Raw genomic sequence first — 71720 nt, 5'->3', positions numbered from 1 at the left:
TCGGACGAGCTTGAAGATATTTGACTATTGTTAGATTAACAATTAGAAGCCGAGGTTAATTTTTGAATTTTTCAATTATATAATATTTGCGTAAGGATTTGAAATTTAATATTAGGCATGTAATAAAATTTATAATTTCGTATTGTATTTTGAATGGACGTCATACTCTGATCTAAGAATTTAATAATGCATCCCGATCAAATTTTTGGCGAATCACAATATCTGGCACGCCAAAGTGCCATTGATAGTTTTTGCAATGATCGAGATGCACGAATTTGATCAAGTGATACACCAGTTCGAGTTTATGCAAAGTATTTCGCCATCACCCCAGGGGGTAGATGAACTTCACAAGATCGACTTGCGGGTGAGAACCGATGAAGATTATCCTAAATTTCATGTGGAATATATCTACATTTGGGAACATAGGTACGAACCAATTCTTCGATTGAATTTGGCGACCTAGATTACATGACATGGTTTAGACTTTATGGTAAGTCATATCTACAATCGGAGGAGGAAAGGAGTAGACAATGTTGTTATAGAAGGCTAAGACGACCCCACATGAAGCCGTGATCGGGAGTACATGCATCGGTGGAATCATCATCAACTTCAACCTTACATGAAACACCAATGAGTGCACCATCTCTCGGTCAGTATGGTTCATATATTTTTGGTGCTTTCACTAACCCTATTTTCATACGCAAGCACCACATTATGCACCATCATACCATTCATCAAAACATTCTTCAGGTATTTTTTTGCACCACCTTTATCCCTAGGACCGTATTACACATCACTACTGACAACAACACCGATGTATCCACCTTCGCCTACAATTCTAACATTCTACCCACAACCGAGTTTTGACACCATACATTTATCTGCCGATAGTGTCGTAAACACCCCCAGCATCATTGTTCTTTAGAGGTGTGTCATCTTCGCAACCACCTATTAATACCACAAACGATATATGATGGGAACTTAGGACTCAAATGCACTCTAGCACGAAGGAACAAGATGAAGATCAATATTAAGATGGATGTGGAGGTCAAGATGAAGAAGAAGAAGATGAGGAGCCAGAACCCCAACTACATCGAAATCCTCTTCGTAACCAACAGCTACCAGGTTGTGGCTCATATTTGGGTCGATGATGCCGATGAATTTTTTATTTTAAATTTTTTCATGTAAATCATCTTTAGTTTGTTAACTTCTAATTTGTATTGTATTAAAATTTTTCCATTCATAATGTACTTGTTCTAATTTTATCAAAAATATTTTCTATTGTATTTTACATCAACAATATACTTATTTACAATTTATGAAAAATTTTTAAAAAAATTGTTTGTTTTGTATTCTATTGTATTTTATATTAATAATATATACTTATTTACAATCTAAGAAAAAAATAAAAAATTATTTGTATTGTATTTTATCGCATGTCTTCTCAATAATATACTTATTTACAATAAAAAAACATGAAAAATTGTTTATATTGTATTTTATTGTACTTTACATCAATGATATATACTTATTTACAATTTACCAAAAAATGAGAAGCAATGAAAAAAAATTTAACAAATTGTTTGTTTGTTTGTTTTTTGTATGTTTATTAAAAAAATGAATAAATATTTTAATTAGGTCTTCCCCTAAATGTTGCCCCTAAGTGTGGACGTGTTGGCTTACTATGCCATGGGTTCTTACAATAATTGCATAACCTCGGTTGGTCTATCCTCTCCCGAATGTCCATATTGTCGAATATTTGAATAGAATTCGGTCAACCTTTTGACTTGCGACACAACGTAATATTCGACACTAACTTGAATGGAGTGCTCGAGATAGGCGGCCACATACTTTCATTTGGGACCGGTGGAAATTCAAATTTCCATACTTTATATATGCGTTTTAGTTTGTAAACATCGTAAACATAGCTCATGCAATCCAGACGTGTCGAGACACATGCAACAATTGCATGTGCACATGGAAAACGAAGTGCTTGAAATTTCCCATGGTCGCAAGTCCTTCGTTCCAGGTATACACGATATGATCCCTCGATAATACCTTTGTCAGGCCTATGGAACTTTGTAACTCGAAATATTTGATTTATACGCGAGTGACACACTGCAGACATAAAGTTCACTCTTTCCGCATTTTCTATAATATTTTTCATCACCTCCTCGCACCAAATGTGATCGCCCTTTATTTGTCCAACATATTTTTTCCGCTTGCTTTGAAAATAAGGCTGCTAAACGGAAATATTTTTCTTTGACCACTGACATTATTGGCAAATGACAAATCCCCTTCAATATAAAATTTATGCATTCCGCTAGGTTCGCTGTCATGTGCCCGTATTGTAGTCCACTACTCCTTAGGTATCCCATCAAGGTATTCTGCACCAACTTTGTTTATAGCCCACAAGTTCTTCAACATTTCATGGAATCAATGTTAGACGAACTCGCACCCTATCAAAGAAAATAAAGAATATATCCATAAATGCAAATAATGTATATGTTAAAAGGATTATATAGAACATAATGGCTATTACGTACCCATGTTAATAACATGTTGCTGCTCAGCATCCTTATGCTATTGACCCATGTAATTTGACCCTATATGACGTATACAATACCTATGGTGTGCATGATCCCAGAGGCTTCCACGTCGATCAATTACAACCTGTATTTTGGGTCCCTTATAAAAAATGAAGCATATATCGGGTTGCGGTACAACATGTTTTCTCAAGTTAGTCAAGAAGAAATCCCAATCATTTGTGGTTTTTCCTTCAACAATTGCAAAAGCTATTGGCAAGATTTTTCGATTATCATCCTATGCAACAACCAACAACAAGCAATGCTCATATCTCCCGTACATGAATGTGTCGTCAATTTGGACTAATGGCTTACAATACCAGAATGTTGCGATGCATGGCTTGAATATCCAAAAAATATGATGGAAAAATCTTTTCCCTTGGACCATTCACTCACCATAATATGCAGGTTTCGTTTGCAGATCGATGGTGCACTCCTCACACGGGAAATGAAATGTGTGGGTCTTCGAGCGCCACCGCATTACTATGAACTCAAACATACCTTAAAACTATCATAGTTTATCCCTAAAACACAAAGACAAATAAATCTCTCCCCAAATTTCCAACACCCAACCCAAATTTTTTTTTTGGAAGGACGAAAACGCGTCCAACAAGACACTTTTTCTGTTTCTCTCTCTAAAATCAATCTATTTCCCTAAATTTGAAAAAAAACAACCTAATTTACTAATTAAGTTTTAAAATCAACATTTTCTGCTAATTTTCTCGAATATATACCTTTATAATAATTTAAATACATCCTTAACTACTTAACTAATGGCCCAAAGAAGCTTTCTTTTATATATATATATATATAAATGTTAAATGGTTGGAAAGTGCAACTAAATGGGGTTTTCTATATATATATATATATATTTGTATATAATAAACACGAAGCAATGCTCTAAATATGCTGAATATAATTATATTTACGCAAACCATAAAAATACAAAATTTGATACCTTCATCAAACAATTATGTTTATAAAAAACAAATCATTTGGAATAGAAATTTTTAAAATTTAAAAGGTAAGGCTTTTGTCTTATTTTCAATTAATGGAGGGAATCATTTAAGGTGGCAACAACATATATGGCTCTACTTCAAATTCAAACCACAGAAAATGTCAAAAACTAATTACGTTTTCATCTCTGCAATTCTGGACTTTGGTGATAATTATAATAAGAAAATTGCACCCAAATTTTGTTTGTCTTATGCTCAACTTGCCCATGACCAAATATAAAATTAATACAAATTAAATTTTATATATGTTTATGTAATTAATTTCTTTTAAGTGATGTTTACTTCAAGTGGTCTTTATTATTATTATTATTATTATCACATTTGAGCCTTTTTTCCACAAATCACAACTCAAGCATTCTTAATGTCTTTTACTTCTCAAACTACATAAGATTCTTATCCAACAATAACTCATTTATTTAGGTAATAATATATCATAAATAAATTTGTAGGAAATAAAACAAAATTGCTCCTACTTGCTAGCGTTTGGGATAGTTTAACCACCGCAACAAATCCCCACGCAAGGATACAACTATGTCTTCATTTCAATTTTGATTTGATTTTCTTAATAAATGTTTTAGTTGAAACCTATCTTGTGTTTTAATCTCTAAAATATGATATTTAATTATCGATTGAGTTTTAACTCAATTAGTATGAGTGTTATTGTTGATGTAAGAAGATATGGGTTCGAGTACGCTGAAGTACATTATCTTCTTATTTATGAGTTGAGAGAGATTATGAGTAGTTTTAGACATTATGTAAAAAAAAAATTTGACTCTATCCTTTTATTTTAGCTAAAATTGACTTTCTATTTTTTAAAAAGGTTGAATTTAATCATCTATCTTTAAAAAAAATTGAATTATTATTTTAATATAGAATATTACCTAAAATGTTAAAATTTTAAATATTGCGGCAATTCAAATGTACTTTATATTTTTTAAAAAAATTCTAATTAAGTTTTTATATATTTTTATTTTTTTAGAAATTTTAAATAATTTTTTGCATAGTATATAAGATACATAATGTCACAGATTATCAGCAATTTATTATGTCAAAATTATTAAAAATTAATGTTTTAATAAATATTTTTATTATGGAATGGGTTGACTTTTCTTAAAAAAATTAATTTCTAAATTTATAGTTAAATTAATTAAAGAGTTAAATAGTAAGAGTTAGTGCTTTAATAATTAATCATCACATCATGGAGAAAAAAAAAAGCAACCATTAAGCCAAGGAAAAAGGACAACGGAAAAAGCAAAGGATTGTAGTGAGGAGAGAGAATTAGGGGTATTTGATGTGATAAGGCGCGTAAAACATGGCACTACTTCAATCATATATCATCACTCTTCTCTATCTATTTCTCTTACGGAGGAGCCGTTTTGTTTGGATGTGAAAATTAATCATAACATAAGCTTTCAAAATTTGAAATATTAAGAGGGACCACATTGGATTTGTAAATATCTAAATATTCTATTAAAATAAACCTAATTATTTTCATATATAATAAAGATAATTGTTTGTTTTTTTTTATTCAAAACAAAAATTGCTTTCCGTCTAATACACGGATCCGTTGATAGAGATGTGTACTCATGGCTGGGGCATAGCTTTCATTTTTCTCCACGTGGCTAACGGTGACGATAACAGTGTGTTAAATGTTAACAACTCAGGTCCTCTTAGATTTTAACGAATATCAAAATGCCGCCTATCATTCCATTTTTGGACTACTTCCTCATTAATTATCTTGCCATAATCTGTTTCCTCTATTTACGGTGGATGGTATGTCAGAGATGCAACGACTTTTTCTAGGACTTGGGTCCCATTATGTGGCTTACATTGTTGAATTTTTTAATTAAACTCAAGTCTATGTATATATAGAAAGTCAAAGGTTATGCCCACCCTTAAATTCATTTTTCAAATTTTCTTCTGATTTTTTTCATTTATGATGATCAATTAACCATGGTTTAAATTTTATAATAAGCAATTAATTAATTAAGCTTATGTGGACATAGGCTTAGCTCGTCAACAATCATGCATCATGCTTGAAAACGCTGGTTCACGCATGAGATTTTATCCTTTTTTTTTATTTTGGTTTTTTCATGTGAAAAGAATAATAATAAATACCGCAGGGATATGATTGCAATTTTGTTTCCTTCAAAAAATGTGCATCTAACTCTCCCACCTCCAAAAAACGTGTATCTAACTCCCTTACGCACAAAATCCAAATCTACCATTTATAACTTTTAAAAGCTCAATTTGCATCAAACTCCTCAAATTATTTTAATATTTTTTTTGGACTTCCTCAAATTTTTTTATCCCAACATTTAAAACATCATTATCATATCAATTGAGTTTTCTATCAACCTAATGTTGGGTTAAATATCAACTACTAGCTCGAATTGAATGTATAATATACTTAAAACACATAAATAAAATTTAAACACATGTATTTAAATATGTCATGCTAAACTATTTTTTTAATGCTTCATATCAAACACAATTGGTCTAAATGTGTTTAAAGTTTGATACTTCACCAAACCCAAATTGACATTTAATGCCAGCTTGATGGCTAGAGTCACAAAAATGATTACTTTCAGGATTTAATTAAAATATCTTAAAATTTGAGAAGTAATTTATAATCTAGAACATAATATGAGGATGTATCATGGAATGAATCCCAGAAAAGAAAACATTTGGACAGTGAATTAGGAAACACAGGGTGGAGCCCACTCATAAGTACCTTTCTTCAAATTCATTTCCCCTCTTTTAATTCTCATTCTTTCTCAATCCTTCTCTTTTTCGAGGACTCATTTTTATCGTATTCTTTGCTTTTTATTTTTTGTTTTCTGAAGAAAAAAATCCTTGCTTTCTGGGTAGAGAAAAGAAAAGAAAAGAAACCCATTAAACAAGTTTACATTATGATTGGGATTGGATTAGTGGTCATAATACCCAAATCTTTGTTCTTTGGATTGCTTTAACAGTAAGTACTAATATTTCTGATTCTTCGTTTCCATATTTGTTGCCTTAATTTTGGGTTCATTGAATTGTTTTTTTTAGTTTGACTTAATTAGTTTTCCTTTTTATATTGTTTAATTTGGAGCTTGAATATATGGCAACTTTTGATTGATTTTTGTTTTGGATAAATTTAAAACTGTTGTCATTTTGGAAATTCAGAAGGTTGATGCCTTTGGTGATTTTATCCATTTTGCACAGATCATCTGACTTTGAAAATCAAATTCGTTTTTTTTTTTTGCTAAAAATTGCAAATCAGCCTTGGATGTTGGTTTCATCGTTTTCCCTTTGCTCTGGTATATGCTTATTATTATTGACTTTTTTTTATCCTTCTTGAAATTGCAGTATGTTGTCACTGTTTCCAATGAACTATGATTGATCTGATACTATGTTCTCTGTTTAGTCAATTTTGTTTCAATGTATTTGATTGTTTTAGAAACAACTATAATTTTCAGGCTTTGGACTCTGGTTTTCTTTTTGACATAACAAAATGTTTTTTTTTGTCTGATTGTAAACATGGATTTAGTTCATGGTCATTACAATTCTTTGATATTTTATTAAGTTGTATTTTCTCTGGAATTTCTGGGAATTTATCCCAGTTTTTTATGTTCCTTTACTTTTGAAACGCATGTAGAATTGCAGGTTTATTTGTGAACACAGATAGAAGAATTACTGCAGTTTTTAGTTTATTTCCAGGAAGCACGGATATGCATAATACGATACAGATACAACACCGCATGAGCTTTTGCAAAATTAGGACACCCAAACTTGGACATTCCCATAAGTTTATGTACTGCTACTTAACTTGAAATTTTAGTTTATGTTTTGCTAGTTCTAAGGCGTGTTGCATGATCAATAACGGATTTGGTATATAAAAATTGCAAATATTTGGTATCCACGTTTATCTGCTGATGAATTTTGTGATACTGTATCCTGCTGCTTTTCAAGAACTATTTCGTACATGTATATGAAACTGGATTGATATGAGCTTTCTTTGAATACTAGGGTAGGAAAAAAAATCATATGTAAAACACGGAAGAAATTGGTTAGTTTAGTTCATATAGAACTTGGTACTTTTCCTTTTCTTTTATGCTATGGTTCTGAATAGAAAGAACTTCATTAAAAAATTTCTCTTAGATAATTTTGAACCTTTGCATGTACCTCAAATCTTATGAGTGCCTTACAGAAGTGTTTGGTTTGCACAATATGATGTTCTTGATGTCTGAATGGAGTTTACTGGAGTGATTTAGAAAAAAAAATATTATTTTGCACAAGGGTCTTATCTCCCATTTTTATCCGATAGGTGATTGAGTTGGTTGGAGTTCTTATTTCACCAGATGTATAGCATGTGTCATTACTGTGGTGCTGAAATTACAAAGACCAGTGAAGACAAAAGGAAACTGGAGAATGGTAATGCTTTAATCTCTTGTAGTGGAGACCCAATTCGGTCGTGTAAATTATGTTGGGAAAGGCAAGGAAGAGAATTTGTAAAACGAGATGGTATTACTCCATATTCAACGCCAATGATCAGTCCAACTTCTTCATTGTCTAGCAGTGATCGTTCATATTCCAGCTGCAGTAAGTATCTATCTAGTTTTTATTTGTTAATTTATTTCCATCTCATTTTGAGCTAACTATTTTATATTTTGTATTCTGTTCCATCAGGTGATTTTTCTGTTGATGTAATAAACTCATACGATCGGTAGGTGCCCTTCTTTTCATTGTGGTGCTGTTATACTACTAGTTGTTATTAACTGGAATCTTGTAATTCTATATATGTTTGACCGTGATTATGAACATTACTTATATTTGATACTTCTCAGGGTTGAGGGTGACCAAGAGTTTGGTTCAAAAAATAGTCATGGGGATCTCAATTGTCTGCCAAATGGACGAAACCCGTGCTCAGAAGGCCTTGGGAAGAGACTTGATAGCTCAAATCTGATGTCTGAAAGCGACTTGAGAGATAAGAAAGATAGCAATGATATGGACATAGTTAGAGATGGTGAGATAACACAAACTAGTAATGAACAACAAGCAAAAGAAAATGTTATCGAAAATTCTGCTAGACCCTTTGTCAAAGAGAGTGGAGTTTCTCAAGTTATTAATGGTGAAATAGATAATCAAATTTGGGAACCTCCAGAACCTGAAGATCAAGAGGACGACTTGGAGAATTCTCTGGCTTATGATGACGATGATGACGAAGATGATGAATGTGGAGATGGCACAAAATGGGGAAAACCAAGTTCCTTGAGTCATACAGATGTGGGCAATGGACGCTACAGGTTTAAAGAGGAAAAAGAAAGGGCAATTAAAGAGGTGATAGATGGGAAGTTCAAAGCCATTGTCAGTCAACTTCTTAAATCTGTGGGTGTTGCCTGTTCTGTGAGTGACAATGATAGTTGGGTGGATATAGTTACTTCTTTATCTTTGGAAGCTGCACTTTTCTTGAAGCCTGATGCTATTGATGGCAATGCAATGGGTCCAGATGGATATGTGAAAGTGAAATGCATTGCAACCGGTTCTCGCAGTCAAAGGTGATATGATTTCAATATACTGTTTGAAGTTATATTACTCTTAGTTGTGGATATTTATTTTATAATTGATTTAGATTTCTCATTGAAGAGACAGATGGGTGTTTTTTTTAAAAGATTGATGGGTGATGGTAATGTGCTTTTCTGAAGTATCTTCTTCAGATAGTTCTTATAAACATCTATTATCTCTGTAAAATTTATTTCATTAAGAGAGTATTGGTTACTTCTCCTTCAACTGGTAGCATGCGAAAAGCCATACTCTTTTTTTAAAATTTTAATTTCTTTTTTTTTTGTTGAATCATGTATGAGCATGCGTGGAAATCAACATCTTTCATGCTTTATTTGAAACACCTCTTTATAATAGAAAATTAATGCTATTGGTGTTATAGGATTTTTGTCCCTTGAACCATTATAAATTAGCCTATTTTTTTGCAGCCAATTAATCAAGGGCTTGGTATTCAAAAAGCGTGCTGCTCATAAGCACATGCAAACTAAGTTCAGGAATCCAAGGCTGTTATTAATTCAGGGAGCCCTTGGTCAATCTTCTAGTGGGTTGTCTTCATTAGATTCACTAGATGAGGTACCATGGCAAAAGTAAACTCTTTTTCTTTGTAATGCAGTAAATTTTCTACTCTATATTCTGATCATTGACCCTTGAAAACAGGAAAAAGGTCATATGAAATCTCTAAGCGAGATGATAGATATGTGTCATCCGAATGTGATATTGGTGGAGAAAACTGTTTCACGTGATGTTCAAGAGAGTGTTCTTGCCAAAGGAATCACACTGGTGTTTGACATGAAGCAACATCGTCTCAAGAGAGTTGCGTGCTGCACTGGCTCATCAATCATACCGTCCGATCATTTGATTGGTCAAAAGCTAAAGCAGAATGACTCCTATAAGCAGTGCGACTCCTTCCATATAGAAAAGTTTGTTGAAGAACATGCTTGCTCTGGTGAAGGGGGAAAACGACCAAGTAAAACATTGATGTTTCTTGAGGGCTGTCCCAGACATCTTTGTTGCACTGTAAGTTGACTTCTTCTTTTTCTTTCTTTTTTAATTGTTTTCCCCAGAATGCTCCAGCATGTTTTTGCATACATGCTAACACACAATCACTTGCATGTGGGAAACAAGACAGAGTTAGATGTTGGATGTGAGCACTGGTAGTATGGTCTGAGAAGTTGATATATGGAAAACAAGATATATACGAACGCAGTTCTAATAAAAAGAATCATTCCTTTGATAGCTTATTTTGTATTTCTTTTCGTTGCAAAACTTCTCAATGGGAAGGCTTTAAACGTTCTTTTACATTATTTTTACCAGTTTTTCCGATATTAATGAGTAGGACTAGGCCTACTCCAAACCTCATTATCCAAAGCTATTAAGATATTCAACTATAATACATATTAAGTACTTACATCGTTATCTCCTAGGCTATTACATATTGCTAATTAATTTTTTGTTGTAAGTTTGAAATGCAATAATATCTTAAAGCTTGGGCCTCCTATGTTGAACTGTTAAGAAAATGCAGCTTGTTGTATCTTTGCTCCTTTCCCTACAAAGATTACTCAATTTTAGTCTCCTAAGAATTTTTTCTTTGAAATATTTCAACCTATTGTAAATTATCTTAAGATTTTTTATATGCAAATATTCTGCAAATTGAATTTTAAAAAGTTACTAAAAGTATTGGTCTTTTTGATATTGAGATTTTCTTTCTAATCTTCCATAAAATTTAAGAAAGTTCTCAGCTAAACTCTTTTAAAAGATTTTCTCTATTGTAGTAGTCTCCTAAGAATTTCTTTATTGGAAAAAATTTCAACTTATGTTTTAATTAGTTATGTCGAAACCCAATTTTATCCGAGTATGTTGATTTTGTTAAAATGTATATATTAGTTAAATTGGTTTTCTCCTAAGCATTTAAAAGTCAAATGCATTTTCTCTATTTTAGTAGTCCCCTAAAAATGTACAGTTCAATTTGTAGTTTTTTACTTTTGAAGCTTAAGGGTCTTCCACTTGGTTTCTTTGCATCATCGATTTTTATCATCTTGTTTCTCAAAAAGTACTTGTGGTTGATGTCTGGTCTGAAGATGTTTGAACTGATGCTATCTACTGGATAACAGGCTTTCCTCTTCCTTTGTTTTTTTTTTCCTGGTAAGATATCAACGGCATCTTCCTGTCTGTGTACTTGTTAACTTGATATCATAATTTTGCAGATTTTGCTGAAAGGAAGCCATTCTGAAGAACTGAAAAAGATTAAGTGTGTTGTGCAATATGCTGTTGTCATGGCATATCATTTAATCCTTGAAACTTCTTTCCTTATTGATCAAAAGGCAATGTTCTCTACGATTCCTCTAACTGGAATAGCAGATGTGTTGCCAGCTGATCATGAATCCCATGCCTTAGAAATTTGCAACATGAATGCTACTTGTCTTGATGAGTCTACTGCTGAAACTGGTTCACATGAAATTGACATTCCCATTTCCAGTGGATTGCATGAAGAAGGTTACCATGTAAATGGTGATCAAATTCTGAAGTCACGATTAGGCGATAGTTCTGCTTTACCAGGCATTTTGTCTGGGTTGTCATCCATTTCTGTCTCTCTGAAGAAAGTAATCGAAAGCAATTTTCCTCTTGCATCCACTGCTCCTCATTGGTCATCGTCTACATATTTCGGGTTAAATGGGGTGGAATCTGAGCTCACAGAAGCAGTTCCTGCAATGAAAAGTTTTGAGGGCTCAGAGCAACTTGATGTGGAATCTAAATCTGGTCCTGATCAAGAGAAATCCCTTGATGATGGACAACCTCAATCTTTTCCCGCTTCCTCTGAAGCACTACTTAACTTGAATGCTGGTGGTGATAATAATGAAGAGAAAATGCAAAATAAGGAGAGCATCAACACAATGTTGGATGCACAGAGTATTTTGGTTCTTATGTCTTGCCGAAATGCCTTAAAGGGGACTATATGTGAGCAAAGCCATTTTAGCCATATAGTGTTCTACAGGAATTTTGATGTTCCTCTTGGGAAGTTCCTTCGAGATAATTTACTCAATCAGGTCTCTGGGTTCTCCTTTTAAGAATTAAAAAAGAAGGCATCTTTTCTGCAGTTTTATCAGTATGTGATTCTTATGAGTCAAGTTTGATTTTATTGAAAGTGAGTCAAGTTTTATTAGGTTGCCCACTGCTCTAAAGTGTTGAAGATATGTTTCGACTACTTATTTGGTTATTTAGTTTCTCGTTAATCTTTTAACAAACTTAGCTAACGCTTAACTCTATAATGCTGTAGACTGCTTTTGAAAACACAACTTTTCTCAATCCTTGGTACTGTTGAGTTTTCCAGTTTCCGCTAATAGAAACTTTTGCTTTTTGCAGAGAAGCCAATGTTCTATATGCGGTGAACTCCCAGAAGCTCACTTCTACTATTATGCACATCATAATAAGCAGCTAACAATACAAGTTAAACGGCTTCCTAAGCATTTACCTGGGGAAGCTGAGGGAAAACTCTGGATGTGGAGTCGCTGTGGCAAGTGTCAAACTGAGAATGGAATGTCAAAATCTACGAAAAGAGTGCTAATTTCAACTGCTGCACGTTTTCTCTCATTTGGAAAGTTCTTGGAGCTCAGCTTTTCTGAACACAATACATCCTGTGGATTATCCAGCTGTGGCCATTCTCCACACAAGGATTTTCTATATTTCTTTGGGTATGGATAACTCTTTCCGTTTTCATTTAACAATGAACTACCTTCAAATGTATTATTGAGCAGGAAATTTTGTCCTCTCTGTTTGAGACTTGGGCACTTTATGTTTTGTAGTAATAGCTTGTGACTATATTTATTGGCTAGGGGTTGGGGAGGTTTATATTTTCTTATGCTAAGAGGCTTGTTTCCCTTATTTCTTGTAATTTAATGTAACTGCAGGTTAGGCCCTATGGTTGCAATGTTTAGTTTTTCTTCAGTTACCACTTATACTGTGTCCATGCCTCCACAACAGCTGGAGTTTAGCAGGTCAATCAGACCAGATTGGCTGAAGGAAGAATCCGAGAATGTATGTGGATATTCTGTTCTCACTGTGCTTTGATTTATGACCTAATGTTTATTATGTGGTAAACTATAAACACAAGCATGTTAATATGTTTGAATTGGTGTTGTTTTCTTCAGGTTTACACAAAAGGAATGGTAATGTTCAGAGAGGTTGCAACCTTTTTGGTTCAGATAAGGTCTCAGTTTGCGGGTTCAACCTTAAACCTTAAAGATTCCTTAAAAGTATTCTCTGATGTTGAAGAGATGCTGGAACTGGAAGCTTCTGAATTTGAGGTTGGTTTCTCATCGTCTTTCTGATAAGTTGTTGGGTGCTGTTGCTTTTACTTTTTATTCATATGTTCCATTGGGAAAAAATTGCAGCTAAACATCCAGAATGCTGTTGCTAATAATGGGAATGCAAACTTGGGTTCTCACAAACTCCTCAGCTTGAACAGACTAAGGTGGGACCTTCTTCTGGAAGCATGCATTTGGGATCGACGCCTGCATTCTCTGCTGTTGCCTGATCCGACAGTAGTAGTTGCTGGTGCCAACAACAAAGCAGTGGTGGAGCAACTGAAGTTGCATACTGATAGTGCTGATGGAGAGGACAATGGTAGAGAAAGTAAACCTATAGATGGTGATAAAGGTTCTGAAAATACTGGAAATATGAAAGCTTATTCAGGTTCTTTGGTTGGAGGTAATGAATTTCCTGGTGATGAATTATCTTCAAATGTTCCTGTTAAAAAATCTGAAGGATGTGACAGCATACAAGGGAGTTCTACTGAGGTTGAAAACATTGAAAAGCCAAAAGTAGATGCTGTTACGAAATCATCCAAACCAGAGTCCGTTGTGGCACATGATATTTCTGTTTGTTCCCATTTTGGTGATGAGAACTATCAAGCAGAGGATGCACCTATATCAGGTCCTTTACAAGTGGATAGAACAATCCCAATTTCCACTGATCTTGATGACAATGATTCTATGATTGATTCAAATGAATCAAAGATTGATGGATCTCTGCATTCCTTACTATCCAGTTTAGAAAATGTAAATGGATGGTTCTGGATGCCTTTTTCTGAAATCAGACAGATATACATGAAGGACCTTCAAAGAGGAAATGTCCCCAAGTTTGAATCCATTAGTAGTTATACTCCATCACAAATACCCACAGGCTGTCAATTAATCAGGGAGGAAGCATCAAGGCTACGCATACCTCTAGGAACTAATGATTATATTGTATCAGATTATAAAGGTGAACTCTCGAGTATAATTGCTTGTGCATTGGCATTGCTGAAAGATCTGCCTGCTGGAACTGAAGTGTCCAATGAGGATGGGAGGAGAGATAGACTAGTTGAAAGTTTACGAAGCCTAAGTCGTGTTCCTACTTTAACATCCCTGCATTGGTCGTCCAGTGGTTCCTCTGATTCAGAGTCTGTCTCTAGTCTGAGTATTTCTTCAGAAGAGTCGCGCTTCTCCAGTTTTGATGGGTTAAGCTTGTTGGATTCTCTAGTTCCCCCTGATGTGCATAACATAGAGGTTTCTCTAGGGGTTTCAAAATCACTTGGGAAGGGTAAATACTCGGTATTTTGTTTATATGCTAACCAGTTCCGTGATCTTCGAGAGCGGTGCTGCCCTTCAGAGCTTGATTATATTGCTTCGCTTAGCCGATGCAGAAATTGGGATGCCAAAGGAGGGAAGAGCAAGTCCTTTTTTGCTAAAACACTTGATGATAGGTTTATTATAAAAGAAATCAAGAAGACAGAATATGAATCATTTGAGAAGTTTGCTTTACATTATTTCAAGTACATGAACCAATCATTTGAGTCTGGAAGCCAAACTTGCCTTGCTAAAGTTCTTGGGATTTATCAGGTTTGCTTTCATTTTCATTTTAAAAAATATGTGATTGCTTTATTCTTTGCTCTATTTTTTTGAACATTTAAACATTTTGCAGGTAATAGTAAGACAGCCTAAAACAGGGAAAGAGACAAGACATGATCTTATGGTGATGGAGAATCTTACCTTTGGTAGAAATATTACTCGCCAGTATGATCTTAAAGGGGCCTTGCATGCTCGATTCAATTCAGCTGCTGAGGGTTCTGGAGATGTTCTTTTGGATCAGAACTTTGTCAATGACATGAATTCCTCTCCATTATATGTTAGTAATCAAGCCAAGCGTCTCTTGCAACGGGCTGTATGGAATGACACAACTTTCCTCAATGTGAGCTTTAATTTCTTTCTACTGGACTTTTCCTTGCTTGGACTAGATGCATTCTTTCTTTTCTTGAATAAATTTTGCCCCTGTGGTATTCAGTACTCCCCATCAACCCCAACATCCCAAATCCTCCCTCAACCCCATATATCATCTATATATTTCCTTTGTATGTTATATTCCTCAAATTTGGAATGAGGTGTTGACTGAGTTGTGCTCTTTTGCAGTCAATCAATGTAATGGATTATTCTTTACTTGTTGGGGTGGATACGGAGCGGCGGGAGCTTGTATGTGGGATCATTGATTATCTCAGGCAGTATACTTGGGACAAACAACTGGAGACATGGGTTAAGTCTTCATTGGTTGTTCCTAAGAATTTGTTGCCAACTGTGATTTCTCCCAAGGAATATAAGAAAAGATTCAGAAAGTTCATGTCAACTTACTTTTTGAGTGTCCCTGATCACTGGTGTTCACAGGGATCCTCTGACCCTTGCCAACTGTGTGGCACTCCAAACGATGCCTCGTCTCAACCCAAGTCCCTAAATGGTATTTCTGCCTAGTTCTCGTATTCCTTGTTTCACATTTTTTATTTGAATTAGCCCTCATTTTTTATAGCCAGTTGAAAAATGCTGTGTATATATATATACCCAACCCCATTATAATGCAATTTTTAGCAAATTTCTGGGGATAGTTTCAACTAGCATTCATCTTATGTTCATAATTTTGTATGGTCGAGTGAGAATGTAAAGACCCGAGGTTATTGGAAGATTGATAATGTAAAATCAATTTAAAGTTTCAGCTACCAATTTGTATTCTTGGTGCCTTTTCCTCCTGTTGTATTTATGTGTTTTTTTCCTTCTGAATTTCTGTTATCAGCCTCTGGAATTACTGCTGCTGCATACAGTTGCTATACTTTTATTTTAATTTTTGTGTAATTTATAAAGGAAGAGTAATTTATAATGATCCAGGTTTATTTATGTAAGTAATTGAATTAATGGATAAAATTTAATTTCTATTATATGACTTAATTAAAAAGGGGCAAATTTAGTTTGACTGGGTCTGATTTGGGGGTTTAGGGCTGGTTGGGTTTTGGGTCTGTTATAAGGAAGAGTAATTTATAATGATTTTTAATTAAATTTATTATCGTAATTAATAGTTTTTTTTACCCAAAAGAAACCAACCCAAATCGTAACTTATACCATTTGTTTCCATTCGGTAATCAAAACCAAACTTTTCATTTTCTTTCTAGGACCGTAATCTTCCATTATCGTTTGGGTTTAGGTTTTCATGTTCATAGTTTGATTTGTTTGTTTTGAGATCTTCCTCTAGAGCCATTCCCCCTCTGTGGTTCTCTCTGTCTTTGTGCACTGTTAAATATGGTTTTTAGTATTTTTATGTTCATACCATTTGTTCGAGCCCACACTCAAAGCAGTTCGTGGTACTAGAATAACGGAGAAGATCGTTTAGTTGAAAGCTGAGAATAAAAAGGATCCGCCCATCCAAAAACATAGGTATGGATTTTTGAGTTTATTGTTATAAATATCACAAACTTGGTCTTTTTTTTCAAAATTTGTATTTTTCGCTGTGCAAGAAAATTATTTTCGAACAGTATTTTTTCCAACACTAATATCACGATTGTTATACCCCTCATCCGTGACAATACATGTGACAAGCTTAGAAGATGCTTATACATGTAAGCCTACCACCAACAAGTCAAGCAGTCATCTATGAGCTCACCCTCCTTGGAGGACTATCTGAACAACGAATGATTTTATCTTCATTGGGAACATGAAGTTGTTTGGTTACCAAATAGCACGTGGGCTCAATTACTTTATCCCGTTAACTTTAGAATGAATGACAAGATCTTTCTTGTCATAGACATCCTTGTCCCATTGAATACATCCCTCCCACGAGCTCCCTAATGATGGCTAGATGGAAAGTCTAACAGGTTAACACCACCCTGCGCGGAACCTCTGCTTATAAATACCTCTAGGGACCATGAAGAGGAAGGGTGACCCTTCAATAGTACTAAGCTTGTGGGGTGACCACAGGTTGCTCTGTGGATATTCTGATGACCAAGGCTTTTCATCAAATGAGGCTCAAGGATGCCCAACTCAAACTTGCAAGCCCGATGTACAGTTTTGCCAACCAGCCCATTGCGGTTAAGGGGTCCATTTTTCCTCCCATTGGTAATGGGAAATGGTGAGCACACCACCATAGAAATGGTGGATTTTCTAGCGGTTGACCTCCCGATGACTTACAGGGCCATTTTCAGGAGGCCAATCATGAGGATAATGAAGATGGTGGTGGGCACCTTTTGCATGAAGGCAAAATTTCGTACTCCCACGAGTGAGAGATACATGAAAGCCGACTAGAAAACAACCTAGGAGTGCCACATTGTCTTCCTACATCTTGTTGGGAAAGTTAAGAACCCTTTGCCTCCCTCTCCAGCTTGCTGCACATCGCACTCTCATCTTGTTGTCAGGGTCAATGTAATCGAAACTCCTCTTGTATCATTCTATTTTCAACATTAGTGAATTTTCTTTTCCTCTACCCGTGGTTTTTTTCTGTAAAATCTATGTGTTTTAATTTTCTTTCTTATTACTTTACGATCATTCTATATTGCAATTATCAACGTTCAGTTTAACATAGGTCATATCAGTAAAGTTAAAAAATATTAACTTTTCCATCAAATTTGAGGTGATTTGACAAAATTACAAGTTCAAAGGCTAAATGAAACGAAAAAATAAATGAATGACTAAGATGATTTTAATAAAATTTTTTATTAATTTGGAAGGTAAAAAAAAATAAGTATACCTTTACAAAATAATATTAACTTTGTATGAATCTTTTTATTAATACAAAGATTAAACTTCTTTTTAACATAATACAAACATAAAACTAATCCATTTATAAATTTATAAATATAGAAACTAAATCAAACCCAATTCTTATTATACAGTCGAGTCACTGCCTGATTAGATGCCCCATTGTCCACAATCCTAATTCCGATGCTTCTATTTTTTTCCCCGAATGCTTCAGTCTCTCTCTTTCTCATGTTTGGAAACTTGAAATAAGCATTTTATTATGCTGATGATAAAAGGTTTTAATATAATTTATTATTATCACGTTACTAAAAATGAAATCATTTAAACTTTTTCAATATTATTTGTTGTTGGTATGAAATTTATGCAATATTCAACTTCTAACCCTATTTATCGTTACTTAATTTTAGCCTTACATAAATACGATGTTATAAGAAGTACTGATTAAATTGAAAACTATTCAATCGGAATATAATTAAAAAAATATATCTATTTCAAATAAATCAAAATGTAGAATTTTTTTATATTATTTTTAACAATAATTGATTTTTTTTCAATTTTATGTTTGGTTTTTTAAAGAAAAATATTGTTCCTTAATTTTTAATAATTTTAAATTATTCTTTTACAATTTTAAGTATTTTTAATTTACTTTTTGAAGTGATTGAATTGGAACCAAAGATCTAATTGGTTGGATCTCTGATCGGGTCTTACAATAATGAATAAATATTGTACATTTTAGTTAAACAACATCTTCCCATTACAGCATTCAAAACACATCGTTCAAACAACGAACAATATCACAACAAATTATAAAGGAACATACACACATTATATTTAATCTCTTATTTCAACATTAACCTTATTATTATTTCTTAGCAACGGAAACTATTTACCTATATTATAAACTAGTGGTAGTGGTGGTATATCGCAGAATTCCATTGGTAATATGTGTGCCGGAGGAAGATCGAGCAGTGATGTAATAATGGCCAACATTTTGGTTTGGAAACAACAAGACGTCAATAACTTGGCCTGGGGCTAGGGTTAAAGAATTTGTAAAGGAACGATTGGTATAGGTCCCATTTTGTCCGACAATGGTCAATCTGTGGTTTTCGATGTCAAACACCATTGTTTCATTGGCAACAGCATTTATTACGCGAACAAGGTAAAGGCCCTGGTAATCTACTTGCATCTCAAAAGTTGTATCTACAACATCAAAATTGTTGGATTATTAGCATTCATAGTAAAGGTTTCTGCATAAAAGTTAATCTATTATCAGCTTTCATTTCATGCTGTATGGCCTAGGGAAGAGGATGCTTAATTCATGTGATGCAAACTTACGTATTAAAAGTATAAAATAGAGTTACAAAAAAAAAAAAAAAACCAAGATTTGACGGGTCCAACATCTCGGATTTTAGTCTTATGAATATCCGACCTGACTTAACTTGGAAATAGTGAGGCCTAAGTCATTACCAGATATCAGATATCAGATACCAGGAAAAGAAAAAGTCTAAACAATAGCGGATACGTACCGTTGCTGCATCCATATGTTTCTCCGGGGTGGCCATTGATAGTGTAAGCATCTGCTGAGCCAGGAGTTATGGTTTGATTAGCTTCTGTTAACTCTTCCCTGAACCATTCTCCTAACGGAATATTATGCCAAAACATTCATATAAGCAATTAATTTGCAAAATATATGAATCAAACATGTTAATCAGATGTACCAAGTATAATTGTTTGATCAGAAGTAGGTGCAGGGAAAGGATAGTCTTCAGTGGCTACTGGCAAAATGACAAAGGCACCGTGGACGGTTGCAGCAGCCCAAGCACTGGTAGCGTGCCACCTTAGAGTTCCTATTTCATCCCCTAACTCTATATTGTAAGTGAAGTTTCTCCCTGGCTGAATTGTATTATTCGAACCATCAATTGTATCCGTAACGCCCTCCCTACAAATCCACAAACATATATCTATATATATGATTGAAGTGTTTCATCGTAAACTAGGAGTGTAAGCATATACATATAAGTATATATTAGTATTACCAGTCGAGGGAAACAGCATAGTTTGCTTGATTGTGGACATTGACAAAAACTGTGTCCCCTCTGCGAACCCGAATCTCAGGCCCTGGAAAGCTGCCATTGAGGGTCAAGATGATCTTCGTGCTACACAGCTTTGTGAACAGGGATTCTTGCAACTAATTTAAACAAAACCCAAAATCAAAATTCAGCACTGCTCTCTCTTATTAACACAAACAGGAAAGGGGGAAGATGCAAGGAACTTACAGAAAACTCGTAGTAGTGGACATCGGCTGTGGATAAGACAAAGATATTCAGAAACAAAAGCCCTGATAACCATATAAACCCTTGCTTTTCAGAACCCATGTTCTTTTTGTTTTTGGTTCTATGTATATGTGTTCTTCAGTTCTCCCCTTCCTTTATGTAATGTTTTTGGTTTTCATCCATTTCTTAACAACCATTTTTCTAAGGAGGTGAGTTAAAGTTTGAAAACAGCCATTTGGTTTTTATGTATTACGTACTATAATTTGTGGTATGGAAAGGTGTAGAGACAAGTCACATGCAAAACGACTTTTTCATTTCCCACATGGACGGAAACGGAAAGATCAAATCAACGTGGAAACGAGATGACGGAGATTCTTTTTCTTTTTCCGATTCCAAGTTCAGCAATTTTAATAGAAAATCATCAAGTCTTTTCATTCATTTTCATGGCTAATGGTATGTTTTTTATTTTAAAAAAAGGGGAGAATTCATTCAATCACAAAGTAAGAGATAATATGTGGGGTTGCAAGAGATTATGCCACTGCCTACCTAGTTTTTGGCAGTGTATATGAAAATTAATTAAGGGAAAAATCATATGCCACTACAACTCTAATTTGCCCATTTTAAGAGCTTCCAAATCTACATAAATTCAGCAAAGGAAAACATTACTAACGACCCATGATTATCCCAATGATGACAAGTCCCTCCGCCCCTGTTTACCGTCATATCAAACTTAACCGATTTCTATTGAATTAAGTAGTTAAAAAATGAGTTTATAATATGGGTTGGGTATATTATACTTAGGAAGAGATGTAAATTTAAATTTTAGATACGACATTGAATTAAAATGGAAATAAAGAATATAAAAACAAGTTTAAATTGTATTTTAAAACTATTTTAATAAAAATTAACACTTTTTATATCAAAATTTTATCATTTTAAAATACATTAACTTTTAGACTTTCCCGATGTTTCTGGCATAAACTTCTTCCTTCCATCATTGTGTCAATGCTCTCTTTATTTTGTATTAAACACTCGATAATAATGGTGGACATAGGGAGGAGGATGGCATATTTGAATATTTGAATTGAAATAATACTATTTTTCATTATTTTAATAAATTTTAAAAATTCATCCAACTTTATCACTTAAAAAATCAGCCATGTATAAATTTTGATTGATTGAATTATAAAACAATTTTCTTACGTGGTATCCTTTCAAAAGATAATGATCTTATATTCAAGCTCTAGTAAATGTGGTTTATAAAATATTAAAAATTATTATTTAGTTTAAAAAGATAGTAATTTTTAGTAAAAACTTTTATATTTTTATCAATTTTTTTTGTAATTTTTAATAATTTTCATTTTTAAAAGACCTTTTAAAAATTTTTCGGAGACGATATCACTATGATGTCATAATATGATACATACTAGTATACGATTGGTTGAATATCTTAATTATTAATTTTAACTTCCAAAGTATTAAACTGAAACAGGATTAAAATGGGAAAAAAAAACTTTAAAGATAAAAATTAAGACAACTTAGTGACTAAAGGATTCATTAAGTAAAGTCTTATATATAACTATTGGACACTGAATTGTCTGAAAAAAAAACCTTAACTTTATTAAAACCACCATTATATATATGTTTTAAAATTTAACACAGCTTAATGCAAATTTAATTATAAAAATAATTTTTAATAATTTTTAAAAAATTATAACAAAATAAATTTATTTAGAAGTTAAAAGAAATTCATATCCATTTAGTTTAGAGTCATGACCCCTTGGCCTTAGGTAAATCATTTGCACCCCAATTGAATGAACATTGCCTATGAAAAAAAAAATCAAAATTGTAAAATACCGATCAAAATATCACAATTATATTTATATTAAATAAAAAAATCCTGCAATCATGCTAAAAAATAAAAAATGTATATTAAAATATATTTATGCTAAATAAATTTTAAAATTTTATTAAATATGTTTATATAAAAAACAAATGAAAGAAAATTGAAACATGCGAAAGTCAGTAACGAGATAAAACTTGGTGTATAATACAAGAGATAAAGATACAGTGAGTGTTAAATATATGTGGATAGGTAGAGTCAGAAATTGTGAGCCATTACGTCTTCTCCTACACAGACTAAACTGCATGCATGCATGCAATGTTTTAATTATTTTTCATGTCTTTTCCCGTAAATAATTTATTCAAAGTTGCAAACAAAGTCGTAGATGGCAGCTGGATAATCTCCAACTTAAATTTGACTTTGAAAGAGATGGGATCATTGTTAGAGTATTAGATCAGTAGTGCTGTAAAGATTCAATTAAAACGATTTACAATAGTGATTACCGTTAGGTATAAAAATCCTTGTTATTTTCATTTATCATAACCATTAATCTGATAGTATTGCTTTTCAAAAAAATGTTATTCTTGTATTACAGTTTTATGATTCTTTGCTATAGTTACCTCCTGCATTTTGCTTTATTTGGTGAAATTTTGTACATTAGTTGCATTTGGTCATTTTACATTTTCTTCCTCTTGATGTATCATGATTGATTTGTTAGGAAATATGGACATCACATATATAATAAGGGTAATTACATGCTATTATTTACTATCATGATAGGTTAGCTCAAATTAAAAGTGATCTAATTTAGTTAAGGTTTATTGGGCTTTAATTATTAAATAAAGTATGGATCAAATATGTGTAGATACTCTAGTAATTCAGTTTTAATCAATTTCTAATTAATGATGGGCTAATTAGGAATTAGAGCTAATGTGTCAAAGTTACATATTAGGGTTGTGGCCCTTAAATTATACACAAGATATCTTTTCTAATATCCATCCTTAGGAAAGAGAGAGCAAATATTTTCTAAATTTCTTGTGTGCTAATTTGGAAGATCAAAACCCTAAGATCCAAAAAATTTCAAAGAATCCATGATTTCAAGTACGTTTCCGCATCTAGTTCTGTTATTGATTTATTCTTAATAATTTGACATGACAGATCCTAATTTACAGTTCTAATTTTATATTAGATATTATTTAAAATTCTAACCTAATTCACACTTTGTTTAATGATTTCTTAGCTCAAACTACTAAGGAAATTCATAGACCATGTCAACTCTACCTCTAAAACTAAGCAAAAGATAATAATTATAGTGGAATACCGTTACATGTTAGGTTGAATGATAAATAGCTAAATATAGTTTGAAGTTTCAAAGTTTAATAATTCTTTTTGTCAACATATTAGTAATTTCTAATAGTTCACATTAGATGTATTAGGGATAAATCTCAAAACTATATATAAATTTTAGCCTAATATGTAATTTTATATATAAACTTTGATTTTGTGCAATTTTATTCATAAAATTTTGATTTGATACAATTCTCGCAAATTATTAACACAACTATCGATATAGTATCATTTTATATTTACTTATTGCATACACAAATAATTATATTGATTCAATATAAAATAATTTGATGTATTTGTTTCTTTAAATGTGTATAATTGAATCAAAACAAAAGTTTTATGTATATATTTGACCCACAATTTCATGTGTATAATTGCACCATATCAAAGTTATGTATCAAATTGCACATTGAATCAAAATTCATGTATAATTTTGAGATTTATCCCAATGCATTAGTAATTTTACTTTACGCTAGTATTTGATGCACTATTGATAGAATATTTTAATTCTATGGGATAAATATCAATATTATATATGAGTTTTGATACAATTGGCAATGTTATATATCAATTTTAATTTGGTGTATTTTTATACATCAAACTTTACTTTTGGTTCAATTTTCACATTTCGCTAACATGTTATCTATGTGGCATAATTTTTCATTAAGCTATGTGTAAATTGCTAACATGACATTTTATTAGATTAAAAACAAACAAAAATATTAAATTATTTCCACCTAGATTAAGAAAATAAACACACTTGGGAAAATGTTTTTTTTTCTTTGTCAGGATTTTTTTAATCTAGGAGGAAATAATTTAAATTTATACATGACTTAATGGAAAATTGTGTTACATAAATAATAAGGTTAGTGAAATGTGAAAATTGAACCAAAATTGAAATTTAATGTATAAAAATGCACCAAATTAAAGTTGATGTATAACATTACAAATTATATCAAAATTCATGTATAATTTTAGTATTTATTCCTAATTCTACAAGTAGAGTTCATGTCACACCCCAAATTTGGAGGATCTAATTAGAAGACGTGTACATGCGAAGTTATCTGTTTGACGTAATGTAGTCCGCCTATTGGTAGTCTTCTGGCGGATTAAAGTTTGGCGTAAAGTATCCAGCGTGGAAGTAATTAAATATTTTATCTCAGGTTATTCTATTATTTAAGAAAAGAATATGACAAGCGAAGAATAAGCTTGGTGAGAGTTTCTGCCAAAAGTATAATATGCCCAGTTTGCATGAGCACTGTGCTAATTGGGTTTTGTAACATGATCGTGATCTGGTTAGGAGCCAATTGAATTGACTAGTCAAACCATATTTGTATAGGATTCTCATTTATATTTCTCCTGGATTTTGTAGGTCATTTATTAGGACAAATTTTGGATGCAATCGACACTTGTCAAGCTCCACTAAGGGGAACTGGATATATATATGGTGAGAAAGGTTTGTTTGGATGGTTTTTCTTCCTTTGATACTACTCTCTAGTTTTTCTTCTTAAACTTATATGTTTTCTTCTACTTTATTAAGATGGAAGCTAGGGTTTTTGAATTAATGGGTGGATGTTCCACCTCCTGGTAAGTCTGATAGCTCTGCATGCTAAGTTTTTGAAAGAATAAGGATATTAAGAAGCATATGAACAGTGAGTTGTCAATAAGAGACCCTGCATAAGGGTTGTCTCTAATTGAAATGTTAGTTATTTGTTTGTAAATGGGTTTTAATGGTGGTTCTGTTCTTTAAGCAGTTGCTGCTGCTAGTTTGAGAGGGATGTTCGAGTTTGAAACTCCAAGTTGCAATCTAGGTGAGTATCAGATGAGTCTCTATCTTGGCTCATGTATGTGAACTGTTCAATTATAGATATGTATGTTGATAACATCTCAAAAAACTAGTAAGTGTGTATGCAAAGTAATGTAAAGGTTCTGCATAATTAAGAATGATATGTGTGAAATCTGACATGAGAAAGTAAGAATTAGTCAGGTATGTGAATAAATCTGGGTAAGTATCTTCTGAGTAAAATACCCCTTTGTGATGCCTCTGGTAGGGCAGCTATATTGCTAATCAGACTGGCAGAATGAAATAGAATGAAATAGTTGGATTGAGCCTGAATGTTTAAATGAAGTGTAGGTGGTAAATTTGACACAAGTAGGTTTGTATAAAATGTTACAAGTGAATAGGTATGGAATTGGTAATTAGAGTCTAGTTATTAGCACATGTACAGTTAATGGAAATAGGGAAGAGAATTGCACTTAATATGCCATGATGTTTGAACTAAATTTGGAGAAATGTTGTTAAGATTTTGATCAAGTTAATCTTATTGCTTTGGTTGTGAGTTGATGGATTTGTTGTTGTGAATTGTGATGTTATGTTATATGCTTGAATATAGAGTATATGGCACGTTTGAGGTGCCTAAGATTATCATTGAAAAGTGTTTTATATTTGAGCATGAAATAGAAACTTTAAAAAGTGATTTTGACAATTTTAGCACAAAAGCATCAATACCCTAACATTAGGTATCGATACTTGACCACATGAACAATTTTCTAAAACAAATAGGTTCACATTTTGGTATCGATACCAAATAATGGATCGATATAGTATCGGTACCAAGCAATTAAGTATAGATACCAACTTTAAAATTTTGAGATTTTACAATTCAATCCTATTTCATGCTCGGACTTCATAAATTGGTCCTTGTATGTTCAATTTTCTAGATTTGGAATGAATGTGTATTTATAATTACATGTTTTGAAAATAAGTACAAATTAATTGACGGCAGTTGTTTCGAGAACGAATGTGACATTTTGTTATCCGGATTTGGCGATTGGGTCAGGTAATAAGGTCTTACATTAGTTTTTTTGAATTTGTTAGAATTAGGAATTGGACTTGTTATTCAATGTTAGAATTAGAAGGAAACAGGGTTCCAAGAGCAACGGAGGAGCTAGATGTTAGCTAGGTGCAAGTACAGACAACTGAAGGCCTTTGGCAAGTCCCAGAGAGGCCAAATCGAAGTCATATCATCACATAACAATCCCATGGCGTGACACAACCATCTCAACATTGAAAATGTGAAGATTCATTTTCGTGTCGCGCATGTCGCGCCATATACACTCTATGACGCGACACACACACCTTTAAACAAAAATAAGGTAGAAATTCACCTTGTATCACGCCATACCTCCTCTATGGCGCGGCATGCAGGCCATTTTTGGCAACTTTCCGTTCTTGGTACAACGCGATCTTCAAAGATATATCCCAAGTTTGTGCAGCAAGTAAAGCCTTAAATGGCCTCTATATATTGCCCTTACCAGTAGCGGCACCCTCCAAGCTGTCACAATCAGCCAAACCACCATTTGTTACCCATTTTCTTCGAGATTCCATGAATTCTTTGCCTTTCCCCTATTCCATAACCTTAAAATCATGCATAGCAACCTTTTTGGCAGTAAATCTGTAGCGGATAACCACTCCCCAAATGACCAGTCGGCCTATGACCACCTTTGGCACCCAAAAATTAAATATCATTTCCCCTTATAACACAACCATAAATCATGTTACATAATTTCAATAAATAATGATAACAAAATTAAAGAAATGCAACCATCTTGAATTAATAAAATCATGATTCACAAGGTTGGCCCACTCAATTAGACATTTTTTTCACTTACGCTAAAAAATAAGTTAATAAAAAAATATTTTCAAAAGTTTGCATGTGACACATAATATACATTATTCAAGGTTAAAACCTTTTCAAAAGTGAATCGTAGCTCAATAGATCATTTACCTTTGATTGTTGTGGTTGGAGAATTTCTCATGTACAAGTCATTGTCATGTTCATATTGTGTGAACTTTGAGATCATACCTTTTTCCTTGGACATGTGTTTGATTGCTCCAATATCAATCCACCATGCATTATCATCTTATATTATATCAATTTCAAAAATCATGGAAACAAACTTCTCGGTATTGTTAACATTAGAAGAAATATTCTTCTTTAAAAATTGAAATTCATTCTTGAAATGTCTCAGCTTACCATAATGGTAGCACGAGCTCCTTTATTGTTTCTTGAAATTAGGCCCTCTAACAATCTGTTCAAACTTTCTCTTAGATGGTTTAAGAATATGTCATTCCTCCGTAACATGTACTTTGATTTTTTCAGAATCTGGGTTTTGGTCTTGCTTTCTATATTTTTCTTCAATTTGAAGATGATTTGTTAAAGCCTCAAGAAATATATCATCTTTCTTATGTTTTAGACTTCTTTTAAAGTCTTTCCAAGATGGAGAAAGTTTATCTGCAATGGAGGATACAACAATCACTTCATCTATTGTCATGTTATATTGCATAAATGTATTCAATATTTTTTCCATTTCACGAAATTATTTCATAACAGAGCAACCATCAATCATGTGATAATTGTTGAAACGACTAGTAAGAAATTTCTCACTTGTAGCATCTTCGATCATGTATATTGTCTCAGATTTGTCCTGTAACTCCTAGATTGTGGTCTTGTTCTAGTAGGCATTCAACAAACCATCAGATAAACCATTCAATATGTGGTCTATGCACATGTAATCAACATTGTCCATTTTTACCTTTTTTGGGTTGCAACAACAGATTCGTTTTCATTCTCTTCCGATCTAGGGTTATTCAAAACATAAGCAATCATCAACGTTGATAATAAGAAATGCATCTTTTTCTATCACCATTAAAAGTTGATAGTAAAAGTGTTTTTTTTATCTATCCTGTGTTTGTTTGATTTGAAAAGAAATTCAAATTTTAAAAATTATATTATAATCATTATTAAATGTGTTCATATTTGTCATGAACTATTAATATAAGTGATGCTTGACTATTTTCTTTTTCTTTTTTCAATTTATTATTATCATGTACTTTCTTATATAGTTCAAATATATTAAATTATTTTAAAAAATTAAAACAAATCCTCATTTAAATAAAAAATATTTTTTTGATATTATAAAAATATATTATTTAATAAATTAAAATAAACACATAAAATTTCATGCAACACATAACATGATATACTAGTATTAAAAAAATATATCATTTATAATTAAATAATAAAAAATATGTTTAGATGTTTTTCCCTAAGTAGTTCAAAAATAAATACCAAAACTATTAGCAAGTTAGCAAACACCCATATCTTAATTTAAATACAAATTTTAAAAATAAAAATTAATAAAATAATCGGATTAAATATGAATTTTGAATTACATGGCAGTGGATTTCTTTAAAAAGCAAAATTAAAAAATAAAATAATGTTTAACATAAGATACAAAAAATTGAAATAAATTGAAAAAAACGTTTCAAAAATGTAGTGGATAGGTGGCTTGATGTTATTGTTAACCCCCAAGGGTATTTTATTTTGCAACGTTTGTGTTTTTCCCCGACCCCGAGTCAAAGTATACACGTAATACATAATTTCCATTTTCCATTTTTTTAATATATATTTTGGAACGTTTGCATTTTCCCCCAAGTCAATGTATACAAATTATAGTTGCAAAGAAAGAAACCAAAGGAGCAGGAGCTTCCTTTCCTATAAATGGATGAATTTTATGGCCCAAAGATGAGAAAATTCAGGGGAGAACTAGGAACACAGTAGAGAGAAAAAAAAAAGGGTTTACAGCGAGATATGGCCTCATGGTTTGTAGGGGTTCTATTTCTAAGCACTTTGCTCCTTTGCAGTGCTGATGTACATCACTATGAGTTCTTTGTGAGTTCCCTTTTCTTATATATTCCTACATGTCACAGTCGTTTCGTCTACATATTTTGGAATTTTTAAAGTTGATTAATCTTAGACTTCTTATTAAAATATGACTCCTAAAAACATGATGGCTAAGCGTCCGAGAGTGAAGACAACAAAATCATCACAGTTGCTTGGACAGCGAAATGATTACCTTTTTTTATATAGTTTTTGTTAATTAATATATAATAAGTGAAGCCATAGTTTTTTTATTGCAGGTGCGAGAGTCAAACTTTACGAAACTGTGCAACACAACCACATTGCTGGTCGTAAACGACAGTTACCCGGGGCCTGAGATTCGGGTTCACAAAGGTGACACTGTCTTCGTTAATGTCCACAATCAAGGAAACTATGGCTTCACCATTCACTGGTAACTATAACCTTTCTTTCATTCTTCCAATGATAATTTCCCTAAGAATTGAATTCATTAGTGATTAAGATAAACATGTTGCAGGCACGGCGTGAAACAACCAAGGAATCCATGGTTCGACGGTCCCGAGTTCATAACGCAGTGCCCGATTCAACCAGGGACCAACTTCACCTATGAAATCATATTATCGGATGAAATAGGAACCCTGTGGTGGCATGCACACAGTGACTGGACTCGCGGTTCTGTCCATGGAGCTTTCATCATTTTACCAGCTGAGAACGAAACTTATCCTTTCCCCACTCCATACGCCGATCAAACAATCATACTTGGTAAGTATGTCTTTTGATTTTTCGGTTGTGTTACTTGTTTATAATGATATGAATCTTAGTTTGATTCTTGTCTGTTTATACAGAATCGTGGTACAATGGGGATTACAAGCAAATTATCGATGATGCACTCGCAGCTGGTGTTGCTCCTCGCACAGCAGATGCTTATGCTATCAATGGACATTTAGGAGACACATATGGATGCCCCAATGGTACGTTCTCCGCATTACAGAAACCGGAATCGAGTTTCTATGCCTAGGGATCCCTTACTTACACTAAGAGTACTATAATTGGGTGTTGCAGATACAATATTCCTCATGGAAGTTCATTCTGAGAATATATACCTTCTCCGCATAATCAATGCTGCAATGAACGAAGAGCAATTCTTCACCATCACAAACCACACCCTCATTGTCGTCGCACAAGATGCCTCCTACGTTCGAATGTTCACCACCGACTATATAATGATAAGCCCTGGCCAAACCATGGATGTTTTGGTCATTGCCGATCAAAACGTCGGCCAATATTACATGGCTATTAGGCCTTTCTCTGATTCCGCTGCTCCACCTAATGACTTCATTACTACTGGCGTTTTTCAATATACAAACAATGAGGGTGGATTGAATGCTTCCTTGATACCGCTGCCCGCAATGAACGATACAGATGCTATGCTTAACTTCATCAGCCAAATTCGGTACACCAATGTCTCCCAAAACCCGACCATAAGTGTACCGGCGGATACAGATATCAATAGACGAGTGTACATTACAATCGCCACAAACACCTTGCCATGCAACACATCAGAATGTGTTTCAGATACCAGATTCGCTGCAAGTCTGAACAATGTCAGCTTTGTTTCCCCACGTATTGACATTCTGCAAGCATACTACGGGTGTGTGTGTATATATATAGCAATTCTAGTACCGCTAGAAAAGAAAAGAAAAAATAATATGATTACTGTAGCTAATTCTTAAAGTTTTGGTAATATTGCAGGAACAATATCACTGGTGTTTTCACCCAAGATTTTCCGTTTAATCCACCAGTATTCTATGATTTCACTGGGAACTTGACTGATTTCAATACTGAAGCTGGGGAAGGGACGAGGGCTATTATGGTAAATTATGGGGATGCAGTGGAGATGGTGCTGCAAACGACCCAGTTGGGGGCTGGTGGAAGTCACCCAATTCATTTGCACGGTTTCAGCTTCTACTGGGTGGGAATTGGTACCGGAAATTTCAACAATGAGACAGACCCAAGCACATATAACCTGGTTGATCCGCCATTTATTAACACTGTCCACAGTCCTGCTGCAGGATGGGTTGCCCTCAGGTTTTTTGCAAACAACCCCGGTAAGTTTTTCAATTAGAAAAAAACAGAGCTCATTGTCGTCCATCTTTCTAACTATCAAAGTTACCAAGTAATTGATATTTATACATAATATAACGTTTTCAGGGGTGTGGTATATGCATTGCCATTTCGAAAGGCATAATAGCTGGGGAATGAGCACTGTTTTGATTGTGAGGAATGGAACCACCACCGAAACCAGCATGCGCCCACCGCCATCTACCATGCCTCGTTGTCCTGGAACCTAGACCTAGTACAAGCATTGAATGAAGTGGATTAACACGTGCATAGCACGTAACAGTAATAAAATTTTAATTTCATAATTTTAGAATAAATATTTATTAAGAATTTAAGCTGTGACTATCTTTTCATATTTAAATCATTGTTGTAAAAAGTTATATATTCATTAAGAAAAAAATTAAAATTTTTTTAAATTTTATTTTAGAACGTCTAAATTATATATGAATTGATTATTGAAAACATGATAGATTATCAGTTTTATTCACAAAATTGGACCTATAATATTTTATTTGAACCTATTAAGCACCAAACTTTTATTAGTAATTCACAATTAACTAGTTTTAACTATCACATTATTCTTCAAAACATATATATCGCATTATTGTAAGTCAATTACTAGTGAAATTTGTCGAGCGACAAAAGCTTTGTTAAAATGTACTGGCGTGCATATTCGTGTGATGTATGTGATCAAAATATATACTATGATTCATATAAATATTTAAATAAAAAAATACGAGGATAAATTGAAGTTTATTTTTAAAAAATTAAATGTGTTGCCCGTTTGAAAAATAGTATCCTTACTTTTTTAGGTGTAAATTGTTTAAGAATTATGGAGAAATGAATAATAGTTAGCATGGTGGATAGAAGTGTAAATATATTTATAATATTGAGGTTATAACTTATGAAAGAAAAAAAAATACAATTGTACAGGAATCAACGGATTTACTTGCAACCTTAAGAAATCTTAATTTCTTTACCAATTTCAACCAATCTATTAGGCAACTTGCAACCTTTTCCTTTTCTTACTTGATAAAATATAAATTAGCCTTGGAACTACAATTACATACATTAATGCATTTTCTGCTTTGTAATAAATGGGTTGAAAAGTGAAATACGGAAGAACCTAATTTTGAAAAACATGAGGGACTGGAAGTGTAAATTTAAAAAGCGACGGTCCTTAAAAAGAAGTAAAAACACAGAGAGACTGATTTATAATTGGCCCATTTACGGTCAGTTGTATATATCTAGAAGAAAAAAAAAAAGGAAACTGTTTTGTAATAAAGGTGAAATTCCTTATATATAAATGAAAACGCGGAAGGATGTTAAAGGAAAATATTACATTTAGTGAATAAAAGCAAGGTTAAAAAATGCCATCATTTTACTTTTCGTAGATTTATAATTTAGTTTTTGTATTTTTATTTAAAGAAATTTAGTCCTTATACTTTTTCAGATTTCAAAATCCAAGTTCAGTTGTTACTTTTGTTAATGTTATAATTTTAAATAATAATAAAAAACTCAATTGATAGTCATTTAATTAAAAAAATAGCGTTATAATAAACATAATTTTAACAAAATAAAACAATTAGATCTAAATTTTAAAACTTGAAAAATAAAAGGACTAAATTTCAAAAATCAAAAGTGCGAAGACTAATTCTAAATTTATAAAAAAACACGAGAATTTATGACATATTTTAACATAAAAGAAATAAAGTTAAAAACGCTTTTCAACTCAAACCTTAATTTTTTTTTAAAAAATAGTAAACAAAAAACCTTTCGAACCAAACCTTGATTTTAAATTTAGATTTTAACCTAGGTCAAAAAGCTAAAATGTTGAAAAGTGTTTTCCAATGAAATTACCTTTTTATCCATCTATTAAATCTTTTACTTTACAATATTGTGTTTAAAATTGACATTTTACCTTCTTAAAAGCACTTTTTGATGGTTATAAACACTATCAAACTTTCTAAAAGCATTTACTTATTGGACCCTCCAACTTTACAGAAAAGAAAAGATTATTTTAGCCCTCTATTTAGTTTTCGTTTCTTTTAGCCCTTAAACTTGTGTTGTTTGTCAGATCACCTTAAAATAAATGAAAATGTTAATGCCGGTTAACTTTGCTGACGTGTCATACATACGGATTGTCACGTGGATGTTACAATAGCAATTAATTAATTTTTTAAATTTTAAAAAGTTCAAAATTAATATAAAATATAAAAAAAATTAATGTGGATGTCACGTTAGCAAAGTTAACACACATTAATTTTTCCTTTCATTTTGGAATGATTTGACGATGAATGTAAATTTGAGAGCTAAAAAAGACGAAAAATTAAATAAATAATTAAAATGACTTTTGTATCCATTTAAACTAACATTTAGGTATGATATACGGATCTAACTCCATAATCTGTCAACAGTCTGAATCAATATGTGAAATATTAAGATTGTATTAAACAATGTTTAAATATGTAATAACTATGACAACAACATGAATAGGAATAATGTTAGAATTTCTTACTTTTTATCAAGATATTACACCCATTAATTTATTTAACGTTTTGTCGGATTAACATGTAATTATTTTATGCATGAGTACAAATAAAAACATATTCCCTTCAAAACTTATATATTGAAATAGTTAGGAAAAGTGAATTACATACCTTTTTTTTTCAATGCTTGGCTGAAAAAGAGAATATGAAAGGATTTGTATGAAGTATAAATATGAAATACACCAATTACATTTTTAAAAAAAAAAAGGTAATTTGATATTATGAGAATAAAAATAAGAAAGGTGAAGGAAAGATGATAAGAAAATAAAAATGCTTGCAAAATTTTAAAAAAAAAAAACATAGATGTAAAACAGTATAAGAAGATGTGGGGTGTGCATTATATTTATCGGACACATTATAGGCACCTTAGACGAGAATCGACTAACAACCGAAGAAGGGTAAAAACAAGCCTGGTGTCGGGACAAGGAGCATCGGCTCTTCGGGACGACGTCGTGATGAGGAGAATGGGACATTGCGGCATCACAACATGTTCGCCTATTTGGTACCCGCGTTTAAGACTTCAAGCAAGAATTCTTCTCCCGATTAGACTCTGATTATCATAGGGATATTTTAGTATGATTAGAACTCTAATCTTAGTCTATTTAAAGGGTCGTTATATCTCTGTTTTGTTATACCAATCAGCAAGGACTTTTTTTTAAGGCAACAAGATGTAGTCGCATATGAGTTTTGGTAAGAGTTTCGTGGTAATTATGAAGAGTATTTGTATCCCTTTTTTGAGTGTCCTATGAGATTTAGGGTTTTATTTACTGGCATGCTCTTTGAGATTTTGAGCTTTGTATTCGAGATTCTGGGTAATGAACAGGTTGTACGGTTAGGTTATTTTCTTCATATTGTACTCTTGTTTGTTTACTCATTTAGTGAAAAGCCGAAACCTCTTTTGTTTGTGGTTTTTTTTTCTCTTTGAGGGTTTTGCACATAAAATATTTGTGTTCGATCTTTTCAATTTCTTTGCTATTTTTCTTATTTGTTGTTTATATAGGTTGATCCCAACAAAAGAGGTGATCGTTATAAAAGGGTGTAGATTAAATACAAAGCAAATTAGAAATGTCTAAATTTTTTATGTGGAGAAATTGCAAATTGGTGGCACTTTAATACTTAAAAGTTAGTTTTTTTCTTAGAGAATTTTTTGCTTTATTTAAAATCTTTCCAATTAAGAAAATTATGGTCACCACATAAATTTTTATTTTTTCTAAGAAAAAAAAAGCTTTCCAAAAGGACATTTAGTTGTAATTATTTCATTTTTTCCATTTATGAATTAATGCATAAAATGGAGTTTTAATCAAATTCAATGCATATGTGTTGGTTGAAGAAGTGTGACATCTGTCAGAAAAAGAAGTGTCTGTTGCCAATTTTGCGAATAATTTGTAATATAATGAATTTAAATGTTAATGTTTTAAAATGTGAGTAAAAGGTTAAATAAGTTTAATATATATTTTGAGCAATGTTTAAATTGTGAAAAAGGAAGTATCATGTTTATTATGAGGTAGTCGTTTGAGATCCATTCAGAGAAATGATAGGAATGGGTGGGTGAAAAAAACACCCTTAATGCCATGGCAGCCTTCAATCTAAAACCATGCCCATCTTGCCTTTTCTTCCATTCCCCTTCAAACCACCATTTCTGACTAAAGTTTTAAAAAATCAAATTTTATTATTTTGTAAATGTTGAGGACTAAATTTATTGATTTGAATAAAAATAACATGAGAATACAGAGGCAAGGCAACTATAATACAAGCTAATGTTCTGTTTTTTAGGGTTTTATTGATTAATAGAATGAACACATGTATAATCAAGCCCAAAAACCTAAAAAAAAAATCAAAAAGCCCAAGTCTAGCTTCATTCATCATCTTAAATCAATAATTTAAAAATCGGATATAGTTAAATCGGTTACATCACTTATATATTAATTTAATTGATTTAACCAGTTCAGTCGGTTCATTCGGTTCAATTAAATAAATTATTAGAGAATTCATAAAAATAAAAATATTAAAAATTTGGTTTAACCGCTTTATTTTGCCAAGTTCAACTTGTTCATATAAGTTCTTGAGTCAACTAGTTCAATATCCTTCTTCGGATTGATACCTTGCTCGATTTTTGATTTGACTGAATGGTCTGATTCAATCTAATTCAAACAACTTTACCTAAAACCTTAGGCCCTACAAAACTCCACTATTGTCGTCACATAAGGAGGAGAGAAAGGAAATGACATAGGATACCAAGGAAGCAAGAAGTCAGGGGGCTACAACCATCACTTGTGTCCTTTAGCCATAAAGTGGCTCCCACCAACTAACATGAGTGTTTGATGTAACAAAATCTAAGAACTTGAAACTCTGGGCCAATTTTTCATTGTTTTTGAAAAGTGTTGTGGAAATGTACATTTGAGAAGTGCTTTTGAAAAGTTTGGTTTAAAATTTGAGTGTTTAGCATTGCTGTCAAAAAGTACTTTTGAGAAATAAAATGTCCATTTTAAACACGTTTTTATCAAGTAACAAATATACATTTAAATAATATTTAAATTAGTTAATATTATTATATTTTAATAAGAATCTAAAAAAATTATTATAACTTGTTGTTAATATTTTAATATATGAAATATAAATTTTAAATATTTTTAAGCAATAAATATTAATTATTTATAAAATTTAATTAGAATATATAAATTATATTTTAAATATTTAAATATAACCATTAAATATTTGTAATTAGTATTTTAAAAAATATCTTTTATTTTTAATTAATGATTTTAACACATTTGTAATTAAGCACTAAGAAAAAAAAGAAAAATACTCTGTTATTGGAGGGGTAAAAAAGTAATTAAGCACCAAAAGTGCTTTTGGGAAAGGAAAAACTAAAATTTTTAGCTTCTCCTTTTCAGAAGTGCTTTTCAAAAGTATTTTGAAAAGTTAAAAATTTCAACCAAAATCAGCTTGTTCTTCACAGCTTTTCTTTCAAAAGTGCTTTTGGAGTTAGAAGTGCTTTTTTTAAGCAATGAAGAACTGGCCCTCTGGCTTGGAAAGAGCCCAAGCAACGATGACGCCAAGAGGATCAGAGGCTTAATGAAGAAAATGCAAAGCTTGAAAATTGAAAAATAAACAAAAGAAAAAATAGAGAGCACCACACAAAAGCGTGGAGACCTACATAGCGATAGCGGGTCAACCTACCCTCATCACAACGGTCAAAAGTTGGGGTGAAATCTCAAGCATATTATGCCAAAAATTAAAGAGAATAAAGCGACAGATGCTATACCTGGTCATGGGCCGGGCTACTCAGCCCAAAAAGTGTTAGAGTTTGAGTAAAAATATAGGTTAAAAAATGGGTTTGGGTAAAAAAAAGGCTCGTTTAAAAAATGGGTCAGACCTCAGGTAAGGCATTTTTGGCCCAGCCTAGCCCGAATTCACAAAAAGACAAAAAAATCTGTTATTTTTGTTGTTTTAATGCTATTTTCTTATTGTTTTCTCTCTATTTTGCTACCATTTTACTATTATGTTACTACTATTTTGTTGTTATTGTTTGGATATTCTATAACACTTGTTTTATTGTTAATTTTGTTATTATTTTAAAGGTATTTGATTATTAAGTTACATCTATCTTAGTGTTATTTAAGTATACATATCTTTTAAAATATATTTTCAGTTTGTCAGAAAATATTTATTTTAATGTTTTTAGTACTTTTGATGTATTATATATATTCAAAAATTATATAAAAGAATAAAAAAATTAATACAAACGAGCCGGGCTCAATTTTTAGCATTTTTATCCGGGTTGAGCTTGGGTAAAATTTTAGGCCTATTTTTCAGGCCAGGCTTAGAAAATGGGCCTAAATTTTTTATTGGACTTGACCTGACCTGACCCATGAGCACCTCTAATTGACGCAAAGGCCGACCTTACTAGCAGATGAGAAAAAAAAAGGAGGAAACCTTACTCTTTTATAAAGATAAGGTAGAGAAAAAAAGATAGAGAGAGCGATTAAAATTCTCCCACATACACCTTTGGTTTTGGTGTCCTTCGTACCTACTTTTGGTTCTACTAAATTTATTTCAAAATTCAATATTACAATCAAAATATATGGTAGTTTGGAAAGTTTGAAATTGTTGGAAAAAAATCTGATTCAAAAATGATTTTCTTGCATACTAAAAAATAAAAAATTTAAAAACCGAGTCGGTTTGAGATATTTATAGCAGTAAACCCTAAATTGAATTCACGCCTATGCTTTTTGCTAGACGGATCCTTTTCGTTCCCGACTTTCAACCGAACGACATTCTCTACTATTCTTGTACCACGAACTACTTTGAGTGTGGACTCGAACGATTCAAATCAAAATATAGAACTAGAAATAGTTTTCTTTATTTAAGTGTGAAAATGAAAATCTCTTCTCAAATAGAAACTGACAGAAATTGTTATTCCGAAGAATATATTTAATAGTTGAAAATAAATTCTCTCTATTTTTGGGCATAATAACAATATCATAAAGTTGTGTAAATAGTCCTACTGGTGCTATCTATTTATAGGAAGGGGAGGTAGAACCATTATTGAGTTTTAGAGGTTTATTTCAACTAGAAACAAACTCCTAGTCTATCTAGGGTTTGTCGTCCTCCTAATTAACATGAGGGGCCTTTGGGCCTCTCCCATTCAAGTCTAATTACAAATACTTTCTTGACTTTTAATCCAGTACTTCATAATTAGGTTCAACCCGATATTTGTTTTTTAATTTTCTAAAATAAACATATCAATATTTTTCTAATTAAATAATCTTTTTAACCTAATTCTAATTCTGTTAAAACCATGACAACTTTACTGTAAAAGAATCTATGAGAAAATATATTTAATATTTCTACATTCAATGGTTCATTATAACCAAATGATTTATTTCCATTTTCGGACTTTATTTAATTGAAAAAACATAAGTTCATTTCTAGATCATTTTCATTTTTGGAGAAAACCACATTTATTTCCAAATGGTTCTATTTTTTCATTTTCATAAACCACATTCATTTCCAAATGATTCCATTTTTTCTTTTTCATTTTTATTTTGGAGAAAATCATAATCATTTCCAAATATTTCTCATTTCTCCATTTTCACAATTTCTATTCATTTTTATTCATTTGATTCAACAAACAATTCATTTCTGGTTTCAACGAGCTATCGGAGGGACCAATTGGGCATATGCAAATGAGGCTCAAATGATTATTAAGTTCCACCTTTTCGCCTATTAATTATAATCTCATTTAGTCATTAAGTCATTCCACTATAATATTGTTGTACAAACCCAAATCTGCCCGGGCCCATTCAATAATTAATAAAATGAAAGTCCAATAGCAAACCCAACATCAATCCATTGGCCCAATAAACAGAAACCCTAAGTCCTAAACCCATTACATTTTCAGAAAAAAAAACAAAAACCCTAGCAACAGACCAGCAACCGCCGCCGCCCCTCGCGCGCGCCGCATTCTCCGTGCATGCCACCACGTTCGTACCTGTAAAAGGATTAGGAGAGTCCAATAGCAACACAAACAGTGTAAAAGTAGGGAAAATAGGAAATTTCGGGCTATAAAAAGGCCCCGAATTTATGTATTTTTAACACACGAATGAATCAAAAAAAGGAGAGAAAAATCGATTCAAATACAGGTCATTTTCGAAGGTAGATGTTTTACCTTCTGTTTTTTATTTTTATTTTATTTTTTAATCGGAAACAAAAAAGAAAAGGGTAAAGGTTGTACCTTTTTGGTGAGGGAGGTGTCGATTCCGATGAAAATCAGTGTTTTTTTGGTCGAGGAGTCGAAAAAACCAAAAAAATATTTTTAAAATTTTTCGGCCATCGCGGACTGCGGCGGCGGTGGTGCAGCACCGGAATCCTACCGGGTTCTGGAAGGAGAGGAGGGGCTTTGAGAGGATTTTTGAAGGTTTTTTTTTGAGAAAGGAATAAAATGTTTTTTTGACAAAAAAAGTTGATTTATAAAGCTTATCAAAACGGCGTCGTTTTGATTTAAAGCACCAGGCGCAAAATGGCGCCGTTTTAGGTCATTGACCCGCGTGTTGACCCGACCCAGGGGAAGGATCCGCGTGTTTTCTGTTAATGGGCTATTTACGCCTTAAGTCCTTCCCCATTTTCAATATGTTCCAATTTAGTCCCTTTTACACTCTTTTCTTTATTTTCAAATCGGGTTTCAAATGTTTTTTGATTGGCAATTTAGTCCCTAACAGGCCAGTCCTCTGGGGACGTGACACGTGTTCAGGAATTGGACTTATTGCTCTTTTAACCCTCGTTTCTTCGCACGTATTACAGTTTAATCCTATTTTGATTTTTCCCTTTTAATTTTTTTTTTTGCGAATTTTACTCCAAATTTCATTACGATTTTAATGAAGTCCTCTGATCAATTTATTTCATTATTTGTCTATTATTGTTTTTACTTTTTTTTTTAAATTTTTTTCGTTATTCTTATATTCGTTAATTATTTTTATATTTAAGCTTTAACATTTCTTCTATTGATTTATTTGTTTTTATTTCTTTACCTTTATAATTCATAGCATTTTTTTTACACACGTATGATTTGTTTTATTGTCACACTTTATATTACTATTATTATTATTTTTATATATCAATTTGCTTAGCTTTTTTTTATATATTCATTATTTTATCCTATTATGTACTATTATTTTAAGTTTTTTATTATTATATATTATTATCTAATCTCATAATGTATTAGTTTATATAATTTTTTTAAAAAAAGAGTCCAACGTGATCTATATATATATTTTAATGATTTTCATAATACATTGATTTTTTAAAAAAAAATTTCCCTATGCTTTTAAATCAATATGTTTTATTTTGTATACTACTTATCCGATTTTCTTCTTATGCAACATTTAATTTAAAATTCATGTTTTTTTTTTTATTTTTGATATTTCAAGTTTTCATGTATATTATTTACTTTAATTCTTTTTTTTTACGTGTAAGTTATTATTCATGCCTTGATGATGTCAAATGTTCTATCTTTCAAGCTATTTTTTTTATTTTGTTTGGTGTTTCTTTAATTAACTTTCAATTCATTTAGTTTTCTAATGTTGATATTGATATTTGCATAATGTATAATTGAGATTATTGTTGTTATGTTTGTTTATAATTTATTTATTAATCATTCATTATTTATTACCGTACATTTTATCCTCAAATTATCCTTGTGCATTGTACATAATCACTCCATCGCATTTTATTCGTTTAAAAGGTTACGTCTAATAGCGTTCAAGTATCAAAATTATCTTATTCAAAAGTTTTCAAAATAATACTGTATGTCGTTTTTGGAACTTCGAGGATCCGTGCCCTAACTTACGGGGTTTTTGATATTCTCGTCTAACTAAAACGGTTAAATATTTTTTTTTTTCAAATACACCAAATTTCAATAAAGATTTTTTTTAGAAAGGTTAGCTTATACTCGAATTCAAGTGTTGCATCCTAACTTACGAGATATGACATTTTATGCCTCGGGATGAAAAGGCCTTTGTACATCCAGGTTTATCCAAGTATTGTTTTAAAAATATGGCATTAATAAAAGGGGAATCATTTCCAATCTTTTCAAAATTTTGACGTTCGACTTTGAGACATTAATAAATCAATTTGGTACCAATTTTGGGCGTTATGAGGGTGCTAACCCTTCGTCGTGTGTAACCGACTCCTGAACCTATTTTTTCTCCAAAATTCGTAGACCTAAAATCGTTTTCAAGGTGATCCGATCACACTTCGATAAAAGATCGATGGCGACTCCCAATTTCGTTTTAAAAGTCGGCCTCGTTTTTTCAAAATAAAAATGGTTTCGACAATCGTGACTAAGCTCTCCCTAATGACATACCATTATGAATACCATTACAAAAGCAACTCGATCAATACTTGTCCGATGACCTTGTCATAAGTGTGTTACTCTCATAGGATATCCTTAATCTTTTTGGAATAATATTCGTTCTCCTAATATGATCCTATTTTATCTCATGGTAATCATTACATCTTCCTTCATGAAAAGTCAATTACTATCAAATAGTAATCAAATCATTCATCACAAAAACGAACAACTTTTGACCATGTTTGCTTCTCATCAACCATGTAATGCCAATGAGAGGAAATCATTTACTCATGTCTCGGGCTATGAATTCCATTGTTGTGAATGACGCAACATACAGTAAAAGTCCTATACCCAACTTACCAGCTTTTAGTTTCTTATCTATTTGAACTCAAACTTTTACTTACATCAAAGTATACGAGTCACATATACATAATCCGTCATCCACTCAAGATTTAGGTATGGCACACTATAAACGTCACAAGTGAATAAATCCATAAACGGATTTAAGGTCTATTCTTATTGGGTCCTGTCTGATATACTGTCAGTCCAGTCAGTCACATTTATGTCTCTATCTTCTGCGAGTTATCCATTTCGATGCCCAAGGCAAGACATCTCCCCGATTAGACTTAATAGACGACATATTAGTCATTCAATCAGTTTGCTCATTTTCAATTAGACTAAGGACATGTTTATGTTTGTCGACTAATATAAGTTGTCTTTCTGTATTACGATCCGACCATGTAATACCGCTTAGTATTAGCTTAAACATTAGACAACCAATGAGCTAGTATTTGATTCTATTTTGCTTTGTGTGCAAAAAACAATATGAGGTCAATTGTACAAAGTATATTAATGTAATCCATGAATTTGTTTTATTAACCAACCTATTCAAAAAATGGAATAGTGGAAAGAAAAATAGAATGATGGAAAATTAAAAGGGTAGAAAACTGGAACGATGAAAAATATTATTTTTCTTTCCATAGATGTGCTTGGTAGGAAAGATGGAAAAATAGAAAGAAAAAGTAATTTCCTTTCCCTCCATTGCTTGGTATAGTTAAAAAATGAAATGATAGAAAATAAAGCATTTGAAGAGTGTATAATTTTGAAGTACATTTGTTTTATAGAAAATGACTTACAGAAAATATTTTCTATATTTTTCTATGTTTGTTTCATGAAAAATGAGCCTTTTTTGTCCTAGAAAATGACTTGCCCGTTTGAATTTTCCAAAAAAGAGGTTATTTATGAGTAATTTTATTTTTATATAAAAACTAACTTAAATAAAGCTTAACATTATTATATTAATAATAAATTTTTAATTTTAATTTTAAAAATATTTAAAATATTAATACCAAATGCTATAATTTGCAATATTATTAAACATACATATTTAATTATTTATATTTAATAATATAATAAGTTAATGATATAATTAATATAATTTGTTGTTTTAATAAATTATTTGATATTACAATTTTATTTTTATAATAAATATATATTACAATTATAAATATATTAATAATAAATGTTTTATAGTATAAAGGTTAAAATATGCCATAAGTCCATGTACTCTTCACAAATTTAGAATTTAGTCTCTATATTTTTATTTTCAGGAATTTAGTTCCTCTACTTTTCATATTTGAGAATTCAAGTCGAATTGTTAATACTGTTAAATTTTTTGTCAATTTTGTTGATGTGATATTTTTAAATGAAAATATTAACTTGGTAGGTATGTAATTAAAAAACGACTTTGTAGTCAACCTGAATTTAACAAAATACTTTTAACTTGAATTTAACAAAACACTTTTAATAGTATTAACTGCTGAACCTGAATATTGAAATCCAAAAAGTAGGACTAAATTTCCAAAAATAAAAGTACAAGGACTAAATTTCAAATTTATAAAGAGTATAGGGACTTATGACATATTTTAACCTAGTATAAAATATGAATATTTTAATTATATAAATATGATTAATTGTTTAAATAATATTTTGATTCATTTATCCCTTATAACTCTAATGTGTCAATATGCACTCTAATATTTGTAATGCATTTAATTTAAAATAAGTTTTTATTAGGCATTATTTATTATTAAGTTTATATTTGATATTGATTATTACAAAATATTATCTTATTATAAAATAAATTTTAATTGTCAAAAGGAATTGTGCCATAATATTTCATAACAAAGATATTTATGTTGTGTTCGTTTCACTAAGAATGACTTTTAAAAAATATTTCAGGAAAATTTCCCAAATAACGAAAAGTATTTTGGGCAGAATCATCCAAATACCAGAAATTATCAGTTTTTCTAGAAAATATCCATTCTCCAAAAATCATTTTTCAAAAGCTGTTTTCAGTGAAACAATATAGCCTAATATACAAATCTCTCTCATTTTCTCTCCTCCCAGTCATTCCAATTTGAAAGGATTAGTTTTTATGCATTAAAACGGAAAATGACCATTCCTCAAAACTCAAAAACATTAATAAGTAATATGTATTTTATTTTAAAATATATTATACATATTTAAATAATACAACAATTTTCACACCTATATTTTAATTGAGTCTCTTATTTGAACTTCAACATTATTCATCTTTAGCAATGAAAAACTGTTTGACTAAATTAAGAACTAGTGGTGAGATATCGTAGAATTCCGTTGGTAATATATGTGCCAGAAGAAGGTCGAGCAGTGATGTAATAATGGCCAACGTTTACGTTTGCACACAACAGAACGTCAACAACTTGGGCGGGTGCTAGGGTTAGAGAATTTGTAAAGGAACGTTTGGTGTAAGCCCCATTTTGTCCGACAATGGTGAAGCTGTGGGATGCTACGCCAAACACCATTGTTTCATTGACAACGGCATTTATTACGCGAACAAGGTAAAGGCCCTCGTAATCTACTTGCATCTCAAAAGTTGTATCTGCAACATCAAATTTGTTGGATTATTAGCACTCATAATAAAGGTTTCTGCATAACATACTCAGAGGTACGTAAATACACTAGAATTTATTACACTTAGGTGAAAAAAATATTATTCTAGAAAAAATAATGGTTTAGTTATGGTTTTAATCTCTTTACTTTAATTTGTTGACATAATTTGACCATTTTATATTTATAATGTTATTAATAAATCTGAATTACCACTATATTACCATTCATTTTGATGAAAACTATCAAAGATGTTTGGACTCACAAATAAAAAATGTTATCAATGAGAGGAGGCGTGGAATGGAGTGTGGTAGGGGTAGCTATGGGTCTGATTAATATTGAATAGTCAAAAGAAAACATTGAGTCATCTGGATGTTAACATTAAGAAACTATCAAGCAAGCATAAGCATGTTGATTGACATCGAAACTTGGTTATCTGATGATGTTAGGAAAGCGTCAATGGTAATTATGATAGCAGATTTGGATAGAATTGATGAGACGATTTAGATTATCTCCATGGGGAAGAAGTTTACAATTAGAGAGTGGGGGAATGGAAGACTACTATTGTGATTCAATGTTGACAGATAAACAGAAGCCTCAAGAAGGAGATGGATTGAGTATGGCATCTGAAGATGGAGAAGTTGAAGAGTCATGTCCGATCAACCATTCCCTGGATAGGGCCAAATGGGTAGTAGTTGGTTGAGTCATTGGATATGTCAGTGAACGTTAACACAGGTTGAGAAAGAAATTATAGAAATTCCTATTGGAAATTATGCAACTCACAGTTTCATTGCAAAGTTAGTGGTGTTTGAGATGGGTGGTTGGTTTTCATTGCAATTCCTTCTATGTTGGGACTTATATGATATCCTTATTTAAGGCTTTCTGGTGGAGGAGTGTAAGCTGCCTTTTAGTTGTCTGTAGAGGTGTTTATATTATGCGTAGGATTGAATTTAAGTTCAGTTTTAAAAAGTTTTCTAGGCTATGCGTCTTCTTCCCAAAAAAGCTTGAAAAATAATTAAAAATACTTTTTTTTTATTTAAATTTAATTATACTCCATCGGAGGTTAAAAATATCAAATCTAAGCTAAATCTAATTGTCTACTCTCATGTTTCTAGTTTAAGTATTGTTTTTATATCCATCTTTTCTAATTTGCATTTCTTTAATCAATATAGCATTATCATTTCACGTCACATTATTTTTATATCAATTTTTTAATAAATTTGTTATGTAATTTTTTCACTACAATATTGATGTGCTGTAATCTAATACAATAATAGTGGAAACGTACCGTTGCTGCATCCATAAGTTTCTCCGGGATGGCCATTGATAGTGTAAGCATCTGCTCGGCCAGGAGCTATGGTTTTATCACCTTCTGTTAACTCTTGCTTGAACCATTGCCCTGACGGAATATTATGCCAGAAGACTCATATAAGCAATTAACTCACAAAAAGTATATGAATCAAACATGTTAATTAGATGTACCAAGTATAATTGTTTGGTCAGAAGTAGGTGCGGGAAAAGGATAGTCTTCATTCGCTGCCGGCGAAATGACAAAGGCACCGTGGACGGTTGCCGCAGCCCAAGCACTGGTGGCGTGCCACCATAGAGTTCCTATTTCACCCTTTAACTCTATCTTGTAAGTGAAGTTTCTCCCTGGCTGAATCAACTCATTCGAACCATCAATTGAACCCTTAACGCCCTCCCTAAAAACCCACAAACATAGCTCTATATATATGACTAATTGTTTCATCATAAACAAGGGGTGTAAGCATATACATGCATGTATGTATTACCACTTGAGGGATACAGCATGGTTTCCTTGATTGTGGACGTTGACAAAAACTGTGTCCCCTCTGCGAACCCGAATCTCAGGCCCTGGAAAGCTGCCATTGACGGTCAAGATGCTCTTCGTGCTACACAGCTTAGTGAACTGGGATTCTTGCAACTAATTTAAACAGAGCAAAGAAACAAAACCCAATATCAAAACTCAGCACTGCTCTCTCTTAGTAACACAAACACAAATAGAGAAGGGGGGAAAGAAAGCAAGGAACTTACAAAAAACTCGTAATAATGGACATCAGCTGTGGATAACACAAGGATATTCAGAAACAAAAGCCCTGATAACCATATAAACCCTTGCTTTTCAGAACCCATGTTTTTCTTGTTTTTGGTTCTATGTTTATCTGTGTTCTTCGGGTCTCCCCTCTCTTTCCTTGTAATGTTTTTGGTTTTTATCCATTTCTTAATTAATTAAAAAAAAAAGGCAGCCTTTAATCAAGCCAATTGCTGAGGAGGTTGGTTAAGTTCTATTCAGTCAAATATTTCCAGCTTTCTAGACGCATAATCTGACAAAACCGACAGAATATTTGACTTGGGTTCTTTTTCCAACCTGGTAAAGACAAAATATAATTATGGTAAATCATATTTGAAATTTTATTAAAATAATATAAATTGAAACATGCAAAATTCATGTATAACTAAGAGAGCTAAAGATCAGTGTCAGCAAAATCTGGTTAGAAATGAGGAGCCACTTCTCTCCCACACCAGACCATTTTCTGAAAATGATTTAATTCTCTATTCAAAGAGAGATTTTGTTTTATGATAAAGGTCTCCTAAAACTAGATTTCATGCAATGGTTGTAAATGATTTAAGTTAAATAAATAAACATAAATAAGATTTTGAAAAATTTAACAATAATGAGCTAAAGACAAACAGGTTTTGAATATAAACAAAAAAAAATATTGGTTAATATTTCGGATATTGTGGGTCATATTTATGGAAAATTGTAAGAAAGTAACGGAAAGCTTGCATCATTTTCTGGAAAACGCGTTAAGCAGACCAGCGTGCATTATGCAATTTTTTAATTATTCCTTAATGCTCTTTAACAATCAACCAGTCGATTCAAAGTTAGTGACAAAGTCGTTCATGGCGGGCTAGCTAGCTGGATAATCTCCAAATTAAGAAATTGAAAGTGATAATCATTTGACTAAATCATTTTTTTTAGTTTCTCTTCAACAAACCTACCAAATTTGGGCCCATGCCACTAGTCGTATAATTTGTACTTAGTCATACAATTACCTAATTAAGTGAAATTTTAACATTTTGCATTTTGTTTTTCATTTTATATAATTTGTGTAATTTTTAAACTGGAAAATAATATGCAAGCACATTTAAAATCGTATTCTCTTTCTCTTAATTGATGTAATAATAATGATGCTAATTAAATTAAAGTTCAATAGACTATAATTTACATTTTCTTTCACTTGATTTTAAGAGTTGATTGAATTTACCCAATAGTTGGACATCGAGTTGCAACTCATTTTAACAATTGAACGAATAAAATAGAACTTTTAGTGTAAGATATGATTTAAGTTTAACTAATTCACTAAGTTACAACTAAATCACTCTCCTCGCCAAGATTTTCTCATTGCAAGCTTAGTTACAAACTAAACATGAAAACCTCGCCAAGATTTACAATGATTTGCACTAAAACTAAGTTCCCCGCAATGTATCCTTTAAATAGGTGTTCAAGGCTGGGAAAAACTATAATTGAAAGTTCTCTTTGAATTTTGATTTTTATAAATCTTCAATCATTAAATTATTATTTAAAAAAATTGATAAAAGTGCCAACATATATGACAAATTACATAATAATCCAATTGCTTACATGTAAAGGTCCAATTGGCACTAAAAAAATATGATTTTTTTTTCAAAATAGTTGGAATAATTAAAAAAACATTAATCACGTTTAATTCAAAACTGGTTGAATGATTTTTCATATATTTTAACATAAGTCTAACTACTAAGGAAATTCATATAATATATCAACTATAAGGAGGCATACAAAAATAAAATTATGAATAAAATATGATTAAGCTGAGTTAAACATGATTAATTATTTCAAATCGTATGGATAAAAACAGCAGCTAAATAACTTTACCCCTTTCATAAATTCCAACTCCATTTAAATTTAATGGATCACTAATGTAAAAGAATTTAATAAAAATTCATTTAACCTCTTCTCAATTGAACTCTTGGATAATAAAACTAACTAAATAAGTCTTTTAATTAATGTTGACCATTAGAAATTAACGGCAACGTTGACATGGTCATTAAGTCAACACTATTTGTTGATATGTCAATGCTATTGTCGGTTGTTGCCACATTAAAATATATATATACTTTAAAATTATTTTTGAACCATTTCCTGAATTATAAAAAAACATAAAAATAATAAAAATCATCAATATTTATTAAAATTTATAATAATTATTAGAAAACCTAATTTATTAAAAACCATAAAATTCTATAAAAAAATAAATAACATTTTATAAAAAATATTTTTCTCATTTTATTAAAATTTATAATATATAAAATTTTAATATTGGCTTTCTGTTCTTTGAATCTTGCATTGCTGTGAGTGTTTGACAGTTATATATATATTTCTTTTCCTTTGTTTTTTTAATTTGAACCTGTTGTATATAAGAAGACAGTACAAGGAAAAGTAAGATGAACATTTGGGGTATGTCCATTTTTCTAGAAGCTAGCATATTTCTTGTCAGTAATAAAACTTTTTATTATGGAAAGGGAATAAATATATATATTTAAAATTTGGAGGGTTTATAAAATAATTAATGAAAAAATGATTAGTGAATTAACATAAAAGGTTAAAATTTGTTGATAATGGCTTTCATTTTTAAAGTAAAATTTGCTGATAATGTTGTGAATTGTGATGAACATTTCAGAATTTCTTTTCTTTTTCGCTGGATTTCCATTAAAAAGAGTTGGAAAGTTATACTTTAGCAGGTTTTGTTGTTGTTGGTAAAAAGCCTCATTAAATTGCTTCAAATTATATACAAAAAGGTGGTTCCATAATATTTTAAAAAAATAGGCACATCCAGTTTAAATTTAATAAGACCTTACTAATTATTGACAAGTATTCGCAATTTCAAATACCTAAATTTCACCGTCATAAAACGTGTGCACAGACACATCCAACGACAGAAGATGGTCTTTATCACTCTCTCATTCCAAAAACTGATACCTTAAAATATTATAAAACGAGCACAGCAGTGAGGATGCTGGCATCCAACCTTGCATTTGCATAAACAATTTTAAACATCAACTTAATATTACCTAGTCTAACTTGGACATGAAAATAAAAATCCATATTTAAGTACTAAAATAATCCGACATGAGAAAAATAGAAATAAAAACTAGAAACATCATGTTTGAAGTTTAATCTTTTCACTGGAAAATGCAATTTTCGTATCCTTTCAGAGAAAGAAACCTAAGGACCACTTACTTCCTTTCCTATAAATGGTTGACCCAAAGATGAGAACATTCAGGGGAGAACTAAGAACACATTAGACAGGGGGGAAATGGGTTTACAGCAAGGTTTTGTGACATGGTTTGTAGGGGTTCTGTTTCTAACCACTTTGCTCCTTTCCAGTGCAGATGTACATCACTATGAATTCTTTGTGAGTACCCTTCTCTCTTTTTCATATATATTCTTTCATGTCATAGTTGTTTCGAATGGATAACTTAAACCTCATATTCAACCTACGTAATTTACTGGCCTGATTATGAAAAACTTTTCCCTTCTCTGTTTTAAACCCAAAACGTTCAGGTCTGATACAACATCTTTGCTTTAACTATTACAGAGTAATGGTAGAAATGTCTCCTTAAATCATGGCAGTGGCATTTTTTCCTTTACAGTTTAATATGTCTTGAGATTTGACTGCAGGTGCGAGAGTCAAACTTTACGAAGCTGTGCAACACAACCACATTGCTGGTCGTAAACGACAGCTATCCAGGGCCTGAGATTCGGGTTCACAGAGGTGATACTGTCTTCGTTAATGTCCACAATCAAGGAAACTACGGCTTCACCATTCACTGGTAACTATAACCTTTCTTTCATTCTTCCAATCGTAATTTCCCAAAGAATTGAAATCAAAAGTGATTAAATCAAATTAAACATGTTGCAGGCACGGCGTGAAACAACCGAGGAATCCATGGTCCGACGGTCCCGAGTTCGTAACGCAGTGCCCCATCCAACCAGGGACCAACTTCACCTATGAAATCGTATTATCGGATGAAATAGGAACACTGTGGTGGCACGCACACAGTGACTGGACTCGCGGTTCCGTCCATGGAGCCTTCATCATTTTGCCGGCCAAGAAAGAAACTTATCCGTTCCCCACGCCAGACGCCGATCAAACTGTCATACTTGGTAAGCATATCTTTTGATTCTTCGGTTGTGTTACTTGTGTATAATTATAGCATCTTAATTTGATTTTTTGAATGGATTTACAGAATCATGGTACGATGGGGACTACAAGCAAATTATTGATGACGCACTTGCCGCCGGTGTCTCTCCTCGCCAACCAAATGCTTATGCTATCAATGGACACGTAGGAGACACATATGGATGCCCCAATGGTATGTTCTAGCATTACCGAAACCGGATTGAGTTTCTCTGCCTTTGGCTTCCTTATACTAAGAGCCTATAGTTGGTTGTTGCAGATACAATATTCCGTATGCAAGTTGATTCTGAGAAGATATACCTTCTCCGAATAATTAACGCTGCAATGAACGAACATTTTTTCTTCACCATCGCGAACCACACCCTCACAGTCGTCGCACAAGATGCCTCCTATGTTCGAAGGTTTACGAGGGACTATATATTGATAAGCCCTGGCCAAACCATGGATGTTTTGGTCTCTGCCAATCGAAACGTTGGCCAATATTACATGGCTATTAGGCCGTTCTCTGATTCCTCTGCTGCACCTATTGACAACATCACTACTGGCATTTTTCAATATACAAACAGTGAGGGTGGATTGAATGCTTCCTTGATAACATTGCCCGTAATGAACGATACAGATGCTATGATTAACTTCCTTAACCAAATTCGGAACACGAAAGTCTCCCAGAATCCGGGGATAAATGTGCCGGCAGACAAGGATATTAAAAGACGAGTGTTCATTGCAATCGCCGTAAACAACTTGCCTTGCAGCACCTGTGTTGTAGGCAGCAGACTTGTTGCTAGTTTGAACAATGTGAGCTATGTTTCCCCGAGTATTGACATTCTCCAAGCATACTACAACAGGTATATTATATATATCCATGGTTATTGCAATTCATAAATCATGATTTCACTAGTAGCTGCCTAATTGTTAAAAGTTTTGGTAAAATTGCAGGAACATGAGTGGTGTTTACACCGAAGATTTTCCATTGAATCCCCCGGTAATCTATGATTTCACTGGAAACTTGACTAATCTCAATACCCCTGTTGAGGAAGGGACGAGGGTTATAGTGGTAAATTATGGGGAAGGAGTTGAGATGGTGCTGCAAGCAACCCAGATGGGGGCTGGTGGAAGTCACCCAATCCATTTGCACGGTTTCAGCTTCTATTGGGTGGGAACAGGTTTCGGAAATTTCAACAATAAGACAGACCCAAGCACTTATAATCTGGTTGATCCACCACTCATTAACACTGTCCATGTTCCTGGTAGAAGATGGGTTGCCATCAGATTTTTTGCTACCAATCCCGGTGAGTTTTTCAATTAGAAAATTGTTTAAATAAAAAGCAGCTCATCTTTCTTACGACCAAAGTTTTAACTAAATACAATATTTTCAGGAGTATGGTTTATGCATTGCCATTTGGAGAGGCATAGTAGCTGGGGAATGGACACTGTTCTCATCGTGAGGAATGGTAAAACCAAGAAAACAAGCATCCGCCCACCGCCGGCTACCATGCCTCGTTGTCCTGGAACCTAGAACTACTACAAGCATAGAATTAGCACATACATACATACATACATACATACATACAAGTTGTTTCTAGATTTACATATTTAGTAAGAATAAATTCCTGTGCCCTCTTCTTGGTCCACCAATTTCAGATAAATTAATCTCTACAATAGTCTATTAAAACACAGCTTCAATGATAGCAAATCAAGCAAAAACAATGAAAGAAAGGAAAGCGTAGATTTCATCGGATCTGCCTTTGATTTGCTCCTCTTGTTTACAAAAATATCAAGCATCAAAGAATGAAGATAATTTATTTGTTTTTCGATATTAAGTGAAGTGTAGTATCATAAATCTTAGTGTTTAATTTTTTTATACAATATTTAGAGTTACTTATACCCCTTCCTCAATCTTCAACGCATTTAAACTAAAGATTGAGTTAAATTCAAAAATATATTACTTACGTGTTTGAAAATGATTAGGTAGACACAACATGAGCACTAAAAGGGCAGAGGAGTTTTCACTTTTCTAATAATAAAATTCCTCTCATCCTTCTTCGTGTAATGTTATCTTGCTCACCAATTTTTTTAGCAGGTGTGTAATTAGAAAAGAAATTTAAATTGTTTTTAATCTTAAAAAAAACTTTATTGAATTAAATAGAAATAAATCTCAAAGTTATATATAGATTTTGACTTTCAATGTAATTTTATATAAAATATTGATTTAATTCAATTTCCACAAAATAATTTTATTACAAAATTAATAATTAAATCAAGTATAAAAATAAATTAAGATATTTATTTTTTAAAATGTGTATGATTAAATTAAAATTTATAAGTAGTTGAATGATAAATCAATTAAAGAATATATGGTGATTCACTAATGATATATGGAATAGCCGTCATTGGTTTTGTTTGTGAAAGGATAGGAAAGATAATGACAAATGGGCATCCGACGTGGTCTTCCCATCTCACCAACTATTATTTTATATTCCATTGTTATTTTTCTAATATAAATTAATACCACGTTTAATGAAACAGTAATCTAGTTTTTATGTTTTATATATAACACATATCATTTACTTTAATTATTTGGTTTAACTCTATTGTTTTATATCATTTTAAAAGTTATATTTGATGTAAGTCTGCCGTGTAGAATGAGGAAAAGAGAAATGAACATGAATTGATGTTAAATTCATTCATATAGATTCGGATAGACCAAATTCGGAGTTAGAGCGAGGAAAAGAGAAAGTGTCGGATTAGTAGATTTTACATACATGAACATTTGTTGAGGTAAGTTCGTGTAACTAAATTATGTATATTTATATGCTTGAATTGAATGTTGTGTATGTGAATTGTATAAAGTCATATACATGAAATTGATTACATATCGAACAAAGCTTGATAAATATTAAATCCCGTTTGAATAATGAAATTCGGTGGATACAGGATTTCCTGAATTGGTTGTAGTCCTGCATATGTTGCGGACACACCATAGTTCTTACGAGCATCCCGTTATAAGCCCTCTCGAGCTTCCTGTTATATGGTTCCTACAAGCATCCCAATCGGTAGTGATCCTGCATGTGTTGCGGACATACCGCAGCTCTTTGTGAGCGTCTTATTATATGATCGGTAGTAATCCTACATGTGTTGCGGACATGCCATAGCTCTTTATGAGCATCCTGTTATATGGCTCTCCAGAGCTTCCTGATATGGTTCGCTTGAACTTCCAACATATGGCTATCCGGAGCTCCTGATTAAAGGCTCTTCATGAGCTTCCTGTTTAAAGGCTCTTCTGAGCTTCCTGATTAAAAGTTCTTTGTGAACTTCCTGATTATAGCTCTTATGGGCTTCCCATAATATAGCCCGGATAAGCTTCCTAATTAATGGCTCTTTGTGAGTTTCCTGTTTTATGGCTCAAGAGAGGATTTCCCGATCATGTGCTTTAATGAGCACCACCGAATATGAATTGGTGGATTTTTGATTTGTACACTTCGAGTGTACTACTTGTGTACCCATCGATGTTTTCAGTGATTCAACAGAAAAATCCTAACATGAGAAAATATGAATGCGAAATAAATTATTACACGTATTTGCCTGAAATACATGAAAATGATGGTACATGATATATGAAAATATGAGATGATATATGAACATGGAATTTGTTTGATGAGTATGTTCATCCATGATTATAGAATTGTACACCTCGAGTGTACTACCCATGTGACATTGATATTTCAAATGATTTAATGGGCAAAGTTTTAACATGAAATAATTTGAACTCGAGGCCAATTATTATGAAAATGTACTTAAAATATATGGATATGATTTGTATATGTTATATGAATACATGATGTGGAAAGTATATGTACATAGAAGTCTAATTATTGTTGAGCCCATACATGTTTCTTGATATTTATATGAAATATATGGCTAACAAGGGTGATTAGGATATGTGTTAGGGCTCATGATCAAATTGATTGAATGTGCCTTGTAGATTTATCTTGAATTTAAATGAGCGGTAAGTTAATTACCATGTTATAAGAACTTACTAAGCATTTCATGCTTACTCTGTTTTATTTTTCCCTGTTCTATAGTAATTCGGAAGCTCGTTGGATTGGAAGCTTGGCGAATATCACTCACACTATCCATCAGCACATTTCGGTATATATGGTAAATCAATTATGGTTATAATGGCATGTATAGGTTAACTGGCTAATATTGATATGTAAATGTTTTCAATGAAACTAGCCATTAGAATGGCTTGTGTTTGACATATTTTGATATATTTATAAGTGGATCTATTTTGTTTGAAGAATAAATGTGATCATACATATATGCATTTGGTAAATAGGTAAGTATAAATGATAGATTAACACGATAATAAATTGTCATCTGAGGTACATAAGGGTATATTGGTTGTATGTGATATTATGTCATGTTTAAGACATTATTTGGACTTGTTTTAAATACATTGATATGGTTTGTGAATGTGTTTAAGTGTTGGTGTAGGTGGAAGACAAGTTGGGTGAGAAATGTGGCTTGGAAAATAGCATATTTTAGTTCACACGGGAAAAGATACGGCTGTGTGTCTTATCCATGTGTGACACAAGGCCTAGCACATGGGCATGTGACCTAGCCGTGTGTTCCTTGCATCTTTAAAATTTCAAAACAAAATGCCCAGATATTTTCACACAGCCTGGCACACAGGCGTGTGATTTGGCCGTGTGACCCTTGCACCTTCACATGGCCTAGACATGGGCGTGTGACTTGGCTGTGTGACCCAAGTCAAATAGTTACACGGCTTGAGACACAGGCGTGTCACACGGCCTGACCACACGGGCGTGTGACCCTTGCACCTAGGAAAAATTTTGAGATTTTGCGAAAAATTCTTTGAGTACCTGGTTTAGTCCTGACTCATTTCAAATGAATGTTTTAGATCTCGAGGATTCACATAAGAGACTTTATGATTGATTTCTGATATGAATACTGTATGATGTGGAATATCTATTATTTGATCTGTAAATTCTTGTAATGCTTTGTAACCCTATTCTAGCGATGGATTCAGGTTAAGGGTCTTACACTAATTATTCCAGGGATGTTTTAGTATGATTAGAACTCTAACGTAAGCCTATTTAAAATGGTCATTGTATCTCTGTTTGTGAGAGTTTCGTGGTAACTATTGAGAGAATTTATTCCCGAGTTAGGGTTTTATTTTTGGGGTTTGGGTTTGTACATTTAGTACATTTAGGTTTATTTTCTCCATATTGTACTCTCGTTTATTTACTCATTTAGTGAAAAGTCGAAGCCTCCTTTGCCCGTGGTTTTTTTTTCTCTTCTGAGGAGTTTTCTTTATATTCGATATTCTCTACTTTTTCTATTTTCTCGTTTATACGGGTTAATTTCCAAAAATTATCATACTTTTAAATATTTCGTCTCCACGTTAGTATTAACTTATCTAATAGATTTTATAGTTTCACTAATTAAATATTTCATTTACTATATGATAAACAAATGATTTAAGTGAAAAGGAAATGATTTTTAAAAAATAGTTTTATTTTCTGAAAAAGTTAATATTTTTTAGTGTTTGAATGATTATGCGTAAAATATTTTCTATTATTTGATAAATTTTCTTGAAATTATTTTTTAAAAGTTGTTTTTATTAAAATGAACGCAATATTAATATATTTGCTACAAAATATTATAGACTTATGGTAGCTTTTCCTTTTGACAATTGAAATTTATTTTATAATAATGCAATATTTTATAATAATAAATATCATATATAAACTTAATAATAAACAATGTCTAATTAAAACTTATATATATGTATATATATTACATATATGAGAGTGGCTAGTGACACATTTGAGTTGAAAGAGATAAATGAAGCTAAGCATAACTTAAACAAATACTTATATTTAGATAATTAAAATATTCATATTTATATTACATTTATTATTAAAACATTCGTATTTAATTAATTTCTAATTGTTATGAATATCTTATTAAGTGGATGTCCATCATGATCAAGATAAAGTTTTGATGTACTTTAAATTTTAATAGTTATTAGAATTAGATCTCTACTTCTTTTATACTTCTTATGCCTATAAATAGAGACTCTAATGAAGCATTGTAATAATCCCTTTGATCAATAAAGTACATTCTTTATTGCTTTCATATTTTCTTTGTTTTTTATTCTCTCCGTCTCTCTTTATTTCATAACATGTTATCAGCACGATGATTCTCTATTTTTTCAAAATCTTTTGAAGTCGTCCCACAAATCAATCTTCAGGATGTTGAAAGATTCAATCTCAGAATTGATGCCCGTGATAATAGTCAAGGTGATGAAGATGATGTTAAAGATCTTCAGGTATATTTTACTATGTTTTATTTATTATATCATATTTATTATAATTGGAGAATAATCATGACAACATAAATGAATAGAATTTTATTTAAAATTCACGTATGTTTACGATGGTGATTATGAAATAAAAAATCAATAGAGGCGTTTAGAAGTCCGTCCTACCAGATTTGTTGCATTCCCCAAAGTGAATGTACACAAAGAAAATAAAAGATATACTCATGGACCACTAAAAGTGGGAACATAATAATAAATAAGAGAACAATAAGAGTTCTCATGATAACTCTTCAAAGGGTAAAGATAACTTATGTTATCAATATGATATGAAATATTATTAGCCACACATGTGGCTTATGCCCAAATATTTTATTTTTGTTAATATTCTTTGAGGAATGATATGAGAATGTAGTAATGAATTTTATCATTATAAATAGAAATATTTATCTTATTTGGTACTAAAACAAACAAATATTATTTCAATATTTGGTAGTACAAAGTAAGTTGAAAGCTCCAGAAGAGCTAATATATTAATATCTAAAAAGCACAAAATTTGCTATTCCCTGAAGCGAATGTTGCATATAATTATTTGAAAATTATATTTATTGACTTAGTGACATTATAGACTTCACATTGATTTGGACATTTTTAGTAGTAAATGTCACAATAGTACTTATATGTGGATACAAATTAAAAGAAATGATAATAAAATTATTAATTTGTTACAATTTAGTACAATTGAAACACATGTTAAAGTAAACCAGAAGTTTACTGATACAAAAACATTTACTACTTGGCGTGACCAGTTAGACCATCCTGAATCATATATTATGCTAAAATTAATTGATAATTCATTTGGACATTCATTAAAAAACCAGAAGATTCTTTAATTTAAAGAATTCTCATTTGTTGCTTATTCTCAATGAAAATTGATTCTTAAAAACTCACTAGTTATAGGTGAGATTTAATGTCTTGCATTTCTGAAATGAATATGGGTCCATTCATCCACCATGTGGATGGTTTTGATATTATATGATTTTGATAGATGCATCTACAAAATAATCACATGCATTATCAACTTGCAACCTGTTGTTTGCGAGATTTCTTGTTTAAATGATTAATTTCAGATTATGCAATTAAAACACTTCATCTTGCTAACGTTGGTGAGTTTACATCCCAAGTTTTTAATGATTATTGCATGTTAATTGGGATAAAAGTTAAACATCCTGTAGCTCATGTTCACACACAAAATGATTTAGCTAAATTGTTTATGAAATGCCTCCAACTAATAGCTAAATCATTACTTATGAGAGCAAAACATTTTATATTTTAGCATGAGATTGTATTGATTTACATGTTGTAGGCATCAACCCAGTAAATTATAAATACTCCCCATTACAATTGATTTTTTGTCAAGAGCCAAATATTTCCCATCTTACAATTTTTGGATGTGCGGTATATGTCCCAACTACTCCACCACAAAGCACAAAGATGGGTCATAATAAGAGATTGAGAATGTATATTTATATGAGTCTCCTTATAATATTTTTGAGCTATTAATTTGATATCTAGTTATGACATGAGTTGTCAGTTTTCTCAATATTAAGGGAAGAGGATAAAAAGATGGATTAATAAAGTACTTGAAATGAATTATCAATGTCTAAGATCCTTGTACAGAGCAATGTGAACCGGAAGTTCAACAAATAATTCATTTTACAAATCAACCGTCAGATTCATTAAATCTCACATACTAGCTGAAAATGCTCCAATATGAATTGATGTCCTAATAGGAAAAATTGTTAATGCAAAAGAAAGTAATCCATGCATGAAGCGTGGAAGACCGATCAGTTCCAAAGATAAAAATCATCATAAAAAAAGGGAGCAAACATTCAAGATGGTCATATAGTGGAGGCGGGGGTTCCTGAAGAGACCCATGACATGACTAATTATAAAACTCAAGAAGAGATTCAGGTACCTAAGAGTGAAAATGGAAATGATGAAAATAAAGAAATCTCGATAAGTTATGTCAATACGAGAAAAACATGGAACAAAAACAAAATGTAGTTGTTGACAACAATTTTTCTTATAATGTTGCTATTGAAATAACAAAAGAAAATGAGGATCCTGAGTCTAAATCTACTAAGAAATGTAAAAAATAGAAAAGATTGGCCTAAATGAAAAGATGCAATTCAAGCAGAATTGAATTCACTTTCTAAACGTGAAGTTTTTGGACCTGTAGTCTAAACCCCTAAAGGTGTAAAGCCGGTAGGATATAAATGGGTATTTGTGTAAAAACAAAATGAAATTGATGAAGTCGTAAGATATAAAGCTCGACTTGTAGCACAAGGATTTTCGCAAAGGCCCGTCATTGATTATGAAGAGACATATTCTCCTGTGGTGGATGTAACCACGTTTAGATATATTATTAGTCTGGCAGTACGTGCAAAACTTGACATGCATCTAATGGATGTTGTTACATCCTATTTATATGGTACACTTGATAGTGAAATTTATATGAAAATCCCAGAAGGATTTAAAATCCCAGAAAGATATAGAGTTTCTTGAAAAAATTGTTCGATCAGATTAAAGAAAAGTTTATATAGATTAAAACAATCTAGATGTATGCGGTACAATCATTTTAGTGAATACTTGTTAAAAGAATGATACAAAAATGATCCAATTTGTCCATGTGTCTTTATAAAAAGGTTTGGATAAGATTTTGTGATAATTGTTGTTTATGTTGATAATCTAAATATTATTGGAACTCCTGAAGAGCTTCAAAATACAATAAATTGTTTAAAAAAAGAATTTGAAATAAAAGATCTTGGAAAAACAAAGTTTTATATTAGCTTACAAATCGAGCATTTAAAAGATAAAATTCATGTTCATTAATCAACTTATTTAGAAAAGATATTATAGAAATTTTACATGGATAAAGCAACCAATTAAGTACTCCAATGGTTGTATGATCGTTACATGTGAATAAAGATCAATTTTGTCCTTGCGAGAATGATGAAGAGTTTCTTGGTCCTGGAGTAATATATCTAAGTGCTATAGGGGCAATGATGTATCTTGCAAACAACACAAGACCTGATATAGCTTTCGCTGTAAACTTGTTAGGAAGATTTAGTTCTTCACCAACATGTAGACATTGGAATGAAATTAAACATATATTTAGATATTTCAGAAGGACTATTGATATGAGGTTATTTTATTCAAATGATTCAAAATCCCTATTAGTTGGCTATGTTGATGTTGGATACTTATCAGATCCCCATAAAGGTCAATCTCAAATAGGATATTTATTTACATATGGGAGTACTACCATATCATGGCGTTTGACAAAGCAAACATTAACTGCTACTTCTTCAAATCATGTAGAAATAATTGCAATGCATGAGACAAGTCGAGAGTGTGTTTGGCTATGGTTATTGACCCAACATATACAGAAGATATATAATTTTCCTTTATAGGAAAAGATGCAAACCATCTTATATGAAGATAATGCAACATGTATAGCTCAACTGAAAGGTGGTTACATCAAAGGTGATAGAACGAAACATATTTTGCCAAAATTATTCTTCACTCATGATATTGAGAAAAGAGGTGATATAAATGTTCAACAAATTTGTTCTAGTGATAATTTAGCATACCTTTTTACTAAGGCATTGCCAACTTCAATATTTGAAAGACTACCACATAATATTGGAATGTGACAACTCAAAGATGTAACGTAATGTTGCCATTAGGGGGAGTCTAAAACAAGTTGTACTCTTTTCCTTTAACCAAGGTTTTGTCCCATTGAGTTTTTCTCGTAAAGGTTTTTAATGAGGCAACTTGTAATAGAAGATTGTGTACTCTTTTTCCTTCATTAGGTTTTTATCCCATAGGATTTTTCCTAATAAGGTTTTAACGAGGCACATTATCTACCAATGGACATCCAAGGGGGAGTGTTATGAATATCTTATTAAGTGGATGTCCATTACTTCTTTTATACTTCTTATGCCTATAAATAGAGACTCTGATGAAGCATTGTAATAATCCATTTGATCAATAAAGTACATTCTTTATTGCTTTCATATTTTTTTTGTTCTTTATTTTCTCCGTCTCTCTTTATTTTATAACACTAACAACTTTTATAAATTTTTTTTAATTATTTTTATGGTTTTTAGTAAATTTTTTTAATAAATTTTATGGGTTTAATTGATTTCTAATAATATTGTAATTTTTAATCAATTTTAATGATTTTTATAATTTTAAAATGAATTTAAATAAATGAGAGTTGAGATTTAAATAAACATGGACAACCATTTGTTTAGATTGATTATGTACTTATTTAAAAAATAAAAAATAATTTTCAAATAAATTTTTATATTTTTTATATTTTTGATGTGATGCTTGTTAGTAGTCATGTTAGTATTGGCCGACCGACGTTAGTTAAGGAGCCTATTCAATCGATTTTATTAGTGCATGACTCAATTGAATGTAAAAAGTTCAAAAGGAATTAAATAATTCTTTTAAATTTCGACGGTTTATAAATTCATTAATGAAAAAAATTAGTGAATGAATATAAAAGGTTAAAATTTGTTGATAATGGTTTTTTTTTTAAGTAAAATTTGCTGATAAAGTTGTGAATTGTGATGATTTTTTTTTTGTCAACATTTCAGAATATCTTTTCCATTTCCTGGATTTCCATTAAGAAAAAAAGTTGTGGGTAATATGTTTAGTAGGTTTTTTTCAAAGATAGTTAATTAAATTATTTAAAATTATATAAGAAGGGACGTATTTAAATTCAAATCTTTTCACGTAAATAACAATACTCATATAATAAGTTAAAACTAAGTGGTTTACTTCCATAATAGATACACCCACTTTTAATTTAATAAGACCGACCTTAATTATTGTAAAGTCATCTCGTTGATTTCACAATTTCATATGCTTAATTTAATCTCATATAAAATTTCACCGTCAAAAAATGCGTGCACATACACATCCAACACGTAAAATATTATTAAACGAGCAGAGCAGTGAGGAAGCTGCCATCCCACCTTGGATTTGCATCAACAATTTTAAACATTTTAACTAACATCAACAAACTATTATCAACTTAATATTACATGGTCTAACTTGGACATAAAATTAAAAATATGTATTAAAAAAAATCCAACATCATGAGAAAAAGAAATAAAAACAAAAACTAGAAACATATTTGAAGTGTAATCTTTTGACTGGAAAAAGCAATTTTCGTTGACTTTCAAAGAAACAAACCTAAGGAGCACTTGCTGCCTTTCCCATAAATGGCTGACCCAAAGATGAGAAAATTCTGGGGCGAACTGACAACACATTAGAGGGGGGGAAAATGGGTTTACAGCAAGGTTTAGTGACATGGTTTGCAGGGGTTTTATTTCTAAGCACTTTGCTCCTTTCCTGTGCAGATGTACATCACTATGAATTCTTTGTGAGTACCCTTTCTTTCATGTCATAGTTGTTTCCTATGGATAATCTTAAACCTCATATTCAACTTACGTAATTTACTCACCTAATCATAAATTACGTCTCCCTTCTCCGTTTTAAACCCAAAACGTTCAGGTCTGATACAACATCTTTGCTTTAACTATTACCGAGTAATGGTAGAAATGTCTCCTTAAAACATGGCTAAGCGCCTGAGATTGAAGACTAATCATGGCAGTGGCTTTTTTTCCTTTACAGTTTAATATTAGTGTTGAGATTTGACTGCAGGTGCGAGAGTCAAACTTTACGAAGCTGTGCAACACAACGACATTGCTGGTCGTAAACGACAGCTATCCAGGGCCACAGATTCGGGTTCACAGATGTGATACTGTCTTCGTTAATGTCCACAATCAAGGAAACTACGGCTTCACCATTCACTGGTAACTATAACCTTTCTTTCATTCTTACAATCGTAATTTCCCAAAGAATTGAAATCAGAAGTGATTAAATCAAATTAAACATGTTGCAGGCACGGTGTGAAACAACCGAGGAATCCATGGTCCGATGGTCCCGAGTTCATAACGCAGTGCCCCATCCAACCAGGGACCAACTTCACCTATGAAATCGTATTATCGGATGAAATAGGAACCCTGTGGTGGCACGCACACAGTGACTGGACTCGTGGTTCCGTCCACGGAGCCTTCATCATTTTGCCGCCCGAGAATGAAACTTACCCGTTCCCCACGCCAGACGCCGATCAAACTATCATTCTTGGTAAGCATATATTTTGATTCTTGGGTTGTGTTACTTGTGTATAATTATACGCATCTTAATTTGATTTTTTGAATGCATTTACAGAATCATGGTACGATGGGGACTACAAGCAAATTATTGATGACGCACTTGCCGCCGGTGTCTCTCCTCGCCAACCAAATGCTTATGCTATCAATGGACACGTAGGAGACACATATGGATGCCCCAATGGTATGTTCAAGCATTACCGAAACCGGATTGAGTTTCTCGGCCTTTGGATCCCTTATACTAAGAGCCTATAGTTGGTTGTTGCAGATACAATATTCCGTATGCTAGTTGATTCTGAGAAGATATACCTTCTCCGCATAATTAACGCTGCAATGAACGAACATTTTTTCTTCACCATAGCGAACCACACCCTCACAGTCGTCGCACAAGATGCCTCCTATGTTCGAAGGTTTACGAGGGACTATTTATTGATAAGCCCTGGCCAAACCATGGATGTTTTGGTCTCTGCCAATCGAAACGTTGGCCAATATTACATGGCTATTAGGCCTTTCTCTGATTCCTCTGCTGCACCTGTTGACAACATCACTACTGGCATTTTTCAATATACAAACAGCGAGGGTGGACTGAATGCATCCTTGATAACGTTGCCCGCAATGACCGATACAGATGCTATGATTAACTTCCTTAACCAAATTCGGAACACGAATGTCTCCCAGAATCCGGGGATAAATGTGCCGGCGGATAAGGATATTAAAACACGAGCATTCATTGCAATCGCGGTAAACAACTTGCCTTGCAACACCTGTGTTCTAGGCACCAGACTTGTTGCAAGTTTGAACAATGTGAGCTTTGTTTCCCCACGTATTGACATTCTCCAAGCATACTACAACAGGTATACTATATATATCCATGGTTATAACAATTCTTAAATCATGATTTCACTACCGTAGCTGCCTAATTGTTAAAGTTTTGGTAAAATTGCAGGAACATGAGTGGTGTTTTCACCGAAGATTTTCCATTGAATCCCCCAGTATTCTATAATTTCACTGGAGACTTGACTAATTTCAATACCCCTGTTGCGGAAGGGACGAGGGTTATAGTGGTAAATTATGGGGAAGGAGTTGAGATGGTGCTGCAAGCAACCCAGATGGGGGCTGGTGGAAGTCACCCAATCCATTTGCACGGTTTCAGCTTCTATTGGGTGGGAACAGGTTTCGGAAATTTCAACAATGAGACAGACCCAAGCACTTATAATCTGGTTGATCCACCACTCGTTAACACTGTCCATGTTCCTGGTAGAAGATGGGTTGCCATCAGATTTTTTGCTACCAATCCCGGTAAGTTTTTCAAATAGAAATTTTTTTAAATAAAAAGCAGCACATCGTTCTTACGACCAAAGTTTTAACTAATAATTATAATATTTTCAGGAGTATGGTTTATGCATTGCCATTTGGATAGGCATAGTAGCTGGGGAATGGACACTGTCCTCATCGTGAGGAACGGTAGAACCGAGGAAACAAGCATCCGCCCACCGCCATCTACCATGCCTCGTTGTCCTGGAACCTAGAACTACTACAAGCATAGAATTAGCACATACACATATACATACAAGTAGTTTCTAGGTTTACATTTTTAATAAGAATAAAATTCCTGTCCCTTTATGTCCACCAATTTCAGATAAATTAATCTCAACAATAGTCTATAAAAACACAGCTTCAATGATAGCAAATCAAGCAAAAACAATGAAAGAAGGGAAAGCGTAGATTTTATCCGATCTGCCTTTGATTTGTTCTTCTTGTTTACAAAAATATCAAATATTATGAGGATAATGCGTTTCAGCGTACTTAAACCCACATTCTCTTGCACTGGTTCCTGTATTTTTAATTTTAATTGCAAACCGAATACTACTAAAATTTAATCTCAAGATTGAGTTAAATTCAAAAATATATTACTTACGTGTTTGAAAATGATTAGGTAGACACAACATGAGCACTAAAAGGGCAGAGGAGTTTTCACTTTTCTAATAATAAAATTCCTCTCATCCTTCTTCGTGTAATGTTATCTTGCTCACCAATTTTTTTAGCAGGTGTGTAATTAGAAAAGAAATTTAAATTGTTTTTAATCTTAAAAAAAACTTTATTGAATTAAATAGAAATAAATCTCAAAGTTATATATAGATTTTGACTTTCAATGTAATTTTATATAAAATATTGATTTAATTCAATTTCCACAAAATAATTTTATTATAAAACTAATAATTAAATCAAGTATAAAAATAAATTAAGATATTTATTTTTTAAAATGTGTATGATTAAATTAAAATTTATAAGTATTTGAATGATAAATCAATTAAAGAATATATGGTGATTCACTAATGATATATGGAATAGCCGTCATTGGTTTTGTTTGTGAAAGGATAGGAAAGATAATGACAAATGGGCATCCGACGTGGTCTTCCCATCTCACCAACTATTATTTTATATTCCATTGTTATTTTTCTAATATAAATTAATACCACGTTTAATGAAACAGTAATCTAGTTTTTATGTTTTATATATAACACATATCATTTACTTTAATTATTTGGTTTAACTCTATTGTTTTATATCATTTTAAAAGTTATATTTGATGTAAGTCTGCCGTGTAGAATGAGGAAAAGAGAAATGAACATGAATTGATGTTAAATTCATTCATATAGATCCGGATAGACCAAATTCGGAGTTAGAGCGAGAAAAAGAGAAAGTGTCGGATTAGTAGATTTTACATACATGAACATTTGTTGAGGTAAGTTCGTGTAACTAAATTATGTATATTTATATGCTTGAATTGAATGTTGTGTATGTGAATTGTATAAAGTCATATAGATGAAATTGATTACATATCGAACAAAGCCTGATAAATATTAAATCCCGTTTGAATAATGAAATTCGGTGGATACAGGATTTCCTGAATTGGTTGTAGTCCTGCATATGTTGCGGACGCACCATAGTTCTTACGAGCATCCCGTTATAAGCCCTCTCGAGCTTCCTGTTATATGGTTCCTGCAAGCATCCCAATCGGTAGTGATCCTGCATGTGTTGCGGACATACCGCAACTCTTTGTGAGCGTCTTATTATATGATCGGTAGTAATCCTACATGTGTTGCGGACATGCCATAGCTCTTTATGAGCATCCTGTTATATGGCTCTCTAGAGCTTCCTGATATGGTTCGCTTGAACTTCCAACATATGGCTATCCGGAGCTCCTGATTAAAGGCTCTTCATGAGCTTCCTGTTTAAAGGCTCTTCTGAGCTTCCTGATTAAAAGTTCTTTGTGAACTTCCTGATTATAGCTCTTATGGGCTTCCCATAATATAGCCCGGATAAGCTTCCTAATTAATGGCTCTTTGTGAGTTTCCTGTTTTATGGCTCAAGAGAGGATTTCCCGATCATGTGCTTTAATGAGCACCTCCGATAGCGGGGGATGAATACCTAGTCCGTTGGAAGTACTATCGACCGCGGCATGAATACCTAGTCCGTTGGAAGGGATTCCCCGATAGCGAGACAAGTTGGGAACCCGCTGAAGCCCTGTGGCAATTTCAAGATAAGATAGATCGTTACCATGCGGAGGACGCGAAGAGGATGTCGCTAGATTCGGTGGGGGAGAATGTCATGGGTTTCGCATGGGAGCCCGCAACCATGACACATTCGTGTGATCCATCAAGTGGGAAGGAGGTCATTTGGCCCGATCGGACTGACCCATTGCTTGAAGAGATTGAAGGCTCATCTACAAGCCCGTCACATATGGAAACATAAACTTCGAGGATATACAATCGTAGATTTGATATGTAATCTTAGAAGATATGATTTTGTTATCTTAGAGATTTGATTTGTAGATACCATTCGATCTTAGCCATTCATGTACTTGATTTGTATTGTTGGATTTGGAGAGGCTCTACTATAAATAGAGGCCTCTCCCCTCATTGTAAATCACTTGAGTTTTGAAGAATAATAAGAGTTCTTGAGAGTATTCACTCAAACATTATTCTCTATTGTGTTCTTGATATTTCGTGGCTTGTTCTTATTGCGTTCTTCGTTCATCTTTGCTTGATCTTTGAGTTGCTTTCATTTGTGTTGGTTTTCAAAGGGGAATTCTATTGAATCCTCAAATCGTGGGAGTTAGGCTGACTTAGGCATTTTTGAAGCAATAAACTGCCTAAGGCCGCACGGATTGTGAGGCAAAAATCCTAAGTCCGTGACACTAGTTCATTCATGAATGTTAATGTGAATTTTTAATATTTTTTCGCTTGGGAATGTCAAGAAATTGATACATTCAAATTAGTAAACATTTGGTTTACTATTGTATATGATTTAATGATACATTGGAGATGAATAGGTGAGCATTTTAATACAAATTTATTACGTGATGGAATATGCATATATTCAACACAACTTACCTTCATAGTCTTAATATAATATTTATTATGGTAAATATCTTTTAAAACTTTTCTTTAAAATTGTGTGGAACACTATGCACTAAATATATAACAAAAATGATTTCTTCCAATAACAATATATAAACTCCTCTAAAGCTTTCAAATAACTTGATATAATTTCACTACCACATTGATAACATTCAAATTTTGAAATAGTTATGTTAAGAACTGTTAAAAACAGTTTTGTGAGGAAAAAAAAAACTATTTTCATTCTTAAATATGCATTTAACATTGGTTTCTCAAAAATCGAAATTTTTTATCAATGGAGGAACAATATCACCATTTTTGGTCAATAAGATACCAAAGTGGATGATTGACTCATTCCATACTAGAAATAATCGCAAGAAATCTTTTAATAACATGGATTCCTATTTCTCAATGATATCCCACGATCAAGACAATTGACTGAATCCTGTGAAACCATTTTATAGAAGTTCATTGAAATCTTCTTTTTATAAAGCAAATCGACTTCGATTCTTGAATAATCCACATCACTTCTGCTTCTATTGTAACAAAAGATTCCCTTTTAATATGGAAAAGGCCTGTATCAATAATTATGATTTTACGTATGAACAATTCTTCAATATCTTGTTCATTCGCAACAAAATATTTTCTTTGTGCGGTGGTAAAAAAAAACATGCTTTTTTGGAGAGAGATACTATTTCACATTCACCAATCGAGTCACAGATATCTAACATATTCATATCTCTTTATAAAAACCATTCATGCATTATCGGCAATACATAATAAAACATGAATTGAATTTAAATTTTTAGAATTATTATTAATTTATCCAGAAAAAAGAATTTTTATTAATTTTTGGTTAAATTCTACTAATAGTCATCCAACTACTAGCGTATTTCTATTTTAGGAATTCAACTCCAAAAAATTTTAATCTAGTCATTAACACTATCAGCATCTGATATTTTGATTGCTTCTCCATTAAATAATAAATGAAATGTTGAAATGATCTTTTTTATTGGCATAGTAATAAATTGAGCCCTACAATTTTTATAAATTCTATTAAATTGGTTCTAATTCTAAAATGTTCAATAAATTTAATCAACTCTATGCCTTCTATCAATATAGTCTTAATTAAAAAAAAGTAAATTTTTAAGGAAAAAAGGCAATAATTTGATATGTCATAGTTTAGATGATAATAGTCAAAACATAATATTTTAATTTTCAGCATAACTAAGGAATTTTTAGTAAAAGACATAATTTCTGATATGTAAATTGCATAAAATTATCTGTAATTAAAGCCATAATTAATATAACTTTTAAACCAGTACGATACTGTAATTTATAAAATACCAACTGTCAATATGAAAACAAAACAATAAAGTCAAAATTGTAAGCTATTCTTTGATTGTTCCCTTAGAAGAATATGACATCTCATAAATTGTTTGAACTTATGTTTCGATCAAAGTACTTTTAAGGTTGATATTATTGACATTAAAGGATCATGTTTATAAGTTTTTGAAGCCCATGTTTAATTAGTTCAAGTTTCCTTGTAATAAAATACTGTTTGTACTACTTGTTCCATTTTATGTTCAAACAATAATTAGAATAGACTAGTTTGAAGTAGTCAAAGTGTTTGTGTTGACATGTTTAACTTATGATTAAATCTTGTTAAAGCCGTAAATGTGGAGATATTTCATGGCCTAACACTTTACAATAATCATTATCATCTACTTGTGTAACCCTGAAGAAGAGGTAGAGAAGTTTGTAACTTTTCCGATAATATATATACACTTAGAAATGCACTTTATCATTTAAAATTCTAGTACTTGATTATTTACATCATAAAAGAATTGCATGCTATCATCATTGGCATATGACACAAACCTTATTTGCTGAAAACCGAAGCTAGGTAGCAACTACATCTCCCAAGCTCTTATATGCGCCCACTTCATTACTATGATTAAATGGAAATGAGTACATCTTCTACATGTCTTATCAGATATTAAAACATGCACCATATTAAACTTATGTGAAAACACTAGATTTGGATTCTTGTATTCAACATATCTCACATTTATGTTTCTATATATTAATATAATAACAAATATTATCAATTTATTGTGTTTAAAATATATGATTCAACAAGGAGTTTCATCACATCTTATCATTTTCATTATGTTTCATATACATATTCATTTCCAATTTAGTGGAGAATCATACTTTCATTTATTCTTTAACTTCATTTAGCTATTTGCATGATTTTATCATATATAAATTCTATTAGGAAATAATAATTTATTACATACTTGGCCTTACTGATTATATTAACATTCTTTTTCCATATTAATATCATGATTCATACATGTTCACAGACACCCTAATATGTTCAAAGTAACCCAAAGTTTTCATATCACATTTTTTTTTCATTTATAACACTTCACAGCTTGTCATTTTTACTATAACTCGTTAATCACATATTTCATATCTTTTAAGCTACGACGTTCACATATTTAACCACAGAATTAACTCAGAGAAATATAAGTATCCAAGGTACTTACCTTTGGATGTTTTTACACACATAATCAAATCTCCAAAAATTTGATTCTATCATCAACTAAGTTTGGGAACCTCAATTTCAATATTTTCTCATTTTCCATACATTTAAAAATATATCCAAAATTAATATCAAAACTTTCTAAACTTCCTCATAATCATCAAAATAGTGGTGAGAATTTTGAACATTTTTGAGAAAATGCAAGAAAGAATGAAAAGGAAGAGAGTTCCCATGTATGGAAGATGGCTGGTTGGATGGGCAAAGGATGGGGATGATTCTACACTCTACTTCCCTTAAAAAAATATTCAAGTTGGCTAAAAGCCCACCCAACAAGTTTTAAGTCCAAAATTAGCTAAACTATGACCCACCTTTAACACTCCTTACTCGATTCGATAACAAATTCAAGTAAGAGACATCACATAAAAAAAATTTCAAAACTTTTCATAACATTCAAACACTTCATTTATTATTATTGGACTCAATTTCAACCTTTAAAATTCAATTTCTTATTTTATATTAAAATTTACATGTATATCCACCATCCGAGCTTATTTCATAGCTTTAAACAAATATTCCAAATCACATACAAACCATAACCATTCGAACTTATCAATTTCAAATTCTAAATATTCAATTTCATACATAAATATTTATCAAATATTTCATTGAATCAAGTATAAAATTATTACACCCCAATTTATAACTAAATGTTTTAGAAGTGAGAAAACAATTCCTATTCCCCAAATTTTACATTTTTTACAAAATAGTCCCTAATTTTTTTTATTTTTATGATTTAATCCTTGAAATCCCAAATTTACATAGCTTTACAATCAAGTCCCCAAAATTTAGATGTTCTTTTTTTACTGTGCAATCTTAAATTCCAATTTGCAAAGTTTTGCAAAACAATCCTTTTTATTTCAAAGTTTCTATATATTTACAATTTGGTCCCTATTAACTCAAATCATATCACATAATGTCTTCTTTCTAAGTTTTAAAATAAAAGACCATACTTAATAATTAAAACATTAAAATTTTAGATTTCCACATTTCAACACTTCAATTTTGAATGTTTAAATATTTCTCAATTTCATCC

At 31.9% G+C, this 71720-nt stretch overlaps 6 protein-coding genes across 11 annotated transcripts; 4 read left to right on the top strand and 2 right to left on the bottom strand.

The window, feature by feature from the left end:
• Positions 1 to 6375: 6375 nt before the first annotated feature.
• Positions 6376 to 16163, top strand: LOC107914062 (putative 1-phosphatidylinositol-3-phosphate 5-kinase FAB1D). 4 transcript variants are annotated; one of them, XM_041094410.1, is made up of 14 exons: positions 6376 to 6575; positions 7304 to 7397; positions 7911 to 8185; positions 8273 to 8309; positions 8431 to 9141; positions 9574 to 9718; positions 9803 to 10162; positions 11350 to 12189; positions 12506 to 12834; positions 13051 to 13177; positions 13291 to 13446; positions 13534 to 15021; positions 15104 to 15370; positions 15589 to 16163. In XM_041094410.1, the coding sequence occupies exons 3-14, from the start codon at positions 7945 to 7947 to the stop codon at positions 15919 to 15921; spliced, it is 5034 nt and encodes a 1677-aa protein (XP_040950344.1). In that variant the 5' UTR covers positions 6376 to 6575; positions 7304 to 7397; positions 7911 to 7944; the 3' UTR covers positions 15922 to 16163. The 4 variants fall into 4 exon arrangements, with proteins under 4 accessions (XP_040950344.1, XP_040950345.1, XP_040950346.1 ...); XM_041094411.1 differs by having other exon boundaries at positions 7293 to 7397; XM_041094412.1 differs by lacking the exon at positions 7304 to 7397 and having other exon boundaries at positions 7945 to 8185.
• Positions 16164 to 18919: 2756 nt separating this feature from the next.
• Positions 18920 to 20694, bottom strand: LOC107914063 (laccase-14). Of its 3 annotated transcripts, none has more exons than XM_016842789.2 (5): positions 20466 to 20694; positions 20226 to 20377; positions 19908 to 20128; positions 19716 to 19826; positions 18920 to 19389 (listed from the first exon to the last, which is right to left on the bottom strand). In XM_016842789.2, exons 1-5 carry the CDS (start codon positions 20562 to 20564, stop codon positions 19085 to 19087), a joined length of 888 nt encoding a protein of 295 aa, XP_016698278.1. In that variant the 5' UTR covers positions 20565 to 20694; the 3' UTR covers positions 18920 to 19084. The 3 variants fall into 3 exon arrangements, with proteins under 3 accessions (XP_016698278.1, XP_016698279.1, XP_040950342.1); XM_016842790.2 differs by having other exon boundaries at positions 19716 to 19766; positions 20466 to 20693; XM_041094408.1 differs by lacking the exon at positions 20466 to 20694 and having other exon boundaries at positions 19908 to 20150.
• Positions 20695 to 29148: 8454 nt separating this feature from the next.
• LOC107914064 (putative laccase-9) lies at positions 29149 to 31891 on the top strand. Its single transcript, XM_016842791.2, has 7 exons — positions 29149 to 29387; positions 29636 to 29787; positions 29872 to 30116; positions 30200 to 30325; positions 30417 to 31005; positions 31107 to 31462; positions 31566 to 31891. The coding sequence occupies exons 1-7, from the start codon at positions 29307 to 29309 to the stop codon at positions 31703 to 31705; spliced, it is 1689 nt and encodes a 562-aa protein (XP_016698280.1). The 5' UTR covers positions 29149 to 29306; the 3' UTR covers positions 31706 to 31891.
• Positions 31892 to 44309: 12418 nt separating this feature from the next.
• LOC107914303 (laccase-14) lies at positions 44310 to 47046 on the bottom strand. The gene is made up of 5 exons (XM_016843176.2): positions 46863 to 47046; positions 46601 to 46752; positions 46290 to 46510; positions 46096 to 46206; positions 44310 to 44799 (listed from the first exon to the last, which is right to left on the bottom strand). Exons 1-5 carry the CDS (start codon positions 46959 to 46961, stop codon positions 44501 to 44503), a joined length of 882 nt encoding a protein of 293 aa, XP_016698665.1. The 5' UTR covers positions 46962 to 47046; the 3' UTR covers positions 44310 to 44500.
• A 3012-nt stretch (positions 47047 to 50058) lies between these two features.
• Positions 50059 to 52889, top strand: LOC107914066 (laccase-14). The gene is made up of 7 exons (XM_016842796.2): positions 50059 to 50287; positions 50554 to 50705; positions 50795 to 51039; positions 51123 to 51248; positions 51333 to 51918; positions 52010 to 52362; positions 52450 to 52889. The coding sequence occupies exons 1-7, from the start codon at positions 50189 to 50191 to the stop codon at positions 52587 to 52589; spliced, it is 1701 nt and encodes a 566-aa protein (XP_016698285.2). The 5' UTR covers positions 50059 to 50188; the 3' UTR covers positions 52590 to 52889.
• Positions 52890 to 62698: 9809 nt separating this feature from the next.
• On the top strand, positions 62699 to 65406 carry LOC107914067 (laccase-14). The gene is made up of 7 exons (XM_016842798.2): positions 62699 to 62880; positions 63162 to 63313; positions 63403 to 63647; positions 63732 to 63857; positions 63942 to 64527; positions 64620 to 64972; positions 65063 to 65406. Exons 1-7 carry the CDS (start codon positions 62782 to 62784, stop codon positions 65200 to 65202), a joined length of 1701 nt encoding a protein of 566 aa, XP_016698287.2. The 5' UTR covers positions 62699 to 62781; the 3' UTR covers positions 65203 to 65406.
• Positions 65407 to 71720: the final 6314 nt, after the last annotated feature.

The sequence above is a fragment of the Gossypium hirsutum genome, chromosome D05, assembly GCF_007990345.1.
Source record: "Gossypium hirsutum isolate 1008001.06 chromosome D05, Gossypium_hirsutum_v2.1, whole genome shotgun sequence".
Lineage (NCBI taxonomy): Eukaryota > Viridiplantae > Streptophyta > Magnoliopsida > Malvales > Malvaceae > Gossypium > Gossypium hirsutum.
The sequence above is the reverse complement of the archived record's forward strand: the minus strand, read 5'-3'. Positions and strand labels throughout refer to the sequence as shown.

What these genes read in the sequence shown, in the direction of transcription:
- LOC107914062 (XM_041094412.1), top strand. Translation starts at nt 7,945, where the DNA reads ATGTATAGCATGTGTCATTACTGTGGTGCTGAAATTACAAAGACCAGT. An exon ending in CCAGACATCTTTGTTGCACT is followed by an intron (nt 10,163 to 11,349) that starts GTAAGTTGACTT and finishes ATAATTTTGCAG; the next exon opens with ATTTTGCTGAAAGGAAGCCA. An exon ending in AAGTTCTTGGGATTTATCAG is followed by an intron (nt 15,022 to 15,103) that starts GTTTGCTTTCAT and finishes AACATTTTGCAG; the next exon opens with GTAATAGTAAGACAGCCTAA.
- LOC107914063 (XM_016842789.2), bottom strand. Translation starts at nt 20,564, where the DNA reads ATGGGTTCTGAAAAGCAAGGGTTTATATGGTTATCAGGGCTTTTGTTT. An exon ending in TATGCTGTTTCCCTCGACTG is followed by an intron (nt 20,129 to 20,225) that starts GTAATACTAATA and finishes GTGGATTTGTAG; the next exon opens with GGAGGGCGTTACGGATACAA. An exon ending in AACATATGGATGCAGCAACG is followed by an intron (nt 19,390 to 19,715) that starts GTACGTATCCGC and finishes TTGATGTTGTAG; the next exon opens with ATACAACTTTTGAGATGCAA.
- LOC107914064 (XM_016842791.2), top strand. Translation starts at nt 29,307, where the DNA reads ATGGCCTCATGGTTTGTAGGGGTTCTATTTCTAAGCACTTTGCTCCTT. An exon ending in TATGGCTTCACCATTCACTG is followed by an intron (nt 29,788 to 29,871) that starts GTAACTATAACC and finishes AACATGTTGCAG; the next exon opens with GCACGGCGTGAAACAACCAA. An exon ending in GTTTTTTGCAAACAACCCCG is followed by an intron (nt 31,463 to 31,565) that starts GTAAGTTTTTCA and finishes TAACGTTTTCAG; the next exon opens with GGGTGTGGTATATGCATTGC.
- LOC107914303 (XM_016843176.2), bottom strand. Translation starts at nt 46,961, where the DNA reads ATGGGTTCTGAAAAGCAAGGGTTTATATGGTTATCAGGGCTTTTGTTT. An exon ending in TCCATTATTACGAGTTTTTT is followed by an intron (nt 46,753 to 46,862) that starts GTAAGTTCCTTG and finishes TGTTTAAATTAG; the next exon opens with TTGCAAGAATCCCAGTTCAC. An exon ending in TGACCAAACAATTATACTTG is followed by an intron (nt 46,207 to 46,289) that starts GTACATCTAATT and finishes ATATTCCGTCAG; the next exon opens with GGCAATGGTTCAAGCAAGAG.
- LOC107914066 (XM_016842796.2), top strand. Translation starts at nt 50,189, where the DNA reads ATGGGTTTACAGCAAGGTTTTGTGACATGGTTTGTAGGGGTTCTGTTT. An exon ending in TACATCACTATGAATTCTTT is followed by an intron (nt 50,288 to 50,553) that starts GTGAGTACCCTT and finishes ATTTGACTGCAG; the next exon opens with GTGCGAGAGTCAAACTTTAC. An exon ending in CGATCAAACTGTCATACTTG is followed by an intron (nt 51,040 to 51,122) that starts GTAAGCATATCT and finishes ATGGATTTACAG; the next exon opens with AATCATGGTACGATGGGGAC.
- LOC107914067 (XM_016842798.2), top strand. Translation starts at nt 62,782, where the DNA reads ATGGGTTTACAGCAAGGTTTAGTGACATGGTTTGCAGGGGTTTTATTT. An exon ending in TACGGCTTCACCATTCACTG is followed by an intron (nt 63,314 to 63,402) that starts GTAACTATAACC and finishes AACATGTTGCAG; the next exon opens with GCACGGTGTGAAACAACCGA. An exon ending in CACATATGGATGCCCCAATG is followed by an intron (nt 63,858 to 63,941) that starts GTATGTTCAAGC and finishes TGGTTGTTGCAG; the next exon opens with ATACAATATTCCGTATGCTA.